The 72,089-nt window shown below is 41.5% G+C and overlaps 4 protein-coding genes and 1 pseudogene across 5 annotated transcripts in view; all 5 read left to right on the forward strand.

Annotated features, from left to right (window-relative positions):
* The first annotated feature begins 4,002 nt into the window (after positions 1-4,002).
* On the forward strand, positions 4,003-11,775 carry LOC106594826 (uncharacterized). The gene is made up of 2 exons (XM_045708684.2): positions 4,003-4,564; positions 9,699-11,775. Exons 1-2 carry the CDS (start codon positions 4,240-4,242, stop codon positions 10,979-10,981), a joined length of 1,608 nt encoding a protein of 535 aa, XP_045564640.1. The 5' UTR covers positions 4,003-4,239; the 3' UTR covers positions 10,982-11,775.
* A 3,244-nt stretch (positions 11,776-15,019) lies between these two features.
* Positions 15,020-20,713, forward strand: LOC145862406 (uncharacterized). The gene is made up of 2 exons (XM_082966408.1): positions 15,020-15,609; positions 18,422-20,713. Exons 1-2 carry the CDS (start codon positions 15,522-15,524, stop codon positions 19,729-19,731), a joined length of 1,398 nt encoding a protein of 465 aa, XP_082822534.1. The 5' UTR covers positions 15,020-15,521; the 3' UTR covers positions 19,732-20,713.
* A 7,773-nt stretch (positions 20,714-28,486) lies between these two features.
* LOC123730783 (uncharacterized) lies at positions 28,487-42,626 on the forward strand. The gene is made up of 2 exons (XM_045708729.2): positions 28,487-29,022; positions 39,250-42,626. The coding sequence occupies exons 1-2, from the start codon at positions 28,869-28,871 to the stop codon at positions 40,287-40,289; spliced, it is 1,194 nt and encodes a 397-aa protein (XP_045564685.2). The 5' UTR covers positions 28,487-28,868; the 3' UTR covers positions 40,290-42,626.
* A 9,427-nt stretch (positions 42,627-52,053) lies between these two features.
* Positions 52,054-53,562, forward strand: LOC145864212 (general transcription factor II-I repeat domain-containing protein 2 pseudogene; annotated as a pseudogene).
* Positions 53,563-57,845: 4,283 nt separating this feature from the next.
* Positions 57,846-72,089, forward strand: part of LOC123730784 (uncharacterized) — a 16,549-nt gene continuing 2,305 nt past the window's right edge. The window contains exons 1-2 of one of the 2 annotated variants that reach the window (XM_082966411.1): positions 57,846-58,408; positions 68,790-69,649. In XM_082966411.1, coding sequence (XP_082822537.1) covers positions 58,093-58,408; positions 68,790-68,923 — 450 coding nt within the window. In that variant the 5' untranslated portion in view covers positions 57,846-58,092 and the 3' untranslated portion in view covers positions 68,924-69,649. Of the gene's footprint in view, positions 58,409-68,789; positions 69,650-72,089 lie in introns of those variants that run through there. The other variant, XM_045708732.2, reaches the window with a different exon arrangement.

Raw genomic sequence — 72,089 nt, forward strand, 5'->3', positions numbered from 1 at the left:
GGGCAGTCAGGTCTGGAGTGAACCAAGGGCTATATCTGTTCTTAGTTCTACATTTTTGGAAAGGGGCATGTTTATTTAAGATGGTGAGGAAATTACTTTTAAAGAACAACCAGGCATCGTCTACTGACGGGATGAGGTCAATATCCTTCCAGGATACCCGGTCGATTAGAAAGGCCTGCTCACAGAACTGTTTTAGGGAGCGTTTAACAGTGATGAGGGGTGGTCGTTTGACCGCGGACCCATAACGGATGCAGGCAATGAGGCAGTGATCGCTGAGATCCTGATTGAAAACAGCAGAGGTGTATTTGGACGGCAAGTTGGTCAGGAAAATATCTCTGAGGGTGCCCATGTTTACAGATTTAGGGTTGTACCTGGTGGGTTCCTTGATAATTTGTGTGAGATTGAGGGCATCTACCTTGGATTGTAGGATGGCTGGGGTGTTAAGCATATCCCAGTTTAGGTCACCTAACAGAACGAACTGAAGATAGATGGGGGGAAATCGATTCACATATGGTGTCATGGGCACAGCTGGGAGCTGAGGGGGGTCTATAACAGGCGGTAACAGTGAGAGACTTATTTCTGGAGAGATTCATTTTTTTAATTAGAAGTTCGAACTGTTTGGGCATAGACCTGGAAAGTATGACAGAACTATGCAGGCCATCTCTCTAGTAGATTGCAACTCCTCCCCCTTTGGCAGTTCTATCTTGACGGAAAATGTTATAGTTGGGGATGGACATTTCAGAATTTTTGGTGGCCTTCCAAAGCCAGGATTCAGACACAGCAAGGACATCAAGGTTGGTGGAGTGTGCTAAAGCAATGAGTAAAACAAACTTAGGGAGAAGGCTTCTGATGTTAACATGCATGAAACCAAGGCTTTTACGGTTACAGAAGTCAGCAAATGAGAGCGCCTGGGAACACACAGGGCCGTGGCTAACCTCTACATCACCAGAGGAACAGAGGAGAATGATGAGGGTACGGCTAAAGGCTATCAGAACTGGTCGTCTAGGGCGTTGTGAACAGAGAATAAAAGGAGCCGGTTTCTGGGCGTGGTAGGATAGATTCAAGGCATAATGTACAGACAGGGGTATGGTAGGGTGTTGGTACAATGGAGGTAAACCTAAGCATTGAGTGACGATAAGAGAGGTTGCATCTCTGGAGGCACTATTTATGCTAGGCGAGGTCACCACATGTGTGGGAGATGGGACAAAAGAGCTCTCTGAGGCATGTTGAGTGGGACTAGGGGCTCCACAGTAAACTAAAACAATGATAACTATCCTAAACAACAGTATACAAGGCATATTGACATTAGAGAGAGACAAAGCTAGGCATAAAGCAATCAAAGGTGTTGATTAGGAGAGCAAGCTAAGACAACAACGGGTAAGACAACATCAGCTAAGACAACAACAACAGGTAAAATGGCGATGAATGGGCAGAGAGGGTCAGTTAACTACACACAGGGCCTGAGTTCGAGGCTGGGGCCGACAGATAAACAAAAACAAAATGGAGTACCGTGATTAATGAACAGTCCAGCAGGCATCAGCTATGTAGCCAAGTGATCATAGGGTCCAGTGAACAGCAACATATGAAACAGGGAAGCCGTTGGCTAATCGTTACTATGCTAGCCAGGAGATGCGCCTGGCTCGAGGCTAACTGGTGCTAGCTTCGGGACAAGGGGCGTCAACGACATCCGGCAAAGGCCGGTTGAGCGCACATCAGACGGAATTACGTCGGCAGACCAGTCGTGATGGATCGGCGGGGCTCCGTGTCAACAAAGGGTCCAGGCCAATTGGCAAAATAGGTATTGTAGCTGGAGTAATTTTGTTTGCTAGCTGGGAGATGCACCTGGCTCGAGGTTAACTTCGGGGATGTGCCACTCGGTAGCAGCAAGCTAGCTGCGATTATCCGGTGTAATGGTCCGCTAGCAGTGGCTAACAATGACTACATAGCTAGTAGTTAATTAGCAGGTTAGCTTCTGATGGTGGTTCTAGCTATAAGGCCTAAAAAATAGCAGATCCGTATCACATTGGGTGAGGCGGGTTGCCAGAAGGTACATTTAATTTAAAAATGGAAAAACAGATTGAAATATATTGCAATATACAGCTGAAGTCAGAAGTTTACATACACCTTAGCCAAATACATTTTTTTTTTCACAATTCCTGACATTTAATCCTAGTAAAAATTCCCTGTTTTTTGCTCAGTTAGGATCACCACTTTATTTTAAGAATGTGAAACGTCAGAATAATAGTAGAGAGAATGATTTATTTCAGATTTTATTTCTTGCATCACGTTCCCAGTGGGTCAGAAGTTTACATACACTCAATTAGTATTTGGTAGCATAGCATTTAAATTGTTTAACTTGAGTCAAACGTTTCAGGTAGCCTTCCACAAACAGTAAGTTGGGTGAATTTTGGCCCATTCCTCCTGACAGAGCTGGTGTAACTGAGTCAGGATGTAGGCCTCCTTGCTCGCACACGCTTTTTCAGTTCTGCCCACACATTTTCTATAGGATTGAGGCCAGGACTTTGTGATGGTCACTCCAATACCTTGACTTTGTTGTCCTTAAGCCATTTTGCCACACTTTGGAAGTATGCTTGTGGTCATTGTCCATTTGGATGAAAAATTTGCGACCAAGATTTAACTTCCTGACTGATGACTTGATGTTGCTACAATATATCCACATAATTTGCCATCTATTTTGTGATGTTCAAGTCCTGCAGCAAAGCACCCCCACAACATGATACTGCCACTCCAGTGCTTCACAGTTGGGATGGTGTTCTTCGGCTTGCAAGAAGCATCCCCCATAACGATGGTCATTATGGCCAAACAATTCTATTTTTGTTTCATCAGACCAGAGGACATTTCTCCTAAAAGGACGATATTTGTCCCCATGTGCAGTTGCAAACCGTAGTCTGGCTTTTTTATGGCGGTTTTGGACCAGTGGCTTCTTCCTTGTTGAGCGGGCTTTAAGGTAATGTCGATATAGAACTCGTTTTACTGTGGATATAGATACTTGTGTACCTGTTTCCTCCAGCATCTTCATAAGGTCCTTTGCTGTTGTTCTGGGATTGATTTGCACTTTTTGCACCAAAGTACATTCATCTCTAGGAGACAGAACGTGTCTCCATCCTGAGCGGTATGACGGCTGCGTGGTCCCGTGGTGTTTATACTTGCGTACTATTGTTTGTACAGATGAACGTGGTACCTTCAGGCATTTGGAAATTGCACCCAAGGATGAACCAGACTTGTGGAGGTCTACATTGTTTTTTCTGAGGTCTTGGCTGATTTATTTTGATTGTCCCATGATGTCAAGCAAAGAGGCACTGAGTTTGAAGGTAGGCCTTGAAATACATTCACAGATACACCTCCAATTGACTCAAATGATGTCAATTAGCCTATCAGAAGCTTCTAAAGCCATGACATAATTTTCTGGAATTTTCCAAGCTGTTTAAAGGCACAGTCAACTTAGTGTATGTAAACTTCTGACCCACTGTCTGTAAACAATTGTTGGAAAAATGACTTGTGTCGTACACAAAGTAGATGTCCTAACTGACTTGCCAAAACTATAGTTTGTTAACAAGAAAGTTGTGGAGTGGTTGAAAAACGATTTCAACTGTACATCTAGATGATGTATTGTTGCACCATGTAGGAGCAGTATAGACCTAGTCTGTTCATTATATACATCTACAGTGTGTATTGTCACACCATGTAGGAGCAGTATAGACCTACAGTAGCTAGCTACTTATTTAGATTTAGTTTGACTGAATGAAACTGCCTTAAATGTGTTGTAGTAAGCATTTTTTATTTGCACTAATCAATCAACACATTCAGGTCTTTGTATGTCTCAATATAATAGTATTATTTAATTAAATCCATTTAAAAATATTATTTGTCTGAAAATAAAATATGATCCTCAACTGCGTTTCCCACTCCAGTCAGCAGACGGTGACGTGCGTCTTTCAGGCGATGCTGCTAGCGTGACGTATAATCTAGTGGACGGTTCTTCAAAAACAGCTAGTCAACCACCTCGGTAGCTTGCTAGCCAACATAGCCGAAAGATTCAAGCTATTTATACGCTTTCGGTGTATATTAGCTGATGTGTTTTAGACACACATCTGTCGTATCTACTTGTTAACCTATTTAATTGTACGTTGTTTTGTATTAGTCAGCTATAGTAGCTGGCTGGTTAAGTTAGCACTAGCCTAGTCGCTAAAGATAGCTAGCTAGCTAACATCCCCGAACATGAGCTCCCTAAACTACTCCCCTCCTGCTAAAGAAGGGGTCTGCTGGACGGAGAAAGAAGCTCTGGGGCTGAACATTGTCGTGAAAGAGGAGAAGGAAGAGGAGGATATCACAGTTAAAAAAGAAGTAGAGGGTGAGGCTGTTACAGTGAAAGAAGAAGAGAAAGACGTTTCAGTTAAAGAAGAGGAGGACACGTTCAGAGTGAAAGAGGAGCAGGATGTTACTGTGAAAGAAGAGGATGTAGTTTTTGGAGTGAAGAAGGAAGGGCAGATTACTGTCACATTGAAAGATGAAGAGCTGGAGATAGGAGATCTGAGTAACACCAGTAAGTACCGCCTTAAATTCGTTTTTTAACTTTGGATATTCGGAGTTGGCTCGTCAATACCTCTTCAATGGAGGGCCCTAGGATGATGACTTAAATGTCTAGAATCAGACGACGTAGAAAGCAAGCTACCTCTTGTTTTCTCCGTCCCGTTTCCAAAAAGTGACTTAACATAGACCCTTCTCAAATATATATCTGCTGACCGCAGACTGGGGGGCACGGCATGTTGTGATTTTCATGTAGTGATGTTTTACTACACCAAAGATGATGGATATACTGACAAGATGTATCTCTGCCCTAACATTGTCCACAAAGCGGCACTGTGGGTTGTCTAGCTCCCGCCTATCCTTTCTTTGGATTTGTGGAAACATCTTATTATTGTAATCTATTGTTTATATTCTGTGAGGGCTGTTGACGTCAACCGCCTGTATTCAATGGAGAGAGATGCTTAGCTACTAGCATGAATATGCATAGCGATCTGGAGACAACTCCTATAGAGTTTTTATCAAAGTTGTATGTCACGTGTCCCCATAACTTCAGCTTTACGAAACTTCTGTTGGATCAACTAAACATCACGTTGGAAATTAGCCATTAATTTTGTTGTTGACCAAATTCGACACTTTCCACATTGGGTTGATAATTGTTTCCACCAGGATACAACCTACTGTAGCCTACTAGCATGACCTAGAGAGATACAACCACTTGGATACAACCTACTGTAGCCTACTAGCATGACCTAGAGAGATACAACCTACTGTAGCCTACTGGCATGACCTAGAGAGTAGAGGTCGACCGATTAATCGGAATGGCTGATTAATTAGGGCCGATTTCAAGTTTTCATAACAATCGGAAATCGGTATTTTTGGACACCGATTTGGCCGATTGTTTTCTTTATTTATTTATTACACCTTTTATTTAACTAGGCAAGTCAGTTAAGAGCACATTCTTATTTTCAATTACGGCCTAGGAACGGTGGGTTAACTGCCTTGTTCAGGGGCAGAACGACAGATTTTGACCTTCTTATTCCAACACTCTAACCACCTGCCTTACATTGCACTCCACGAGGAGGCTGCGTGGCAGGCTGACTACCTTTTACGCGAGGGCAGCAAGAAGCCAAGGTAAGTTGCTAGCTAGCATTAAACTTATAAAAAACAATCAATCTTCACAATCACTAGTTAACTACACATGGTTGATGATATTACTAGTTTATCTAGCGTGTCCTGCATTGCAAATAATCGATGCGGTGCCTGTTAATTTCTCATCGAATCACAGCCTACTTCGCAAACGGGTGTTGATTTAGCACTGTCGTTGCACCTAACCATAAACATCAATGCCTTCCTTAAAATCAATATACAAGTATATATTTTTAAACCTGCATATTTAGTTAATATTGCCTGCTAACATGAATTTCTTATAATTAGGGAAATTGTGTCACTTCTCTTGCGTTCCGTGCAAACAGTCAGGGTATATGCAGCAGTTTGGGCTGCCTGGCTCGTTAAGAAATGTGTGAAGTCCATTTATTCCTAACAAAGACCGTAATTAATTTGCCAGAATTGTACATAATTATGACATAACATTGAAGGTTGTACAATGTAACAGCAATATTTAGACTTAGGGATGCCACCCGTTCTAAAATACGGAACGGTTCCGTATTTCACTGAAATAATAAACGTTTTGTTTTCGAAATGATAGTTTCCGGATTCAACCATATTCATGACCAAAGGCTCGTATTTCTGTGTGTTATTATGTTATAATTAAGTCTATGATTTGATAGAGCAGTCTGACTGAGCGATGGTAGGCAGCAGCAGGCTCGTAAGCATTCATTCAAACAGCACTTTCGTGCATTTGCCAGCAGCTCTTCGCAATTCTTCAAGCATTGAACTGTTTATGACTTCAAGCCTATCAACTCCCGAGATTAGGCTGGTGTAACCGATGTGAAATGGATAGCTAGTTAGCGGGGTGCGCGCTAATAGCATTTCAATCGGTGACGTCACTCGCTCTGAGACTTGGAGTGGTTGTTCCCCTTGCTCTGCAAGGGCCGCGGCTTTTGTGGAGCGATGGGTAATGATGCTTCGAGGGTGGCTGTTGTTGATGTGTTCCTGGTTCGAGCCCAGGTAGGGGCGAGGAGAGGGACGGAAGCTATACTGTTACACTGGCAATACTAAAGTGCCTATAAGAACATCCAATAGTCATAGGTATATGAAATACAAATGGTATAGAGAGAAATAGTCCTATAATTCCTATAATAACTACAACCTAAAACTTCTTACCTTGGAATATTGAAGACTCATGTTAAAAGGAACCACCAGCTTTCATATGTTCTCATGTTCTGAGCAAGGAACTTAAACGTTAGCTTTTTTACATGGCACCTATTGCACTTTTACTTTCTTCTCCAACACTTTGTTTTTGCATTATTTAAACCAAATTGAACATGTTTCATTATTTATTTGAGGCTAAATTGATTTATTATATTAAGTTAAAATAAGTGTTCATTCAGTATTGTTGTAATTGTCATTATTACAAAAAAAAAGACATAAAAATTGGCCGATTAATCGGTATCGGCTTTTTTGGTCCTCCAATAATCGGCATCGGCGTCGAAAAATCATAATCGGTCGACTTCTACTAGAGAGATAAAACCACTTGGATACAAACTACTGTAGCCTACTGGCGTGACCTGGAGAGATACAACCTACTGTAGCCTACTGGCATGACCTAGAGAGCTAAAGTTTAAAAATTCCTGGATTTTAAATGAATATTTTCCAGTAATAATATTAATTTGTATCTTCCTATCCACATGTTGGATCCCTCTCCTTTGTTGTCCACTCTACACCAATAACAGACAACTACTGTGGGACTCCCTATCATACAGCCTGGATACAGCCTGGATTCGAACCAGGGATTGTAGTGACGCCTCTTGCACTGAGATGCAGTGGCTTAGACCGCTGCATCCGTGTGTGTGTTAATTATTTAACTGTACTAGAATGCTTAAACGGCCGCTAAAATTTGTTATCGGTATCGTTTTTTGGGGCAAGGAAAATATTGGATATTGGTATTGGCCAAAAATGTAATATCGGTCTCAGGATATTGAGGTAAAAAATCCCTCTAAGCTCACACAGCTCTCCTGCACCTTTATCAGATCAGCAGTGATTCACGTCAGCCTCCAGAGAGGTAGTCAGGTGTAAAGTGCTTCAATCATCAACAGGCACAGTCTCGTTTCACAGATTAGTTCAGTCTGCTTTGAAAGTATCAGAAACCTCAGTTGAAATGAAAACTATCTCCGAGCATAGTAGCTTGATGGCCTTGAATGTTTATTTTAGCCCCCAGACAAAACCGCACACCCGGGCAAAGTGCAAGTCTCTGGGCTTTCAGTCTCAGGAGAGGGCGGTGATGGAACTGGGTCTTGTAGGCCGGGTCAAACTAATATTTGAAAATATATGTTTACTGCTAAATTCACATACACTTTAAGAATACTGCTGGAACAAACAGAAAACACATTGGGTTTTTACATAAATGTTTGATGATTGACTAGGAATGCCTTGGTGACCACTGTTTTTCACACTGGCTATTATTTTAACCTCTCTCGGGTATGTGGGACGAAATCGTCCCACCTAGTCAACAGCCAGTGGAATCGAGTGGCGCAAAATTCAAAAACCTTAAAAATGCTATAACTTCAATTTCTCAAACATATGACTATTTTACACCATTTTAAAGACAAGACTCTCGTTAATCTAACCACATTGTCCGATTTCAAAAAGGCTTTACAACGAAAGCAAAACATTCGATTATGTCAGGAGAGTACCCTGCCAGAAATAATCAAACACCCATTTTTCAAGCTAGCATATAATGTCACAAAAACCAAAACCACAGCTAAATGCAGCACTAACCTTTGATGATCTTCATCAGATGATCACTCCTAGGACATTATGTTATACAATACATGCATGTTTTGTTCAATCAAGTTCATATTTATATCAAAAACCAGCTTTTTACATTAGCATGTGACGTTCAGAACTAGCAAACATACCGAAAACTTCCGGTGAATTTACTAAATTACTCAGGATAAATGTTCACAAAAAAACATAATTATTTTAAGAATTATAGATACAGAACTCCTTTATGCAATCGCGGTGTCAGATTTTAAAATAGCTTTTCGGCAAAAGCACATTTTGCAATATTCTGAGTAGATATCTCGCCATCACGGGCTAGCTAATTTGACACCCACCAAGTTTGGTGTTCACTAAACTCAGAATTCATATTTGAAAAATTGGATTACCTTTGCTGTTCTTCGTCAGAATGCACTCCCAGGACTTCTACTTCAACCACAAATGTTGTTTTGGTTCAAAATAATCCATAGTTATGTTCAAATATCCTCTGTTTTGTCCGTGCGTTCAGGTCCCTATCCGAACGGTGACGCACGGACGCATGTCGTGACAAACAATTTCAAAATATTCCATTACCGTACTTCGAAGCATGTCAAACGCTGTTTAAAATCAATTTTTATGCGATTTTTCTCGTAAAATAGCGATAATATTCTGACCGGGAGATGTTGTTTTCGTTCAAAGACTGAAAGAAGAAAATGGACTCTTCACGTGCACACCCGTGTCATTGTTCTCAGATCAACCACTATCCAAAACCTCTACTGTTTTTCAGCCAGGGACTGCAGAGTCATCATTCCCCGTTCTGGCGCCTTCTGAGAGCCTATGGGAGCCTTAGAAAATGTCACGTTACAGCAGAGATCCTCTGTTTTTGATAAAGAGGCTATAGAAGGCCAAGAAATAGTCAGAGAGGGCACTTCCTGTATAGAATCTTCTCAGGTTTTGGCCTGCCATATGAGTTCTGTTATACTCACAGACACAATTCAAACAGTTTTAGAAACTTTAGGGTCTTTTCTATCCAAATCAAACAATTATATGCATATTCTAGTTTCTGGGCAGGAGTAATAACCAGATTAAATCGGGTACAGTTTTTAAACCGGACGTGAAAATACTGCCCCCTACCCAAGAGAGGTTAATGAACTCCCCCAAACACCAAAGACCAAATCTGAACCAATCATAGACTTATATGTTTCACAAGTTTGGCCACACAGTACAGCACAGTAGACAACTAAGTAACTAGATACTCTGTTTGTATTTGACAGGAGAGAGACCAGACTCACCCTCTGACAGCAGGAAGAGTCCTTCAGGGGAATCAGACCCAGGGAAGAGTCCTTCAGGGGAATCAGACCCAGGGAAGAGTCCTTCAGGGGAATCAGACCCAGGGAAGAGTCCTTCAGGGGAATCAGAACCAGACACGCCCAAAGCAACAGAAGGACATCACTGCTCCCACTGTGGAAAGAGTTTTACCAAGTTAGGGAGCCTGAAGAAACATGAGAGGACACACACAGGAAAAAAGACTTTCCAATGTTCCCAGTGTGGAAAAGGTTTTCTTTGGTTATATCACCTGAATAGGCATGAGAGGACACACACAGGAGAAAAACCTTTCCAATGCTCCCAGTGTGGAAAGAGTTTTAACGAATTAGGGTACCTATTAATACATAACAGAATACACTCTGGAGAGAAGCCTTACCACTGCTCCAAATGTGGAATGACTTTTACCTGGTTAGGGAGCCTGAAAACACATGAGAGAATACACACTGGAGAAAATCCTTTCCAATGTTCCCACTGTGGAAAGAGTTTTACCCAGTTAGGGAACCTAAATCGGCATAAGAGGACACACACAGGAGAGAAGCCTTACAAATGCTCTCAGTGTGGAAAGAGTTTTAGAGGTTTAGTGAGCCTGAAACAGCATAAGAGAATACACACAGGAGAGAAGCCTTATCACTGTTCCCAGTGTGGAAAGAGTTTTAGATGGTTAGGTACCTTGAAAATGCATGAGAGGACACACACAGGAGAAAAGCCTTACCAATGCACCATGTGTGGAAAGAGATTTACCCAGTTAAAGTCCATGAAATTACATGGAAGAATACATACAGGAGAGAAGCCTTACCACTGCTCCCACTGTGGAATGACTTTTTCCTGGTTAGTAAATATGAAAACTCATGAGAGAATACACACAGGAGAGAAGCCTTATCAATGTTCCCAGTGTGGAAAGAATTTTAGGGGTTTAGTGAACCTGAAACAGCATGAGAGGACACATCCGCAAGAAAAGCCTTACCAATGCTCCCTGTGTGGAAAGCGTTTTACAAAGTTAGGCGGACTGACAAGGCATGAGAGGACACACACAGGAGGGGATAAGACCTACCACTGCTCCCTGTGTGGAAAAACATTTAACAGGTTAAGGCATCTGAATAAGCATGAGAGAATACATACACAGGAGGAGAAGACATACCACTGCTCTCATTGTGGAAAGACATTTTCCCAGTCAGAGGACCTGAAATCACATGAGAGAATAGAGAGGCTGTGTTCTGACTTATGTTTTTGACTGAGAATTTGTGTTTTTGTTTACACCACATTAAATCATATTGTTTATATGAAGTCTTCAACAAAATAGGTTTACTTAAAATAAATGTTTGTTTCATGTCTAAAATGAGAGTTTAAAAAGTGATGTACATTGATATTTTGGATAAAAGTGTACAGGTTTCAGGCTCATACAGAGCAGGTGCATAACAAAGTTTGTAATTTTCCACGATAGTAAGTAAGTAGCCTTGCAGGAGCCTTGGATTGTCTGAGCCAGAACAGCTCATAATAACAGGAGCCTACTTCCCCTGGACAGGACTCTAGTCTATAGAGTACCACAGTATAGTAACAGGGGCCTACTTCCCCTGGACAGGACTAGTCTATAGAGTGCCACAGTATAGTAACAGGAGCCCACTTCCCCTGGACAGGACTAGTCTATAGAGTGCCACAGTATAGTAACAGGAGCCCACTTCCCCTGGACAGGACTAGTCTATAGAGTGCCACAGTATAGTAACAGGAGCCCACTTTCCCTGGACAGGACTCTACTCTATAGACTAGAGTCCTGTATGGTAATAGGAATCTCCTGTTTCTGTAGTGTGAGGCAGCTTGATGTACAGTACTTCCCCTGGACAAGATGCTAGTCTTAATATTTTACTGCTCCTCTTTAATTATTTGTTACTTTTATTTCTTATTTGTATATATTTTTTTAATATACTGCATTGTTGGTTAGGGGCTTGTAAGTATTTCACTGTAAGGTCTACACCTGTTGTATTTGGCGCATGTGACAAATAAAATTTGATATGATAGCCTTGAAACCAGCATTGAAACCTCTTGAATTTGATTTGATATATGATTTGGACATTGCTAAATCAATTTGATTGGATACAGTTGCAGATAAACATATTGGCACACTTGCACTTTTCTTAAATAATGACCTATTTCTTCTAAATTAAGTTGAAATTGATGGTCTCCACACCTTATAGGATTTTCAACATTGCAGAACCAATACATTTTTTGTTAACTTAAGTTTACATTCGGCTAATTCAGCCACACCCATTGCTGACAGGTGTATAACATCGAGCACACATCCGTGCAATCTCCATAGACAAACATTGGCAGTAGAATGGCCTTACTGAAGAGCTCAGTGGCTTTCAACGTGGCACTGTCATAGGATGGCACATTTAGAACAAGTCAGTTTGTCAATTTTCTGCCCTGCTTGAGCTGCCCCGGTCAACTGTAAGTGCTGTTATTGTGAAGTGGAAACGTCTAGGAGCAACAATGGCTCAGCTGCAAAGTGGTATCCCACACAAGCTCACAGAACGGGACCGCTGAGTGCTGAAGCGCGTAGCACGTAAAAATCGGCTGTCCTCAGTTGCAACACTCACTACCGAGTTCCAAACTGCCTCTGGAAGCAACGTCAGCACAATAACTGTTCGTCGGGAGCTTCTTGACTATCCACACATTACGCACACACCAGCCTAGCCTGAAAATATTTTTGATATCTAGGATTGTTCTGACAAATATTTCCGGGCTCCGCTGGCATGGAATCTCCCAGGATAAACATCCATGCTCTCCTCCCGGAGGTTATGACAACACAACATCAAACACCGTAAATACACAACTTGATGCAACCACATGAAAAGGTTGGGAACATGTATTCATTGGCCAGTGAGTGGTCAAGCCCTCGCCTCAGCTACAACTTATCAGAATTCCTGCTGTAAAAATAGCTACATTATTTCTGACACCCACAACTCAACTGCAACATGCGGGTTTGCTAAGATTTATGTTTGGTTTGTTAAAATAGAATCTTTAGTCTTGGGTCCCTGCATTTTAAAACATTTCTTTACTTTTGATATTGAATACTGCATTGTTGTTGAGGAAGAGCTTGCAGGTAACGGGGCGTTTATACTATTGGTAAAACATGTGGATAACCACGCTAGCTTCGCTCTCGTGTGGTGCTAGCAAGCATAATAGGTAGTGCTAGGTATCAACAGCCTCCCGAGTGGCGCAGCAATGCATCGCACCAATGAGGCAGCACACAATTGGCCCAGCGTCATCCGTGATAGGGGAGGGTTTGGCCGGCTTGGATGTCCTTGTCCCACGATCATAAGATCAAATGATAGATTTACAGTCTAAGCCCTGTCCGAGGGGGAGGTTCTTCTAAACTATATGGAATTGTTTTAAGAAGGTTTAAACAACACAAAGGGCTTCCCCAGTATAGTACTGTAGAAACACCCTCCAACACAAAGGGCTTCCCCAGTATGTACTGTAGAAACACCCTCCAACACAAAGGGCTTCCCCAGTATAGTACTGTAGAAACACCCTCCAACACGAACGGCTTCCCCAGTATAGTACTGTAGAAACACCCTCCAACACGAACGGCTTCCCCAGTATAGTACTGTAGAAACACCCTCCAACACAAAGGGCTTCCCCAGTATAGTACTGTAGAAACACCCTCCAACACGAACGGCTTCCCCAGTATAGTACTGTAGAAACACCCTCCAACACGAAGGGCTTCCCCAGTATAGTACTGTAGAAACACCCTCCAACACGAAGGGCTTCCCCAGTATAGTACTGTAGAAACACCCTCCAACATGAACGGCTTCCCCAGTATAGTACTGTAGAAACACCCTCCAACACGAACGGCTTCCCCAGTATAGTACTGTAGAAACACCCTCCAACACGAAGGGCTTCCCCAGTATAGTACTGTAGAAACACCCTCCAACACGAAGGGCTTCCCCAGTATAGTACTGTAGAAACACCCTCCAACATGAACGGCTTCCCCAGTATAGTACTGTAGAAACACCCTCTAACATGAAGGGCTTTCCCAGTATTCAGGTTTTTGAGGAATCTAGCCTCGCAGGAAGAAAGTTTTATTTTATGGAGGTTTAATTCAGTTCTCTTTTTCGTATTTAACTAAATACTCTGTCTTTGGTAGGAGAGGGATCAGACTTATCACTGTTCCCACTGTGGAATGAGTTTTATTCAGTTGGGAAGCCTGAATGAGCATGAGTGAACACACACAGGAGAAAAGCCTTACCACTGCTCCCAGTGTAAAAACTGATTTTCACGAGTAGGGGACCTAAAAGCTCATGAGAGAATACACACAGGAGAAAAGCCTTTCCAATGTTCCCAGTGTGGAAAGAGTTTTACCTGGTTAAGGAGCCTGAAGGAGCATGAGAGGATAAAAGTCCAACCAGTGCTCTCCACCAAGACTCTTCCTAGAGCTGGCCGCCCAGCCAAACTGAGCAATCGGGAGAGAAGGACCTTGGTCAGGGAGGTGACCAAGAACCCAATGTTCACTCTGACAGAGTTCCAGAGTTCCTCTGTGAGGATGGGAGAACCTTCCAGAAGGACAACCCTCTCTGCAGCACTCCACCAATCAGGCCGTTATGGTAGAGTGGCCAGACAGAGGCCACTCCTCAGTAAAAGGCACATGACAGCCTGCTTGGAGTTTATCAAAAGGCTGCCCTGTTCAGTTCAAACCACAGGTTTTCAATGGAGTTCAAGTCCGAAGACTGAGATGGCCATTGAAAATGTTGATTTTGTGCCCAATTAACCATTTATTTGTTGATGTTGATGTGTCTTGCTGGAAGATCCACTTATGGCCAAGTTTCAGCCTCCTAGCAGAGAGGTAACCAGGTTTTGGGCTAAAATATCCTGGTAGTGGGTAAAGTTTATTTATTTATTTTATATAGTCATTTTTGCTCATCTTTATCAAGGGTATCAATAACTAGGTGCTTATTTTGATATCTAGATATTTGACTGAATCAGGAATACAGATGTGGAGTAGATGTAGTTTGTTTTAAACTCTCATTAAAAAAAATCTGAACTAATCAAACAACACTTGTTGCTCTTTGTACGTGTTGATATAATATTCATATTTAATGGAGAGAAAAAAACGTTTTCCTAAACTGCTTTATAATATTATAATTCAATGAAGGAAAAAAAAATACGTTTTCCCTCCTCAACTGCGTTTCCTCCCCCCAGACAGCAGATGGCGATATGTGTCTTTCAGGCGATGTTTCTAGTGTGACGTATAATCTAGTGGACGGAACGCTTCTTCAACAACTGCAGCCACCTCGGTAGCTCGCTAGCCGACAAAGTCGGAACATTCAAGTTGTTCAGACAATTTCGTGGTTTATTTGCCACTACGATTTAAACATACTTATGTGTAAACAACTAGCTACCCCATTTAATTTAATATTTACGTTGTAAGTCAGCTAGCTGGCTGGTTAAGTTAGCACTAGTCTAGTCGCTAATGCTAACTAGCTATTATCCCCGACCATGAGTTCACTAAGCTACTCTCCTTCAGCTGCTAAAGAACAGGAGGTCTGCTGGACGGAGAAAGAGGATCTCGTGAAAGAGGAGGAGGAAGAGAAGGCTGTTACAATACAAAAACAAGTAGAGGGTGAGGCTGTTACCGTGAAAGAAGAAGAGAAAGACGTTACAGAGAAGACACCTTCAGAGTGAAAGAGGAGGAGGATGTTACTGTGAAAGAAAAAGGGAAAGATGCTGTTTTTGGAGTGGAGAATGAAGTGAAAGAAGATGAAGACGTTTTTGGAATGAAGGATGAAGAGGGGGAGATCACTGTCACATTAGAGGAGGACGAAGAAGAGAAGTCTGGAGAACTGAGTAACACCAGTAAATACAGTGAGTACTATCTTATAAAACAGGGGCATTGATCTCTGCAGTTGTTGAACAAATGTTTGATTTTTAAGACGGCATTCTACACTTGAATATGTTTTTGTACTGTTGGAATTGTTCATGACGTCCTGTAGTGATTTTTTTTAAATTACTTTTCCTGTTTAAAAGTGATATAAATATAGTAAAGTATAAACACACTAAAGGGAAACAAATAAATGTTTTGAGCAAAATAGTTTTTTTTTTAGACAACTGCAAACTAGAAGGAGTGAGTGATGTCATAGTAAGGCCTTCAAGGAGTTGGCTTGATGGGAAGTCGTGATGTCATCCAATAGGCGACTGATCTTCATGTGAATATTCATTATTCTATTTAAAATCCTTCCTGTTCTGTCAAGTTGGTTGTTGATCATTGCTAGAAAGCCATTTTCAAATCTTGCCATAGATTTTAAAGACGATTTAAGTCCAAACTGTAACTAGGCCACTCAGGAACATTCAATGTCATCTTGGTAAGCTCTTCCAGTGTAGATTTGGCCTTGTGGTTTAGGTTATTGTCCTGTTAGTACAGTTTGTTTGTATTCAGATCTCTGAAATGCACTCTACCTACGTAACATTTAGTGTCTCCTTATGTTACGTTGGGGAAACAGTTTTCATGGGCACAGAAATCCTAAATCATTTCAGAGTTTGCAAAATCCAATGGTTCAAACCGAGAGTCACCTTAACTTTATTGACAACACCCAAATGGATACTGTCATTAACGTGGTTCTTCAATAATTACACATAATACTTAATACTGTAGCTGTTTAGTTACGGTCACATGTTCAACTATCATGAGCTGATCCAGGAAATGGATTTTCGAATGACAGTCACATGACAAACATCACGACATGCAACAACAACCAAAGTGCTTCTTCATTCATTACTCTGGTAAAGACAGTTATGCCGTGCTCCATGTTGGATCCAACATCCCTAACAAATTGGTGTTTATATTGTGTTATTGTCTGCTTGATTTACAATAGGCTCTCGTTAGTCTGTTTGGACACAGAGATACTTTGCTCATAATGTGTAGAGAACTGTTCCTTGATGTGCTATTGTACAACACACGGAGCTATTTTCCTTTATTCAGGACATTTAGAATGACAACACATTACAGAGTAGTCTAGTGGGATTATTCACAAAATTATCTGGTGATCAGGTTATGAAATATCATGACAAAGACATGTTTCCATGTTTCACCTGAAATATTAAATGATTTATAGTCCTAGGTCTATGTTGTTGTTAGGTGAAGTTATGGGTCCTACAGTAGGTCTATGTTGTTGTTAGGTGAAGTTATGGGACCTACAGTAGGTCTATGTTATTGTTAGGTGAAGTTATGGGACCTACAGTAGGTCTATGTTATTGTTAGGTGAAGTTATGGGACCTACAGTAGGTCTATGTTATTGTTAGGTGAAGTTATGGGACCTACAGTAGGTATATATTTGTTGTTAGGTGAAGTTATGGGTCCTACAGTAGGTCTATGTTATTGTTTGGTGAAGTTATGGGTTAATTTGTTAAACACTTCGTGTACAAACCCTCATTGTCAGGGAGATGGCAAAGCTAGCCAAAGAGCATTTTACTGGTTGAAGTGTTTTTTAAGTGTAAAGCTGTTGATTTGCGACAATAACACAAACATATTAAGCAGGAGATTCAAGCGAGCCTTGCAATTATAATCCAAAAGTAGTGTGAAATGCACTCATAAGCAACCTGTAAATGGAGGCTATTTTTGCTGTCAGCCTATGAGAACTCCCCTGAGTTTTCCCCCACAGTGGTGAATTAGTGAATAGACACAGAGCTTAATGTGAGTTTCCTTGAGTAGCACTCCTGATCTTGCACTGATAGTGCGCTGTAATATTCAGAATACATTGTGAAAAACGAAAATCTTCGCTCACCATTTTTGCTCCAGGCAGATATACTATATCCATAACTAGCGGTTTCCTCATTAGCAGGGAGGAGTTTCTACAACCAAATTGCGTGTGCATCGTCTTCGTGTGGCAATTTTATCAAACACAGAAAGGGGCCTATATTGGAGACCCTTTTTTTTGTCTGGTGCACTGCTTACACGGAACCCAAACCGGCTGCTGTTCCTTGCTATTTTGTGTTTAGTCATCTCTCTGAGTTGTTATTTTACCTGAAATGCACAAGGTCCTCTCCTCCGCCAATTAATCCACACATAAAATGGTCAACTGAATCGTTTCTAGTCATCTCTCCTCCTTCCAGGCCTTTTCTTCTCTTGACTTTATATTGCAATTGGCAACTTTCATAAATTAGGTGCATTACTGCCACTGACCTCATTCATCTTTCAGTCACCCATGTGGGTTTAACCAATGAGGAGATGGCACGTGGGTACCTGCTTCAATAAATCAATGAGGAGATGGGAGAGGCAGGACTTGCAGCGTGATCTGCGTCACAAATAGAACTGACTTCTATTTTGTCCCTTGGCAACGGAGACGCTTGTTGGCACGCGCGAGCAGTGTGTGTGCGCAATAATTGAATGATATAGATTTCTACATTTATTTTGCAACGCTCGCACATGCAACACGAGCGGTGTAGTCAGCCTGTTAGTATTTCAACGACTTTAACTTATTTCTAGTTACTACTAATTTGAAAACAAGACAAAATATGACTATTGTTGCTAACTTGACTGTCTTAATTGTCAAATTTAACAGACGTCAATTGTTGTACAACTTCATGGGTATGCTCTGGGCATCACCTTTTACCTAAAATAAACCGTGAATTTCTGCTGTATGGGCATTTAACCATCTCTCTGACTTTGTGATTCACACAGGAGAGAGACGGGACTATCGTGAATCCTCTGGGGAGCCTCAACAACATCATGATACTGAAGAGGCAGAGAAGAGTCTCTCCAGATCAGAACTCCTCAAGAAACACCAGCAGAGACTCACAGGAAAGAAACCTCACTGCTGTTCTGACTGTGGGAAAAGATTCAACTCTTCAGTAGACCTTAAAATACATAAAATAATTCACAGTGGAGAGAAACCTTTTGGCTGTGATCAATGTGGGAAGAGTTTTATTCGGCTACAAACCCTGAAATCACACCAGAGAACACACACTGGAGAGAAACCTTATCGCTGTGATCAATGTGGGAAGAGTTTTACTCAGCTAAGCAGCCTGATGGTACACCAGCGGGGACATACAGGAGAGAAACCGTATAGCTGTAATCAATGTGGGAAGAGTTTTTCAACATCTAGCTATCTAACTGTACACCAGAGAACACACACAGGAGAGAAACCTTATAGCTGTAATCAATGTGGGAAGAGTTTTATTCGGCTACAAATCCTGAAATCACATCAGAGAATACACACAGGAGAGAAATCTTATGGCTGTGATACATGTGGGAAGAGTTTTACTCACCTTAACAGCCTGATAGTACACCAGCGGACACACACAGGAGATAAACGTTATAGCTGTGATCAATGTGGGAAGAGTTTGTCTACATCTAGTTATCTAAGGATACACCAGCGGACACACACAGGAGAGAAAGCTTTTAAATGTGATCAATGTGGGAAGAGTTTTGGTACATCTGGATGTCTGATGACACACCAGAGAACACACACAGGAGAGAAACCTCATAGCTGTCATCAATGTGGGAAGAGTTTTGGTACATCTGGATGTCTGATGACACACCAGAGAACACACACAGGAGAGAAACCTTATAACTGTAGTCAATGTGGGAAGAGTTTTACTACATCTAGCCAGCTGACTTTACACCAGAGAACACACACTGGAGAGAAACCTTATAGCTGTACTCAATGTGGGAAGAGTTTTTCTCGGCCAGACAGCCTGAATATACACAAGCGGACACACACAGGAGAGAAACCTTATAGCTGTAGTCAATGTGGGAAGGGTTTTACTACATCTAGCCAGCTGACTTTGCACCAGAGAAGACACACAGGACAGAATCCTTATAGCTGTACTCAATGTGGGAAGAGTTTTACTTTGCTTAACAGTCTGGTGTCACACCAGAGAACACACACAGGAGAGACATCTCTTAGCTGTAATCAATGTTGGAAGAGATACTCTGATAAAAGATCTCTGACTAAACATCAGAAAATACATGAAGGAGTTGTTTCATGATATCAGTGAAATAATGTCAGAATGTAGAATGTTATAACATTGTAGTAGGAGTATTTTAATGATGTCAGAATGTAGAATGTTTTAACATTGTAGTAGAAGTATTTTAATGATGTCACAGTGGAGAACTCTAAACGTCTTCCCTGTTCTATTGATTTCAACATGATATGGATATTAGCCTCCGGGGGAAAAATCCAGGCTCTGAATTGAAAGAGTATTATTTATGTGATTTAACAAAAAGTAACTCACAAAAAAAAAAAGAGTTGTGTTACACTTACCACGTTGGTGACCCACTGGAATCAAAATGCAACACTTCAAAATGTAGCTAGCTGTTTTCTACAAAATAATGTTTACATTATTCCAAGATTCCGTGTGGTTTTTGAGCTGTTCGTTTTAACAGGACGTGCAACCTCATCTCCCTCCTCTCGGTACAAATGATTTTAGCATGATATCGATGAGTTATGACAAATAAGTGTTGTGTTCCTTTGTTTAGCGACCCCTACATTTAAATGTATCACTCCAAAATGTAGCTGACTGTCTTCTGCAGGTTGTTTCTAACCAGTGAGGTCAAAGATCTCCCATTTCCATGTGTTTTTTTGTTGTTGTTGCGTTAGTTTCCTGATTTCCCCCCTAATCGATATCAGTGATTTATTGCTACTTGTCAAAACAACAGCGTTTCTGGTGCTTGTGCAGTTTGTAAGGTGCTTGTTTAAAAAACTACAATTAATGTGATTATTTTGGCAGATAGTACATTTTAGGTTTTCAATATATCACAAACTGTTTCTGCATATTCGTTATTGATTTGGACATGTTAAAACTGTGTTTTGACATCGGGCTATCCCACCTAGCAAAATGTAATTGAAAATACGCGTTCAGTTGTAGTTGAAAATGTGTATTTTTGGGTCGTTTTTTCAATGACTTGTACTTGCAGCCTATACACATGAACGCAGTATAATAAATTGGTCTATAATCAATTGTAACAATCCTACATCACTCCAGCAACATCACTCCAGATGTGAATTATTAAGTGAATTATGGACAATACATATGAACAAAGGGGTGTACATTTGGTTTTGATATTCATATTTACAATTTATGTAACATTTAGTGATTATAATTATTTATGCATCCAACGGACAATTTTTGGGTACTATTATATTGAAATTGTTGTCCTGCTTTTAGAATATCAGGGTTCATTCTCAGATGTACTAACCCAAATTTACTAGAGCATGACATTGGGGACTGGGCCCCGATCCAACAACATGCCTATCGAGTGAACCCTGAAAAGAGAGAGAAGCTCCAGTGAGGTGGAAAGTGACTACGGATATTGCAGGAGTTTCCTCTTGAAATCAGACATGTCCATGATAAGGACAACTTGGTTTCTGATTGTCTCAAGGGTGGGCAGTCAAAAAGATTTGTGTTTTGCGTTTAGCCAGTGCGTTGCCATGGATCACAATTTATTTTGACTGCATGTTTTTCCGTATTGGTGAAGAGTTTTGTTTGGGCTCGTTCCAAGGGGATGAGAGTTCTAGAAGCTAGTGAGTTTTTTAGGAATTCGACTTCTAGAAGCTAGTGAGTTTTAGGAAGACGAGAGTTCTAGAAGCTAGTGTGTTTTAGAATTCTATTGAAAGAAAAATAATACTATTGTATATTATTATTTAGAAATGCGTGTTTTTTCTTGTTTTTAATTGTTGACAGCCAGTAGACACCATGTTTATATTGTAGAAGGGAATCAATTTAGTTGATTATGTTGGGAAATGGAAGTTGTTTTCTGTTGGTGGTGAGCAAACTTGTCCAACAGAAATACAGGATATATTTGTTGTCTTAAGGGGGAAGGTGTTAAAGGCTTTGGTTTTTCCATTTATGTTTTGAGGTTGGACTTTAGCATGTATAGCTCCTTAGCACGTAGGGAGCACCGATTGGTGTCACCTCGTTAGTCAGTATGTTCTGGCTTGTCCATCTCGTAAGTGGGAAGGTGTTTCACCTGAGCTGGTCCAGGTTCTATTTAAGAGTGTCTGGCCCAGGGCTCCAGTTGTCTTGATAGATGTGGAGAGTCAACACCTTTAGTTGCTCTACCTTTTTGGTTTGCTTCCTGTCTTTACGTTTGGTGTGGGTTTTTCTGTTGTTTGCCTCTTCTTGGGCAGATTTAGTGGGTCTCATGGTGGGTGTCTTATGTCCCAGTTGTTGTTACTAGTCAACTTTCAGTGGACACCCTCATAGTGTCTTTCAGAGCCCCTCCTAAAAAACAAGCTTATATTTTGGGTTGGATATTGCATCCAATTAATATTAGTGGCATTTCCTTAGGGTGCTCATTAGTCTTTCAGTTGTTAGTCTTCTGTTTTTTATCTTCTTATGTTTGTTGTGTACTAAATATGTCAATTTATTTTCATAATTTTTTTATTTGTTTTTTCCAGTGAAGCCATTTTTTTGCATCCATGTCTGAAATGTGCTGTATAAAGCTTGATTTGATTTGAGCATACTGCAAAACAAATTAACCCAATGACCAACCAATCAACATACTCTTGCAAAACCAATTAACAAATATGTGCAAAAGAAACTTATCTTTGTCCATCTTAGTATGAAAAACAGTATAAATTCAATATCTTCCACTATGTCAAAATAGTGCATGGAATGTCAGTTTAGTATTAAAAAATATAGCATCTAATTATGAACGGACAGGAATTCCCTGTTACCCGGAGACAGCTTCTACCCTTCACCCCTAAAGAGTCTCCCCATCAGCCAATACAGTCGCATACACAGGATTTGTAGTACACAGAGTGACTATGACAAACAAGCCAACTGTCTGGATGAACATTTCAGACAGCGGGGTTACCCAGAGGAATGGCTGCATGACCCAATTGTCATAATTGAGTAAATGTATAGTTACCTTAATAGAAAGTTACTCAAGTAAAAGTGAAAGTCACCCAGTAAAATACTACTTGAGTAAAAGTCTCAAGGTATTTGGCTTTAAATATACTTAAGTGTCAGAAGTAAATGTAATTTCTAAAATATACTTCAAATCATTTCACATTCCTTATATTAAGCAAACCAGACGGCACCATTTTCTTGTTTTTACAATTTGCGGATAGCCAGGGGCACACTCCAACACTCAGACATAATTTACAAAATGATGCATTTATGTTTAGTGAGTCAGCCAGATCAGAGGCAGTAGGGATGACCAGGGATGTTCTCTTGATAATGCGTGTATTGGACATTTTCCTGTCCTGCTAAGCATGCAAAATTTAACGAGTACTTTTGGTTGTCAGGGAAAATGTATAGAGTAAAAAGTACAATATTTCCTCTAGGAATGTATTGAAGTAAAAGTATGTCAAAAATATAAATAGTTAAGTACAGATACCCCCAAAAACAACTTAAGTGGTACTTTAAAGTATTTTTACTTAAGTACTTTACACCACTGTAAAAATATGACCCAGGATGACAGCCTCACGCCCAAACCTCCCCTCCCTCCAGACCAACACGTTCAATGCTTCCTTCAGTATTCCCCACTTGGTAAACAGTTCGACCACATCATTAAAAACACTGGTACCGCTTTGGCGTCCATGTTTCATGGAAAGAGACAGCAAATACAGTGAGGGAAGAAAGTATTTGATCCCCTGCTTATTTTGTACGTTTGCCCACTGACAAGAAATGATCAGTCTATCATTTTAATGGTAGGTTTATTTGAACAGTGAGAGACAGAATAACAACAAAAAAATCCAGAAAAACGCATGTCAAAAATGTTATAAATTGATTTGCATTTTAATGAGGGAAATAAGTATTTGACCCCCTCAATCAGAAAGATTTCTGGCTCCCAGGTGTCTTTTATACAGGTAACGAGCTGATATTAGGAGCACACTCTTAAAACCTCTTACATCTAGACGTTCTGCTAGCGGAACACCACTCCAATATCCAATGATAGGGCGTGGCGCGAAGTACAAACTCCTCGAAAATCCGAAAACTTCCATTTTTCAAACATATGACTATTTTACACCATTTTAAAGACAAGACTCTCCTTTATCTTACCACACTGTCCGATTTCAAAAAGGCTTTACAACGAAAGCAAAACATTAGATTATGTCAGCAGAGTACCCAGCCAGAAATAATCAGACACCCATTTTTCAAGCTAGCATATAATGTCACAAAAACCAAAACCACAGCTAAATGCAGCACTAACCTTTGATGATCTTTATCAGATGACACTCCTAGGACATTATGTTATACAATACATGCATGTTTTGTTCAATCAAGTACATATTTATATCAAAAAACAGCTTTTTACATTAGCATGTGACGTTCAGAATTAGCATTCCCACCGAACACTTCCGGTGAATTTACTAAATTACTCACGATAAACGTTCACAAAAAACATAACAATTATTTTAAGAATTATAGATACAGAACTCCTTTATGCAATCGCGGTGTCCGATTTTAAAATAGCTTTTCGGTGAAAGCACATTTTGCAATATTCTGAGTAGATAGCTCGCCATCACGGGCTAGCTAATTTGACAACCACCAAGTTTGGTACTCACCAAACTCAGATTTACTATAAGAAAAATTGGATTACCTTTGCTGTTCTTCATCAGAATGCACTCCCAGGACTTCTACTTCAAAAACAAATGTTGGTTTGGTTCCAAATAATCCATAGTTATATCCAAATAGCGGCGTTTTGTTCGTGCGTTCAAGACACTATCCGAAGGGTAACGAAGGGTGACGTGCGGACGCGTATCGTGATAAAAAAATTCAAAATATTCCATTACCGTACTTCGAAGCATGTCAAACGCTGTTTAAAATCCATTTTTATGCGATATTTCTCGTAAAATAGCGATAATATTCCGACCGGGAGTCGTTGTTTTCGTTCAAAGACGGAAAAAGTAAAATGGACTCTTCACGTGCACGCGCGCACCCGTCTCATTGTTCTCAGATCGACCACTTACCAAATGCGCTACTGTTTTTCAGCCAGTAACTGCAGAGTCATCATTCAACGTTCTGGCGCCTTCTGAGAGCCTATGGGAGCCTTAGAAAGTGTCACGTTACAGCAGAGATCCTTTGTTTTGGATAGAGATGACAAAGAAGGCCAAGAAATGGTCAGACAGGGTACTTCCTGTACAGAATCTTCTCAGGTTTTGGCCTGCCATTTGAGTTCTGTTATACTCACAGACACCATTCAAACAGTTTTCGAAACTTTTGAGTGTTTTCTATACAAAGCTACTAATTATATGCATATTCTAGTTTCTGGGCAGGAGTAATAACCAGATTAAAATCGGGTACGTTTTTTATCCGGCCGTGAAAATACTGCCCCCTATCCATAACAAGTTAAAGGGAGTGCTCCTAATCTCCGTTTGTTACCTGTATAAAAGACACCTGTCCACAGAAGCAATCAATCAATCAGATATCGAACTCTCCACCAAGGCCAAGACCAAAGAGCTCTCCAAGGATGTCAGGGACAAGATTGTAGACCTACACAAGGCTGGAATGGGCTACAAGACCATCGCCAAGCAGCTTGGTGAGAAGGTGACAACAGTTGGTGCGATTATTCGCAAATGGAAGAAACACAAAAGAACTGTCAATCTCCCTCAGCCTGGGGCTCCATGCAAGATCTCACCTCGTGGAGTTGCAATGATCATGAGAACGGTGAGGAATCAGCCCAGAACTACACGGGAGGATCTTGTCAATGATCTCAAGGCAGCTGGGACCATAGTGACCAAGAGGACAATTGGTAACACACTACGCCGTGAAGAACTGAAATCCTGCAGCGCCTGCAAGGTCCCCCTCCTCAAGAAGCACATATACATGCCCGTCTGAAGTTTGCCAATGAACATCTGAATGATTCAGAGGACAACTGAGTGAAAGTGTTGTGGTCAGATGAGAACAAAATGGAGCTCTTTGGCATCAACTCAACTCGCTGTGTTTGGAGGAGGAGGAATGCTGCCTATGACCCCAAGAACAGCATCCCCACCGTCAAACATGGAGGTGGAAACATTATGCTTTGGGGTGTTTTTCTGCTAAGGGGACAGGACAACTTCACCGGATCAAAGGGACGATGGACGGGGCCATGTACCATCAAATCTTGGGTGAGAACCTCCTTCCCTCAGCCAGGGCATTGAAAATGGGTCGTGGATGGGTATTCCAGCATGACAATGACCCAAAACACACGGCCAAGCAACAAAGGAGTGGCTCAAGAAGAAGCACATTAAGGTCCTGGAGTGGCCTAGCCAGTCTCCAGACCTTAATCCCATAGAAAATCTGTGGAGGGAGCTGAAGGTTCGAGTTGCCAAACGTTAGCCTCGAAACCTTAATGACTTGGAGAAGATCTGCAAAGAGGAGTGGGACAAAATCCCTCCTGAGATGTGTGCAAACCTGGTGGCCAACTACAAGAAACATCTGACCTCTGTGATTGCCAACAAGGGTTTCGCCACCAAGTACTAAGTCATGTTTTGCAGAGGGGTCAAATACTTATTTCCCTCATTAAAATACAAATCATTTTATAACATTTTTGACATGAGTTTTTCTAGATTTTTTTTGTTGGTATTCTGTCTCTCACTGTTCAAATAAACCTACCATTAAAATTATAGACTGATCATTTCTTTGTCAGTGGAAAACGTACAAAATCAGCAAGGGATCAAATACTTTTTTCCCTCACTGTAAGCCTGAATGTGTTGAAATGCCTGGAGGGGATGTGTTAATTCATAACCGATAATTTATACCTGTTAATTCATAACCCATCATTTATACCTGTTAATTCATAACCCATCATTTATACCTGTTAATTCATAACCCATCATTTCTACCTGTTAATTCATAACCCATCATTTATACCTGTTAGTTCATAACCCATGATTTATACCTGTTAATTCATAACCCACCATAACCCATGGGGATCCATAATAAACCCCAGGAAGAGTAGCTGCTGTCTTGGCAGGAACTAATGGGGATCCATAATAAATCCCAGGAAGAGTAGCTGCAGCCTTGGCAGGAACCAATCCATAATAAACCCCAGGAATAGTAGCTGCTGCCGTGGCAGGATCTAATGGGGATCCATAATAAATACAAATACTTTATCAATATATTTGTGTCTCTTTACTCTTGGATTCTAAAATGCTAGTTAGCATCAAAGTAGACAACATGCAAGACTACAAATCCCTGCAAGCTCCTGCATGTCATCTCTAGCCGACACATTTCACAGAACAGTTCACTGAATTGCCCATTGAAATAAATGTTGACAATTTAATCATTGCTACATTAAGTCCTGATTGGTGGAGTGCTGCAGAGATGGTCGTCCTTCAGGAAGGTTCTCCCATCTCCACAGAGGAATTCTGGAGCTCTGTCAGAGTGAACATCGGGTTTTTGTTCACCTCCTTGACCAAGGCCCTTCTCCCCTGATTTAGCAGTTTGGCCGGGCTGCCAGCTCTAGGACGAGTCTTGGTGGTTCCAAACTTCTTCCACTTAAGAATGATGGAGGCCACTGTGTTCTTGGGGACCTTCAATGCTGAAGACATTTTTTGGTACCCTTCCCCAGATCTGTGCCTTGACACAATCCTGTCACAGAGCTTTACGGATAATTCCTTTGACCTCATGGCTTGGTTTTTGCACTGACATGCACTCTAAACTGTGGGACTTTATATAGACAGGTGTGTGCCTTTCCAAATCATGACTAATCAAGTGAATTTACCACAAGTAGACTCCAATCAAGTTGTAGAAACATCTTAAGTATGATCGATGGAATCATCAGGTTGCATCTGAGCTCAATTTTGAGTCTCATAGCAAAGGGTCTGAATACTTCAATACATTTGCAAAAATGTAAAAAAAAAACAGTTTTTGGTTTGTCATTATGGGCTATTGTGTGATTGATGAGGGGGAGAAATTATTCAATTTTAGAATAAGGCTGTAACGTAACAACATGTGGAAAAGGTGAAGGGGTCTGAATACTTAACGAATGCACTGTATACCACTGGCAGAGTTTTCTACCTCTGGCAGAGTTTTCTACCATTGGCAGTTTTGTACACAGTCACGTGATATAGAAAAGTCCAATCTTAGAAGAGTACATGGGAAGCACTATACTGTGTGTCTGCAAGTGTCTATCTGGTCAAAACCACTGATACAGGAGCCCCTCCACCCTCTGGTGGAATGGATCATGTCTACAGAGAAACCTAGATTCAAATACTTAGATTTGTGTGTATTGGGTATATGTTGTGAAATTGTTAAATATTACTTGTTAAATATTACTGCACTGTCAGAGCTAGAAACACAAGCATTTTGCTACACCCGCAATAACACCTGCTGAACACGTGTATGTGACCAATAAAATGTGATTTGATTTTGATTTGAAATAAACGTCCTATTTATCAAAGGTGCTTTTGGCTGGGGTCAAAATGACTCCAAAGGAAACACTAAACCATATTTAGATTTATTAAGAACAAGTTGATTGAGAAAGTCATGAACATTTGGAAGCATTGAATAAACCCCATTTTGGCGATGATAAAAGATATGCCTCTGGGGTCAAAATGATCCATGTCAGAAGTATGGTTCAATGCAAATGTGTACTGGGTGTAAAGTTTGTTTTAAATTCTAACTCATTACACACGAATCAATCAACACATGCTTCTCTTTGAACGACTTAATACAATAATCAACTTTTATGAAATAAATGAAAAATAAACGTTTGGTTCCTCAACTGCGTTGCCCACTCCATTCAACAGATGGCGATGTGCGTCTTTTAGGTTCAGGTGATGCTGCCAGTGTGACGTATAACCTAGTGGACGGGACGCTCCTTCAACAACAACAGCTAGTCAGACACCTCGGTAGCTTTCTAGCAAACATAGCTACAACATTCACGTTCTTTACACTGTTTTGGTGTATATTAGGCCCTGTGTATTAAACACACTTCTGTCGTATGTACATGTTGGCCCATTTAATTATATATTTACGTTGTTTGTCAGCTAGCTGGTTTGCTAAGTTAGCATTAGCGACTAGCCTAGTTCTAAGCTATCTAGCGAACATCCCCGACCATGAGTTCACTAAGCTACTCTCCTCCTGCTAAAGAAGAGGAGGTCTGCTGGACGGAGAAAGAAGCTCTCGTCAAAGAGGAGGAGGAAGAGAAAGATGTTACAATATAACAACAAGTAGAGGGTCAGGCTGTTACCATGAAAGAAGAGGAAGACGCGTTCAGAGTGAAAGAGGAGGAGGATGTTACAGTAAAAGGAGAGGAGGATGCAGTTTTTGGAGTGAAAGAGGAGGAGGGGGAGATTACTGTCACATTGAAGGAAGAAGAGGAGGTTGGAGATCTGTTTAACACCAGTAAGTACCGTCTCTGCAGTCGTTGAACCAATACGCAGTAAAGGGGTTCTACACTTTAATGTTGTTCTGTAGGAATGGCTGAAGCTACACTGTAACGTGTAGAACATCAGGAGTGGACCATCAACAACACGTTAAGAATTGATCAAATGCATCCAATGACAATGCCTGAAATACTGTAGTCCTCAATATCTCCTATTAGCTTAGCCCAAGATGTACTCTTAAAGGGGCAATCAGCAGTTGTTACATCCATTTTGGGACTTATACATTAATGATATGTACTCATTGTTTCTTTAAGAATTCACTTATAAATGCCTCATGAGCTTAGTTCATCTGTCGTACCCCATCAGAACCCAAAATATACGCTTTTTTTTACTCTAATGTTTGTCAGTAAATATAAACAAACACTGTATATCCTCAAAACATGGTTAAAACTATAATGTTGATATCATGGATGGTTGCATTTCTCCAGCCCCATCTCTCAGCTTTTTACCGAAACGGGCAGGGAGAATGCTTTGTTATTGTTTCTACTGCTGATTGCTGCCCCCGTTACTCCTCAAGGTCCAAGGACTGTATGTTATTTTCAGAGGTAGACTGGCTCTGGCAGCTAAAATAGTCAAATATTCCACCTAAATGTGAATTGAATCTCAATTGCGATACGTTTCTAGAAACATAAATCGCTGTACTTTCATATCACCTTGAACAAAATTTCACACAATACTTAAATATCACTTCAAAATAATTTCACACAATACTTTCATATCACATCAAAATAGGTAACCAGTCGCGACGCCCCAAACAGTAAACCAAATTCGTTGCTCGTCATTTCTGCTTCCTTCAGGCTTCTTTTTCTTCTTTGGACTTTATATGGCGGTTGGCAACCAACTTTAAGGTGCATTACCACCATCAACTGGACTAGAGTGTGAACCTCAGTTCATCTTTTAATCACCCACGTGGCTATATACCAAGACAGTCGTGAAGTGGGCACAAGAAAACATTTTCCCCCTCAGGAGACTGAAAAGATTTGGCATGGGTCCCCAGATCCTCAAAAGGTAATACAGCTGCAACATCGAGAGCATCCTGACCAGTTGCATCACCGCCTGGTATGGCAACTGCTCGGCAGGCGCTACAGAGGGTAGTGCGAACGGCCCAGTACATCACTGTGGCCAAGCTTCCTGCCATCCAGGACCTATATAATAGGCTGTGTCAGAGGAAAGCCCACAAAATTGTCAGAGACTCCAGTCACCCAAGTCATAGACTGTTTTCTCTGCTACCGCACGGCAAGCAGTACCGGAGCGCCAAGTCTAGGACCAAAAGCCTCTTCAACAGCTTCTACCGCCAAGCCATAAGACTGCTAAACAATTCATAAAATCGCTACCGGACAATTTACATTGACCCCCCAACCCCCCCCCTCCCTTTTGTACACTGCTGCTACTCGCTGGTTGTTTGTTACCTATGCATTGTCACTACGCCCCCACCTTCATTTACAGATTACCTCAACTAGCCTGTACCCCTGCACATTGACTCGGTACCGATGCTTCCTGTATATAGCCTTGTCATTGTTATTCTCATTGTGTTACTTTTTATTATTATTTGAACTTCTACTTTTAAAAATCCACCTCTCCAAAAACAAGTCTCTCACCGTCGCCGCCTGCTATAGACCCCCCTCGGCCCCTAGCTGTGCTCTGGACACCATATGTGAACTGATTGCCCCCCATCTATCTTCAGAGCTCGTGCTACTAGGTGACCTAAACTGGGACATGCTTAACACCCCAGCCATCCTACAATCCAAGCTTGATGCCCTCAATCTCACACAAATTATTAATGAACCCACCAGGTACAACCCCAAAGCCGCAAACACTGGCACCCTCATAGATATCATCCTAACCAACGTGCTCTCTAAATACACCTCTGCTGTTTTCAACCAAGATCTCAGCGATCACTGCCTCATTGCCTGCACCCGTAATGGTTCAGCGGTCAAACGACCTCCACTCATCACTGTCAAACGCTCCCTGAAACATTTCAAACGAGCAAGCCTTTCTAATTGACCTGGCCCTGGTATCCTGGAAGGATATTGACCTCATCCCGTCAGTAGAGGATGCCTGGTTATTTTTTTAAATGCCTTCCTCACCATCTTAAATAAGCATGCCCCTTTCAAGAAATTTAGAACCAGGAACAGATATAGCCCTTGGTTCTCCCCAGACCTGACTGCCCTTAACCAACACAAAAATATCCTGTGGCGTTCTGCATTAGCATCGAACTGCCCCCGCGATATGCAACTTTTCAGAGAAGTTAGAAACCAATACACACATGCAGTTAGAAACGCCAAGGCTAGCTTTTTCAAACAGAAATTTGCTTCCTGCAACTCCAACTCTAAAAAGTTCTGGGACATTGTAAAGTCCATGGAGAATAAGAACACCTCCTCCCAACTGCCCACTGCACTGAGGATAGGAAACTCTGTCACCACCGATAAGCCCACTATAATTGAGAATTTCAATAAGCATTTTTCTACGGCTGGCCATGCTTTCCACCTAACTACCCCTACTGCATTCAACAGCACTGCACCCCCCACAGCTACTCGCCCAAGCCTCCCCCATTTCTCCTTCTCCCAAATCCATTCAGCTGATGTTCTGAAAGAGCTGCAAAATCTGGACCCCTACAAATCAGCTAGGTTTGACAATCTGGACCCTTTCTTTCTGAAATTATTGCAACCCCTATTACTAGCCTGTTCAACCTCTCTTTCGTGTCGTCTGAGATTCCCATAGATTGGAAAGCAGCTGCTGTCATCCCCCTCTTCAAAGGAGGTGACACTCTTGACCCAAATTGCTACAGACCTATATCCATCCTACCCTGCCTTTCTAAGGTCTTCGAAAGCCAAGTCAACAAACAGATTACCGACCATTTCGAATCCCTTCGAATTGACTCTGTTAATCACCACATCCTCATCGGCAGACTCAGTAGCCTTGGTTTCTCAAACGATTGCGTCGCCTGGTTCACCAACAACTTCTCTGATAGAGTTCAGTGTGTCAAATCGGAGGGCCTGCTGTCCGGACCTCTGGCAGTCTCTATGGGGGTACCACAGGGTTCAATTCTCGGGCCAACTCTTTTCTCTGTATACATCAATGATGTCGCTCTTGCTGCTGGTCAATCTCTTATCCACCTCTACGCAGACGACACCATTCTGTATACTTCTGGCCCTTCTTTGGACACTGTGTTAACAACCCTCCAGACGAGCTTCAATGCCATACAACTCTCCTTCCGTGGTCTCCAACTGCTCCTAAATACAAGTAAAACTAAATGCATGCTCTTCAACCGATCGCTGCCTGCACCTGCCTGCCTGCCCAGCATCACTTCACTGGACGGTTCTGACTTAGAATTTGTGGACAACTACAAATACCTAGGTGTCTGGTTAGACTGTAAACTCTCCTTCCAGACTCACATCAATCATCTCCAATCCAAAGTTAAATCTAGAATTGGCTTCCTATTTCGCAACAAAGCATCCTTCACTCATGCTGCCAAACATACCCTCGTAAAACTGACCATCCTACCAATCCTCGACTTCGGCGATGTCATTTACAAAATAGCCTCCAATACCCTACTCAACAAGCTGGATGCAGTCTATCACAGTGCCATCCGTTTGTCACCAATGCCCCATATACTACACACCACTGCGACCTGTACGCTCTCGTTGTCTGGCCTTCGCTTCATAATCGTCGCCAAACACATTGGCTCCAGGTCATCTACAAGACCCTGCTAGGTAAAGTCCCCCCTTATCTCCTCTCACTGGTCACCATAGCAGCACCCACATGTAGCATGCGCTCCAGCAGGTATATCTCTCTGGTCACCCCTAAAGCCAACTCCTCCTTTGGTCGTCTCTCCTTCCAGTTCTCTGCTGCCAATGACTGGAACGAACTACAAAAATCTCTGAAACTGGAAACACTTATCTCCCTCACTAGCTTTAAGCACCAGCTATCAGAGCAGCTCCCAGATCACTGCACCTGTACATAGCCCATCTATAATTTAGCCCAAACTACTACCTCTTCCCCTACTGTATTTATTTATTTAATTTATTATTTTGCTCCTTTGCACCATATTATTTATATTTTAACTTTGAACTTTCTTCAAATTATAAATCTACCATTCCAGTGTTTTACTTGCTATACTTTATTTACTTTGCCACCATGGCCTTTTTTTGCCTTTACCTCCCTTATCTCACATAATTTGCTCACATTGTACATAGTCTTATTTTTGTCTACTGTATCATTGATTGTATGTTGTTTTACTCCATGTGTAACTCTGTGTTTTTGTATGTTGTCGAACTGCTTTGCTTTATCTTGGCCAGGTCGCAATTGTAAATGAGAACTTGTTCTCAACTTGCCTACCTGGTTAAATAAAGGTGAAATAAATAAATAAAATAAATTATTACTTTTTATTTTGCAATGTTTCAAATAGACCTAGCTTGTGTATCACTATCGTTTGCTATCACCAGAAATACACTGCTCAAAGAAATAAAGGGAACACTTAAACAACACAATGTAACGCCAAGTCAATCACACTTCTGTGAAATCAAACTGTCCACTTAGGAAGCAACACTGATTGACAATAAATGTCACATGCTGTTGTGCAAATGGAATAGACAACAGGTGGAAATTATAGGCAATTAGCAAGACACCCCCAATAAAGGAGTGGTTCTGCAGGTGGGGACCACAGACCACTTCTCAGTTCCTATGCTTCCTGGCTGATGTTTTGGTCACTTTTGAATGCTGGCGGTGCTTTCACTCTAGTGGTAGCATGAGACGGAGTCTACAACCCACACAAGTGGCTCAGGTAGTGCAGCTCATCCAGGATGGCACATCAATGCGAGCTGTGGCAAGAAGGTTTGCTGTGTCTGTCAGCGTAGTGTCCGGAGCATGGAGGCGCTACCAGGAGACAGGCCAGTACATCAGGAGACGTGGAGGAGGCCGTAGGAGGGCAACAACCCAGCAGCAGGACCGCTACCTCCGCCTTTGTGCAAGGATGAGCAGGAGGAGCACTGCCAGAGCCCTGCAAAATGACCTCCAGCAGGCCACAAATGTGCATGTGTCTGCTCAAACGGTCAGAAACAGACTCCATGAGGGTGGTATGAGGGCCCGACGTCCACAGGTGGGGGTTGTGCTTACAGCCCAACACCGTGCAGGACGTTTGGCATTTGCCAGAGAACACCAAGATTGGCAAATTCGCCACTGGCGCCCTGTGCTCTTCACAGATGAAAGCAGGTTCACACTGAGCACATGTGACAGACGTGACAGAGTCTGGAAACGCCGTGGAGAACGTTCTGCTGCCTGCAACATCCTCCAGCATGACCGGTTTGGCGGTGGGTCAGTCATGGGGTGGCATTTCTTTGGGGGGCCGCACAGCGCTCCATGTGCTCGCCAGAGGTAGCCTGACTGCCATTAGGTACCGAGATGAGATCCTCAGACCCCTTGTGAGACCATATGCTGGTGCGGTTGGCCCTGGGTTCCTCCTAATGCAAGACAATGCTAGACCTCATGTGGCTGGAGTGTGTCAGCAGTTCCTGCAAGAGGAAGGCATTGATGCTATGGACTGGCCCGCCCGTTCCCCAGACCTGAATCCAATTCAGCACATCTGGGACATCATGTCTCGCTCCATCCACCAACGCCACGTTGCACCACAGACTGCCCAGGAGTTGGCGGATGCTTTAGTCCAGGTCTGGGAGGAGATCCATCAGGAGACCATCCGCCACCTCATCAGGAGCATGCCCAGGCGTTGTAGGGAGGTCATACAGGCACGTGGAGGCCACACACACTACTGAGCCTCATTTTGACTTGTTTTAAGGACATTACATCAAAGTTGGATCAGCCTGTAGTGTGGTTTTCCACTTTAATTTTGAGTGTGACTCCAAATCCAGACCTCCATGGGTTGATAAATTGGATTTCCATTGATTATTTTTGTGTGATTTTGTTGTCAGCACATTCAACTATGTAAAGAAAAAAGTATTTAATAAGATTATTTCTTTCATTCAGATCTAGGATGTATTGTTTAAGTGTTCCCTTTATTTTTTTTAGCAGTATACTTTAAGAAATTAGGATATTGGAAACTCATTTAGATTGGTATTAACATCTTAAAGAAAATAACATTGGCATGAATTACCCTCTGTGATCAAGAAGCACAACATTACAAATATTTTCAGAGATGTGAGATAATTAACTTGTTCGCTGTAATATCGTATAGCTTTGCAATCGTGACATTACGTACTTTCAAGGAAAATAGGCATGTTTCTCGACTCATTCCCTGACTTTAAAAAGGGATTTTCTTGAGGATTAGTTTAGGAACTGCGTGTCTTAGCATGACAATGTGAACGTGATTGCTCGACAGTCTCTTGGACGGGCGTTATATACACTTTGACATTTTCTGGAATAGTTTTTATTTCAAAACGTTTTTGTTTACTTGCCTGCCCATTGAATTTGGAATGCACTGTACTGTTCATCTCTGAAACTCACTGAGATAATTCCTTTGATACAGCAGTAGCAATACAGGGATATAACATCTACAGAAAAGACAGGAATGCTTATGGGGGAGCTGTTGCTGTATACAGTGCATTCGGGAAGTATTTAGACCACTTCACTTTTTCTACATTTTGTTACGTTAAAGCCTTATTCTAAAATTGATTAAATTATTTTTTCCCCCCTTTCATTTAGCAAATTTATTTGGCACACTTGCATTTGGGGAGTTTCTCCCATCCTTCTCTGCAGATCCTCTCAAGCTCTGTCAGGTTGGATGGGGAACATCACTGCACAGCTATTTTCAGGTCTCTCCAGAGATGTTAGATCGGGCTCAAGTCCGGCCTCTGGCTGGGCCACTCAAGGACATTCAGAGACTTGTCCCGAAGCCACTCCTATGTTGTCTTGGCTGTGTGCTTAAGGTCGTTGTCCTGTTGGACGGTGAACCTTTGTCCAAGTCTGAGGTCCTGAGCGCTCTGGAGCTGGTCTTTCATCAAGGATCTCTCTGCACTTTGCTCCGTTAATATTTCCCTCAATCCTGACTAGTCTCCCAGTCCCTGCTGCTGAAAAACATCCCCACAGCATGATGCTGCCACCACCATGCTTCACGGTAGAGATGGTGCCAGGTTTCCTCCAGACGTAACTCTTGGCATTCAGGCCAGAGTTAAATCAGAGAATCTTGTTTCTCATGGTCTTAGAGTCCTTCAGGTGCCTTTTGTCAAACTCCAAGTAGGCTGTCATGTGCCTTTTACTGAGGAGTGGTTTCCATCTGGCCACTCTACCATAAATGTCTGATTGGTGGAGTACTGCAGAGATGATTGTCCTTCTGGAAGGTTCTCCCATCTCCACAGAGGAACTCTGGAGCTCTGGTTTTTGGTCACCTCCCTGACCAAGGCCCTTCTCCCCCAATCGCTAAGTTTGGCCGGGTGACCAGCTCTAGGAAGAGTATTCCATTTAAGAATGATGGAGGCCACTGTGTTCTTGGGGACCTTCAATGCTGCAGAATTTTTTTTGGTACCCTTCCCCAGATCTTTGCCTCAACACAATCTTGTTTTGGAGCTCTACGGACAGTTCCTTCGACCTCATGGCTTGTTTTTTTCTCTGACATGCACTGTCAACTGTGGGACCATATATAGACAGGTGTGTGCCTTCCAAATCATATCCAATCAATTGAATTTACCACAGGTGGACTCCAAACAAGTTGTAGATACATCGCAAGGATGATTAACCTCTATGGGCTAGGTGGGACGCAACGCGTATTTTTCTGGGCGCAGTGCTCAGATTATTGCAAAGTGTGATTTCCCAGTAAGGTTATTTTTAAATCTGGCAAGTTGATTGCGTTCAAGAGATGTAAATCTATAATTCTTTAAATGACAATATAATATTTTACCAATGTTTTCTAATTTTAATTATTTAATTTGTGATACTGACTTGACTGCCGGTTATTGGAGGGAAACGATTTCCTCAACATCAATGCCATAGTAAAACGCTGTTTTTGGATATAAATATGAACTTGATAGAACTAAAAATGCATGCATTGTCTAACATAATGTCCTAGGAGTGTCATCTGATGGAGATTGTAAAAGGTTAGTGCATCATTTTAGCTGGTTTTATGGTTTTGGTGACCCTGTCTTTGAATTGACAAAACATTACACACAACTCTTGTAAATGTACTGTCCTAACATACTCTAAATTTATGCTTTCGCCGTAAAACCTTTTTGAAATCGTAAAACGTGGTTAGATTAAGGAGATGTTTATCTTTCAAAGGGTGTAAAATAGTTGTATGTTTGAAAAATTTGAATTTTGACATTTATTTGGATTCAAATTTGCCGCTCTTGAAATGCACCTGCTGTTGATGGAGTGCACCACAGGTGGGACGCTTGCGTCCCACCTAGCCCATAGAGGTTAAGCTTGTCATATGATGAACTTCAACTTAAATACTGGATCTTGCTGTCGGACAGTTTTTTTTGTTTTTTGAAATGCACTCTATGTAAAATTAAGTGGCTTTTTATGTTACACTGGGAAAACAGTTTTCATGGGCACAGAAATCCTAAATCATTTCAGTTTTTTAATTCCAATGGTTTTAACTGAGAGTCATCTTAAGTTGATTCACAGCACCCAAATGGATACTGTCATTAATGTGGTTCTTCAATAATTACACATAATTCTTAATACTGTAGCTGTTTTGTTAGTCACATGTTCAACTATCATCAGCTGATCCAGGAAATGATTTTCTGAATGCCAGTCAAATGACAAACATCACAACATAGGTATATTTGTTGTTAGGTGACGTTATTGGCCAATTTGGCAAACACTTAGTTTACAAACACTCATTGTCAGGCTGATGGAAAAGCTAGCCAAAGAGCATTTTACTGGTTGAAGTGTTTTTTTTTTTTTTAAGTATAAAGCAGTTGATTTGCAATGATGACACAAACATTATATTAAGCAGGACATTCCAACAAGCCTTACAATTATAATCCAAAGTAGTGTGAAATGCACTCATAAGCAACCTGGAAATGGAGGTTACTCCCCTGAGTTTTCCCCCATTCACATTCAGAATACATTGTAAAAAACTAAAATCTTTGCTCACCATTTTTGCTCCAGGCAGATATACTACATCCATAACTAGCGGTTTCCTCATTAGCAGGGAGGAGTTTCTACAACCAGATTGTGTGGGCATTGCCCTCATGCCGCAATTTTATTAAACACAGAAAGGGGCCTACATTGGAGACCAAAAGTCATCTGGCACACTGCTTAGTGTTTCAACAACATGAATAACTTATTTCTAGCCTACAATCATCGATGTTACTACTAATGTGAAAACAAGACAAAATATGACTATTGTTGCTCACTTGACTGTACTAAGACAATTGTCAAATAATTTAACAGACGTCAATTGTTGTACAACTAAATGGGTTCGCTCAGGGCAATCGATCCCAATCAAAGGTGTTATCACGTGCACCACTAAGGCAGTTATTTATCTTATAACTTGTCCTTGTGGTAAAAATTATGTTGGTAAAACAAATCGTGAATTAAAAGTACGTATCTCAGAGCATCGTAGCACCATTAGATGCAAAAACTTGACTTGCCCACTTTTTGGAAGCAAACCACTCAATTTCGTCTCTGCGTTATATTGGCATCGAACATGTCACCCTCCCTAGGAGAGGGGGTGACCTCGACAGTTTATTGTTAAAACGAGAGGCTGCCTGGATCTTTAACTTAAAGACCCTTGCTCCCTTCGGTCTCAATGTAGACTATGATCTGAAGCCATTCTTGTGATTATTATGACTTTGCCATTGTAATTGTTGTAAGCTTGTGTAGTCTAAAATGAATCTATGATCGTATGCTATCCATTTGTTTTTTTGTATGTTCTTTGTATGCCATTTTAATATTTCAGAGTTAACCAATGATATCAGGCCACACTTGGCCATGATTACAGACACCTGTGTGTCTTCTGACACTATATAAACGAGTCATCTCGCAGTGTTTGTGATTATACCCTGATGAAGACAGCTTGGCTGTCGAAACGTTGGACATTACATTTTTGCATCTGAGCTCCTAGGGTGTGCGGCTCTCCCTTATTTTCAAGTTTTCTACTCCGCTAGCCAGCACCTCGCCTTAATAGGTGTGCGTTTCTTTTTCTTCTAGTTCGCTCAGGGCATTACCTTTTACTGTGGATTTCTGTTGTTGTGGGCCTTTAACCATCTGTCTGACTTTGTTGTTCACACAGGAGAGAGACGGGACTTTCTTGGATACTCTGGGGAGCCTCATGATGCTGACGAGGCAGAGAAGAGTATCTCCACATTAGAACATCTCAAGAAACACCAGCAGAGACCCACAGGGAAGAGAACTCACTGCTGCTCTGACTGTGGGAAGAGTTACTCAAGATCAGATTCACTACAACTACACCAGAGAATTCACACAGGTGATAAATCTCACTGCTGCTCTGACTGTGGGAAATGCTGCAAATCTTCATCAGAACTTAAAATACACCTGAGAATTCACACAGGAGAGAAACCATACTACTGCTCTGACTGTGGGAAACGTTTCTCAAGATCAGACTCACTAAAACTACACCAGAGAATTCACACAGGTGATAAATCTCACTGCTGCTCTGACTGTGGGAAATGCTGCAAATCTTCATCAGAACTTAAAATACACCTGAGAAATCACACAGGAGAGAAACCTTACTGTTGCTCTGACTGTGGGAAGAGTTTCTCAAGATCAGATTCACTAAAAGTTCACCTGAGAATACACACTGGAGGGAAATCTCACTGCTGCTCTGAATGTGGGAAGAGATTCAACTCTTCAGTAGACCTTAAAATGCATCAAAGAATTCACACAGGAGAGAAACCTTTTGGCTGTGATCACTGTGGGAATAGTTTTACTCAGCAAAGCAACCTGAAATCACACCAGAGAATACACACTGGAGAGAAACCTTATGGCTGTGATCAATGTGGAAAGAGTTTTTCTCAGCAAAGCAACCTGAAATCACACCAGAGAATACACACCGGGGAGAAACCCTATGGCTGTGATCAATGTGGGAAGAGTTTTACTTTGTCAAGCTGCCTGATAGTGCACCAGAGAACACACACTGGAGAGAAACCTTTTAGCTGTGATCAATGTGGGAAGTGTTTTGTTACATCTGGCAATCTGACTGTACACCAGAGAACACACACAGGAGAGAAACCTTATAGCTGTAATCAATGTGGGAAGAGTTTTACTCAGTCAAGCAGCCTGATAGTACATGAGAGAACACACACACAGTAGAGAAGCTTCACCATTGTTCAGATTGTGGGAAAAGCTTTTCAACATCACAGACTTTGAAGCTGCACCAGAGAACACACACAGGAGAGAAATCTCTTGTGAGCTGTGATCAATGTGACAAGAGATACTCTGATAAAAGACCTCTGATCAAACATCAGAAAATACATGGTGTTGTTGCATTATGTCAATGAAATAATGTCACAATGTAGAATGTTTTAACATTGTAGTAGGAGTATTTTAATAACTTCAGAATGTAGAACCCTAAACGAGAGTTACTATTTATGTGATTTAACAAAAAGTGACTAACAAAAAAAGAGTTGTGTTACACTTACCACGTTGGTGCCCCACTGGAATGAAAATGCAACACTTCAAAATGTAGCTAGCTGTTTTCTACAAATTCTCCTCTAACCAGTGATGTACACATTATTCCCAGATTCCGTGTGGTTTTTGAGCTGTTAGTTTTAACAGGACATGCAACCTCATCGCCCTCCTCTCGCACAATTGATTTCCACATGATATCGTTGAGTTATGACAAATAAGTGTTGTGTTCCTTTGTTTAGCGACCCCTACATTTAAATGCGTCACTCCAAAATGTAGCTGACTTTCTTCTGCAGGTTGTCCTCTAACCAGTGAGGTAAAATATATCTCCCATTTCCATGTGTTTTGTTTAGTTGTGTTAGTTTCAACATCACGTACAACCTGATTTCCCCCCTAATCGATATCAGTGATTTATTGCTACTTGTCAAAACAACAGCGTTTTTGGTGCTTGTGCAGTTTATAAGGTGCTTGTTAAAAAAAATACAAGTAATATGATTATTGTGGCAGATGTTTGTGTATATAGTACATTTTATGGTTAGGTTTTCAATTTATCCCAAACTGTTTCTGCGTATTGGTTATTGATTTGGACACTTTAAAACTGTGTTTTGACGTTGGGGCCATTTCATATTTACATTTCATGTAACATTTAGTAATGATATTTATTTATGCAACCAACTGACAATTTTTTGGTACAATTAAATTGACATTGTTGACCTGTTTTTAGAATATCAGGGTTCATTCTCAGATGTGCCAACCCAAATGTACTAGAGCATGACATTGGGGACTGGGCCCTGATCCAACAACATGCCTATCTAGTGAACCCTGAGAAGAGAGAGAAGCTCCGCAGTGAGGTGGAAAGTTACTACGGATATTGCAGGAGTTTCCTCTTGAAATCAGACATGTCTGTGGTAAGGACAACTTGGTTGCTGATTGTCTCTGGGGTTGGCAGTCAAAAAGATTTGTGTTGTGCGTTTAGCCAATGCGTTACCATGGATCACAATTTATTTTGACACGTTTTTCCGTGTTGGAGATGAGTTTTATCTCTTATTCTTTTCTGTATTTTTTTGAAACTGCACTGTTGGTTAGGGGCTCGTAAGTAAGCATTTCACTGTTAGGTCTACAGGTTGTATTCGGCGCTATGTGACTAATACAATTTGATTTGAGTTTATGTTTTAGGTTCCTTCCAAGGGGACGAGAGTTCTAGAAGCTAGTGAGTTTTAGGATTCTATAGAAAGAAAAAGGAGAAAAAAATAATACTGTTGTATATTATTATTTAGAAATACGTGTTTTTTTCTTGTTTTTAATTGTTGACAGCCAGTAGACACCATGATTATATTGTAGAAGGTGAAGCATTGTAGTTGATTATGTGAAATGGAAGTTGTTTTCTAGTCAGTTGTTCAACTCAAATGTGTCTTTGGTGCTCGTCAGCACGTCTAGCTCGTTAGCACGCACTGATTGGTGTCACCTCGTTAGTCAGTATGTGTTACACCTGTGCTGGCTTGTCCATCTCGTTAGTGGGAAGGTGTTTCACCTGAGCTGGTCCAGGTTCTATTTAAGAGTGTCTGGCCCAGTGCTCCAGTTGTCTTGATACATGTGGAGAGTCAACACCTTTAGTTGCACCACCTTTTTGGTTTGCTTCCTGTCTTTAAGTTTGGTGTGGGTTTTTCTTTTGTTTGCCTCTTCTTGGGCAGATTTAGTGGGTCTCATGGTGGGTGTCTTTTAGGTCCCAGTTATTGTTACTAGTCAACTTTCGGTGGACACCCCTGTAGTGTCTTTCAGAGCCCCTCCTAAAAAAAACAAGCTTATATTTTGGGTTGGATATTGCATCCGATTTAATATTTTAATCAATGGAATTTCCTTAGGGTGCTCATTAGTTTTTCAGTTGTTAGTCTTCTGTTTTTAATCCTCTTATGTTTGTGTATGAAATATTTCAGTTTATCTTCGTTTTTTTCCTGTGAAGCCATTTTGTTGCATCCATGTCTGAAATGTGCTGTATAAATAAAGCTTGATTTGATTTGAAAACACTGCAAAAAAAATTAACCCAATGACCAACCAATTAACATACTCTTGCAAAACCAATTAACATATGTGTAAAAGCAAGTTATCTTTGTCAATCTTAGTATGAAAAACAGTATAAATTCAATATGTTTTCCACTATGTCAAAATAGTGCATGGAATGTCAGTTCAGTATAAAAAATATAGCATCTAATTATGAACGGACAGGAATTCCCTGTTACCCGGAGACAGCTTCTACCCTTCACCCCTAAAGAGTCTCCCCATCAGCCAATACAGTCGCATACACAGGATTTGTAGTACACAGAGTGACTATGACAAACAAGCCAACTGTCTGGATGAACATTTCAGACAGCGGGGTTACCCAGAGGAATGGCTGGATATATTATATTAAGCAAACCAGATGGCACCATTTTCTTGTTTTTACAATTTACGGATAGCCAGGGGCACACTCCAACACTAAGACATAATTTACAAACGATGCATTTAAGTTTAGTGAGTCAGCCAGATCAGAGGCAGTTAGGATGACCAGGGATATTCTCTTGATAATGTGTGAATTGGACCATTTTCCTGCCCTGTTAAGCATGCAAAATATGAGTACTTTTGGTTGTTAGGGAAGATGTATAGAGTAAAAACTACAATATTTCCTCTAGGAATGTATTGAAGTAAAAGTATGTCAAAAATATAAATAGTTAAGTACAGATACCCCCAAAAACAACTTAAGTGGTACTTTAAAGTATTTTTACTTAAGTACTTTACACCACTGTAAAAATATGACCCAGGATGACAGCCTCACGCCCAAACCTCCCCTCCCTCCAGACCAACACGTTCAATGCTTCCTTCAGTATTCCCCACTTGGTAAACAGTTCGACCACATCATTAAAAACACTGGTACCGCTTTGGCGTCCATGTTTCATGGAAAGAGACAGCAAATAAGCCCAGATTGTACCAGATGGACATTGGGTTTGATTCAGACCCTGCCAGTGTGCCAGGTAGTCATTGGGTTTGATTCAGACCCTGCCAGTGTGCCAGGTAGTCATTGGGTTTGATTCAGACCCTGCCAGTGTGCCAGATGGACATTGGGTTTGATTCAGACCCTGCCAGTGTGCCAGGTGGACATTGGGTTTGATTCAGACCCTGTCAGTGTACCAGGTGGACATTGGGTTTGATTCAGACCCTGCCAGTGTGCCAGGTGGACATTGGGTTCGATTCAGACCCTGCCAGCATGGCCAGAAACATATTCCAAGGTTAGTAACTTATAACCACAGAACCACCCCAGACCTTTCATGCATGACTAAAAAACACCTAAGTATTAGATTTACTGCCCTGGTCTAGCATGTCACCGCCTCAGACACCATTCACAATGCTGGCTGAGGTACGAGTAAAACATGACATATTATTTCCTAACCATTCATGATGCTGGCTGAGGTACGAGTAAAACATGACATATTATTTCCTAACCATTCACAATGCTGGCTGAGGTACGAGTAAAACATGACCTATTATTTCCTAACCATTCACAATGCTGGCTGGGGTACGAGTAAAACATGACCTATTATTTCCTAACCATTCACAATGCTGGCTGGGGTACGAGTAAAACATGACATTATTTCCTAACCATTCACAATGCTGGCTGAGGTATGAGTAAAACATGACATTATTTCCTAACCATTCACAATGCTGGCTGAGGTACTGTCACGTCCTGGCCCTTGTAAGATGTCATTTTCTATAGTAGAGTAGGTCAGGGCGTGACGGGGTGTTTTGTCTATGTTTTCTATTTCTATATTTTGTTCTAATATTCTATTTCTATGTTGGAGGTTTTTGGGATGATCTCCAATTAGAGGCGGCTGGTTCGCGTTGTCTCTAATTGGAGATCATATTTATGTTGGGGTTTTTTTTCTAGTGTGTTTGTGGGCAGTTGAATTCTGTTTAGTTGTGTTCTGTGTAGACTCCAGTACCTGACAGAACTGTTCGCTGTTCGTTTTCACTTTGTTATTTTCTTTAGTGTTCTGAGTTTAAATAAATGTCATTATGAGCACTCAACACGCTGTGCCTTGGTCCCCTCTCCACGACAGCCGTTACAGGTACGAGTAAAACATGACATATTATTTCCTAATTGTAAAAACATCCCCACTCCTTTATCAACTAGTCTCTCACTGTTTAACCAGAATAACATGAGTTATGTCCTTCAAACTGTTAGACCATAATCATATTCAGCTACTTAGATGTCATGTATTGTCATGTTATGTTCTCTATAATTTCCTGTTTCCGGTCACAACTTGCAGACTTGTTTACGCTGCTGTGCGTTTTGTTGCCGATCTTACTTTGCTACCTGATGGTTTTTTACTTTTTCATTAACGTATATTTTTACTTTTTCCCTCACTCAACTTTTTCACCCCGGAGGTTTTATCTGGACATGGTTCGTCAGGACTTCAAACAGCCGAAGCTAAGTAACATTAACATGATGCCTTATAATTGCAGTCGTTGTACTTATAATATACAGGAGAACGATCGCCTTACGGCAAGGATAGCTGTGCTGCAAGCCCAGCTTCAGACGCGATCGTTAGGCAAGGGTAATTTCAGTGTAGGAAAGGATGAAACAGCGTCTGTGCCACCAGTAAGTACAGATAGTAACGTTAGTATAAACCCCCTCGCACGGTCCCCGCAGCCGGACATCTTTCTCATGGCTTCTGGAGGGAAACGCTGTAGGTATGCTCAACCGGTGTCGCTTATTCAGCCGACAGAAACTTTCAACCGGTTCTCCCCATTAATTAACCTGTTGGGGCTAGGGGGCAGTATTTTCACGGCTGGATAAAAAAACGTACCCGATTTAATCTGGTTACTAATCCTACCCAGTAACTAGAATATGCATATACTTATTATATATGGATAGAAAACACTCTAAAGTTTCTAAAACTGTTTGAATGGTGTCTGTGAGTATAACAGAACTCATTTGGCAGGCAAAACCCTGAGACATTTTCTGACAGGAAGTGGATACCTGATGTGTTGAATTACCTTTAAGCCTATGCCATTGAAACACACAGGGGCCGATTAATGTTTTGGCACTTCCTATTGCTTCCACTAGATGTCACCAGCCTTTACAAAGTGTTTTGAATCTTCTACTATGAGATCTGACCGAACAAGAGCCTTGGAACGGTGATGGCCGATTAGACTCTGGCGCGCGAGGTCATGTTGGGTACCCTCGTTCCAATACGTTTTAAAAGAGAATGCATTCGTCCACCTTGAATATTATTCATGTTCTGGTTAAAAAAGGCACTAATGATTTATGCTATACAATGTTTGACATGTTTGAACGAACGTAAATATATTTTTTCCCCTCGTTCATGAAGTGAAGTCCGGCGGGCTTAGATCATGTGCTAACAACACGGAGATTTTTGGACATAAATGATGAGCTTTTTTGAACAAAACTACATTCGTTATGGACCTGGGATTCCTGGAAGTGACATCTGATGAAGAGAATCAAAGGTAATGGATTATTTACATAGTATTTTCGATTTTAGATCTCTCCAACATGGCCGTTTGTCTGTATCGCAAAGCGTATTTTTCTGGGCGCAGTGCTCAGATTATTGCAAAGTGTGATTTCCCAGTAAGGTTATTTCTAAATCTGGCAAGTCGATTGCGTTCAAGAGATGTAAATCTATAATTCTTTAAATGACAATATAATATTTTACCAATGTTTTCTAATTTTAATTATTTAATTTGTGGTGCTGACTTGACTGCCGGTTATTGAAGGGAAACGATTTCCTGAACATCAACGCCATAGTAAAACGCTGTTTTTGGATATAAATATGAACTTGATAGAACTAAAAATGCATGCATTGTCTAACATAATGTCCTAGGAGTGTCATCTGATGGAGATTGTCAAAGGTTAGTGCATCATTTTAGCTGGTTTTATGGTTTTGGTGACGCCTGTCTTTGAATTGACAAAACATTACACACAGCTATTGTCAATGTACTCTCCTAACATAATCTAACTTGATGCTTTCGCCGTAAAACCTTTTTGAAATCGGACAACGTGGTTAGATTAAGGAGATGTTTATCTTTCAAAGGGTGTAAGATAGTTGTATGTTTGAAAAATTTGAATTTTGACATTTATTTGGTTTCAAATTTGCCGCTCTTGAAATGCACCTGCTGTTGATAGGGTGCACCACGGGTGGCACGCTAGCGTCCCACATAGCCCCAAGAGGTTAAGCGAGTCGGAGTCGGAGGCCGAGATTTCTCTGGTCTCTACTCCTCCCGTTGTGGGGTCTGAGACGCAGACGGCTCCCACCATTAGCTCTGACAAATTGAAAACCCTAGTCATTGGCGACTCCATTACCCGCAGTATTAGACTTAAAACTAATCATCCAGCGATCATACACTGTTTACCAGGGGGCAGGGCTACCGACGTTAAGGCTAATCTAAAGACGGTGCTGGCTAAAGCTAAAACTGGCGAGTGTAGAGAGTATAGAGATATTGTTATCCACGTCGGCACCAACGATGTTAGGATGAAACAGTCAGAGGTCACCAAGCGCAACATAGCTTCAGCGTGTAAATCAGCTAGAAAGATGTGTCGGCATCGATTAATTGTCTCTGGCCCCCTCCCAGTTAGGGGGAGTGATGAGCTCTACAGTAGAGTCTCACAACTCAATCGCTGGTTGAAAACTGTTTTCTGCCCCTCCCAAAAGATAGAATTTGTAGATAATTGGCCCTCTTTCTGGGACTCACCCACAAACAGGACCAAGCCTGGCCTGTTGAGGAGTGACGGACTCCATCCTAGCTGGAGGGGTGCTCTCATCTTATCTACGAACATAGACAGGGCTCTAACTCCTCTAACTCCACAATGAAATAGGGTGCAGGCCAGGCAGCAGGCTGTTAGCCAGCCTGCCAGCTTAGTGGAGTCTGCCACTAGCACAGTCAGCGTAGGCAGCTCAGCTTTCCCCATTGAGACCGTGTCTGTGCCTCGATCTAGGTTGGGCAAAATAAAAAATGGCGGTGTTCGCTTTAGCAATCTCACTAGTATAAAGACCTCCTCCATTCCTGCCATTATTGAAAGAGATTGTGATACCTCACATCTCAAAATTGGGTTACTTAATGTTAGATCCCTCACTTCCAAGGCAGTTATAGTCAATGAACTAATCACTGATAATAATCTTGATGTGATTGGCCTGACTGAAACATGGCTTAAGCCTGATGAATTTACTGTGTTAAATGAGGCCTCACCCCATGGTTACACTAGTGACCATACCCCCCGTGCATCCGGCAAAGGCGGAGGTGTTGCTAACATTTAAGATAGCAAATTTCAATTTACAAAAAAAAAAAACAACGACGTTTTCGTCTTTTGAGCTTCTAGTCATGAAATCTATGCAGCCTAATCACTCACTTTTTATAGCTACTGTTTACAGGCCTCCTGGGCCATATGCAGTGTTCCTCACTGAGTTCCCTGAATTCCTATCGGATCTTGTAGTCATAGCAGATAATATTCTAATTTTTGGTGACTTTAACATTCACATGGAAAAGTCCACAGACCCACTCCAAAAGGCTTTCGGAGCCATCATCGACTCAGTGGGTTTTGTCCAACATGTCTCTGGACCTACTCACTGCCACAGTCATACTCTGGACCTAGTTTTGTCCCATGGAATAAATGTTGTGGATCTAAATGTTTTTCCTCATAATCCTGGACTATCGGACCACCATTTTATTACGTTTGCAATTGCAACAAATAATCTGCACAGACCCCAACCAAGGAGCATTAAAAGTCGTGCTATAAATTCTCAGACAACCCAAAGATTCCTTGATGCCCTTCCAGACTGCCTCTGCCTACCCAAGGACGTCAGAGGACAAAAATCAGTTAACCACCTAACCGAGGAACTCAATTTAACCTTGTGCAATACCCTAGATGCAGTTGCACCCCTAAAAACTAAAAACATCTGTCATAACAAACTAGCTCCCTGGTATAGAGAAAATACACGAGCTCTGAAGCAAGCTTCCAGAAAATTGGAACGGAAATGGCGCCACACCAAACTGGAAGTCTTCCGACTAGCTTGGAAAGACAGTACCGTGCAGTATCGAAGAGCCCTCACTGCTGCTCGATCATCCTATTTTTCCAACTTAATTGAGGAAAATAAGAACAATCCGAAATTTCTTTTTGATACTGTCGCAAAGCTAACTAAAAAGCAGCCTTCGCAAATGGAGGATGGCTTTCACTTCAGCAGTAATACATTTATGAACTTCTTTGAGGAAAAGATCATGATCATTAGAAAGCAAATTACAGACTCCTCTTTAAATCTGGGTATTCCTCCAAAGCTCCATTGTCCTGAGTCTACACAACTCTGCCAGGACCTAGGATCAAGGGAGATACTAAAGTGTTTTAGTACTATATCTCTTGACGCAATGATGAAAATAATCATGGCCTCCAAACCCTCAAGCTGCATACTGGACCCTATTCCAACTAAACTACTGAAAGAGCTGCTTCCTGTGCATGGCCCTCCTATGTTGAACATAATAAACGGCTCTCTATCCGCCGGATGTGTACCAAGCTCACTAAAAGTGGCAGTAATAAAGCCTCTCTTGAAAAAGCCGAATCTTGATCCAGAAATTATAAAAAACTATCGGCCTATATCGAATCTTCCATTCCTCTCAAAAATTTTAGAAAAAGCTGTTGCACAGCAACTCACTGCCTTCCTGAAGACAAACAATGTATACGAAACGCTTCAGTCTGGTTTTAGACCCCATCATAGCACTGAGACTGCACTTGTGAAGGTGGTAAATGACCTTTTAATGACGTCAGACCGAGGCTCTGCATCTGTCCTCGTGCTCCTAGATCTTAGTGCCGCTTTTGATACCATCGATCACCACATTCTTTTGGAGAGATTGGAAACCCAAATTGGTCTACATGGACAAGTTCTGGCCTGGTTTAGATCTTATCTGTCGGAAAGATATCAGTTTGTCTCTGTGAATGGTTTGTCCTCTGACAAATCAATTGTAAATTTCGGTGTTCCTCCAGGTTCCGTTTTAGGACCACTATTGTTTTCACTATATATTTTACCTCTTGGGGATGTTATTCGAAAACATAATGTTAAATTTCACTGCTATGCGGACGACACACAGCTGTACATTTCAATGAAACATGGTGAAGCCCCAAAATTGCCCTCGCTAGAAGCCTGTGTTTCAGACATAAAGAAGTGGATGGCTGCAAACTTTCTACTTTTAAACTCGGACAAAACAGAGATGCTTGTTCTAGGTCCCAAGAAACAAAGGGATCTTCTGTTGAATCTGACAATTAATCTGGATGGTTCTACAGTCGTCTCAAATAAAACTGTGAAGGACCTCGGCGTTACTCTGGACCCTGATCTCTCTTTTGAAGAACATATCAAGACTGTTTCAAGGACAGCTTTTTTCCATCTACGTAACATTGCAAAAATCAGAAACTTTCTGTCCAAAAATGACGCAGAAAAATTAATCCATGCTTTTGTTACTTCTAGGCTGGACTACTGCAATGCTCTACTTTCCGGCTACCCGGATAAAGCACTAAATAAACTTCAGTTAGTGCTAAATACGGCTGCTAGAATCCTGACTAGAACCAAAAAATTTGATCATATTACTCCAGTGCTAGCCTCCCTACACTGGCTTCCTGTTAAGGCAAGGGCTGATTTCAAGGTTTTACTGCTAACCAACAAAGCATTACATGGGCTTGCTCCTACCTATCTTTCCGATTTGGTCCTGCCATACATACCTACACGTACGCTACGGTCACAAGACGCAGGCCTCCTAATTGTCCCTAGAATTTCTAAGCAAACGGCTGGAGGTAGGGCTTTCTCCTATAGAGCTCCATTTTTATGGAATGGTCTGCCTACCAATGTGAGAGACGCAGACTCAGTCTCAACCTTTAAGTCTTTACTGAAGACTTATCTCTTCAGTAGGTCCTATGATTAAGTATAGTCTGGCCCAGGAGTGTGAAGGTGAACGGAAAGGCTGGAGCAACGAACCGCCCTTGCTGTCTCTGCCTTGCCCGTTCCCCTCTTTCCACTGGGATTCTCTGCCTCTGAACCTTTTACAGGGGCTTAGTCACTGGCCTACTGGTGTTCTTCCATGCCGTCCATGGGAGGGGTTGCGTCACTTGAGTGGGGTTGAGTCACTGACGTGGTCTTCCTGTCTGGGTTGGCGCCCCCCCCTTGGGTTGTGCCATGGCGGAGATCGTTGTGGGCTATACTCGGCCTTGTCTTAGGACGGTAAGTTGGTGGTTGGAGACATCCCTCTAGTGGTGTGGGGGCTGTGCTTTGGCAAAGTGGGTGGGGTTATATCCTGCCTGTTTGGCCCTGTCCGGGGGTATCATCGGATGGGGCCACAGTGTCTTCTGATCCCTCCTGTCTCAGCCTCCAGTATTTATGCTGCAGTAGTTTGTGTCGGGGGGCTAGGGTCAGTCTGTTACATCTGGAGTATTTCTCTTGTCTTATCCGGTGTCCTGTGTGTATTTAAACATGCTCTCTCTAATTCTCTCTTTCCCTCTTTCTGTCTTTCTCTCGGAGGACCTGAGCCCTACGACCATGCCTCAGGACTACCTGGTATGATGACTCCTTGCTGTCCCCAGTCCACCTGGCCGTGCTGCTGCTCCAGTTTCAACTGTTCTGCCTGCGGCTATGGAACCCTGACCTGTTTACCGGACGTGCTTGTTGCACCCTCGACAACTACTATGATTATTATTATTTGACCATGCTGACAGACAGACAAAACAACTTTTTTTGCTCGCTTTGAGGACAATACAGTGCCACTAACACGGATCTCTACCAAAACCTGAGGGCTCTCCTTTACTGCAGCCAACGTGAGTAAACTATTTAAACGTGTTAACCCTCGCAAGGCTGCAGGCCCAGGCGGCATCCCCGGCCATGTCCTAAGAGCATGCACAGACCAGCTGGCTGGTGTGTTTACAGACATATTCAATCAAGCCTTATCCCAGTCTGTTGTCCCCACATGCTTCAAGAGGGCCACCATTGTTCCTGTTCCCAAGAAAGCTAAGGTAACTGAGCTAAATGACTACCGCCCTGTAACACTCACTTCCGTCATCATGAAGTGTTTTGAGAGACGAGTCAAGGACCATATCACCTCCACCCTACCTGACACCCTAGACCAGGGGTGTCAAACGTCCGGCCCGCGGGCCGGATCAGGCCCGCAAAGGGGTTTAATCCGGCCCGCGAGATGATTTTGTAAAGTATAAAAATGAGCTGCAATTTTTCAATAAAAGAAACTGCTGTTCCAATTGCGTCCACTGGATGGCGCAATAGCAATTGTGTTAAGCAAGCAAACTGTTTATACCGGAGCAGAGCAAGTAGGTCAAGCAAGTGCAGCCAGTCCGGATGAGCTACTTTGTTTTGCCCGCGATATTTATTACGGCTTCTACTATTAACATTATGTGCTTTGGCACCCTCATTGCCCCAATATGTCTCTGTCAAAAAAGAGAAAAGTGGACGCAGAGTGCAGAGTGTTCCAAGAAAAATGGTCATCCTCCTATTTATTCACGGAATTGAATGGGAAAGCTGTATGTTTGGTGTGTTCACAGCATGTTGCAGTGCTGAAAGAGTATAACCTTCGTCGCCACTATGTGAGTCTTCATGCCGACAAATATGACAACTTTCAAGGACAGCGGAAAAGAGAGAAGGTGAATGAACTGTTGGCGGGTCTGAAGAAACAGCAGTCTGTGTTTACTCACAGCCGAGACATCAGTGACGCTGCAGTGAAAGCTAGCTACCTCATTGCTAATGAAATCGCAGTGGCTTCAAAACCATTTAGTGAGGGTGAATTTGTAAAAACATGCATGATGAAGGCAGCGGAGATTGTGTGCCCTGAAAAGCGCCAGGCTTTTGCAAATATCAGCCTGAGAAGAAACACAGTTGCAGACAGGATTTCCGATCTTTCAGTGGATTTGGACAGCCAGTTGAAGCAAAAAGTAAAGTCATTTATTGGGTTTTCAGTTGCAATTGATGAAAGCACGGACATTACAGATGTTGCACAACTGGCCATTTTCATCCGCGGAGTTGATGACACATTGACGGTCACCGAGGAGTTCGTGGAGTTGGTGCAGATGACAGATACAACGACAGCAGCTGATATTTTCACCGCACTCGTCGGCGCGCTGGACAGGGTCGGAGTGGACTGGTCCCGCGCTGTCAACCTGGCTACAGATGGTGCGCCCTCAATGATCGGGAAAAAAGCAGGCGTTGTGACAGAGTTCAGAGACAAAGTGCAATCTGCAAATGGAGGACGTGATTTTTGGCCTTTTCACTGTATTTTGCACCAGGAGGCTTTGTGTTGCAAGTCATTAAAGATGCATAACGTCATGAAGGTGGTCATCCAAACTGTTAATTTAATCCGATCCAGAAGCCTGAATCACCGTCAGTTTGACAGCCTTCTCAGAGAGAAAGACCACATCTATGGCCTGCCATACCACACTGAGGTAAAATGGTTAAGCCGAGGTGCTGTGCTTAGGCGTTTCTTTGATTTACGAGAAGAAATTGAACAGTTCATGGAAGAAAAGGGCAAACCAGTGTTAGAATTTCATTCTGCAGAATGGATGCAGGACCTTGCATTTATGGTGGATGTTACAGAGCACCTGAATAACTTGAACAAACAGCTGCAAGGGCGCAACAAAGTCGTCACCCAGTATTATGACAGCATACGTTCTTTCAAGTTGAAGCTGTCATTGTGGGAGACGCAACTCGCCGGTGGTGATGCAGCTCACTTCCCCTGTCTAAAAAATGTGTGCGCGACCCAACATGTGGCAGACATGAAGCGGTTCAAAGATAAAATAAAGGGACTGTTACGGGAGTTTGAGCAACGCTTTCAGATTTTTGGTGAACTGGAGAAAGACTTCAACGTTTTTTGCTCGCCATTCACCGTGAATCCCTCTGATCTGCCCGTCAGCATCCAACTTGAAATAATAGACTTTTAGTGTGACTCGGATATGAAGGGCAAATTTGCCGCAGCTGGCTTGGACACATTTGATCAGAATCTCTTGCCAGGTTACCCCAACTTGACAGCCCTCGCTGCAAAACTGTTGTGCATGTTTGGAACCACATATCTTTGTGAGCAAGTTTTCTCTGTAATGAGCATAAATAAAACAAAGCTGCACTCAAGGCTCACGCACAAGCACTTGAATCACATCCTGAAGTTGGCTGCCACTCAGGATGTGACGCCTGATATTGATGCGCTGGTGAAAGCGAAAAGATGCCAGGTATCAGGAGTCAAATAAACTATGCAACCCCACTTTAAAGTGCTGCATGAGACACCCTGATATAGTTCTGTGATCTGTGATATACTTCTGTGAATCACTGAGGCATTGTGTGTTTGTGTGTTCTTTTTCTTTAGAATTTTCAAATAAACTTGAGGTGTTTTATGATTAATAGTGATGTTGTGCTTGTACTATTGTGGACACACTGTCCTCAGGCTCCAGCTTTATGTTTTATGGTGATCGTATTAAAACAAAGAAAACAATCTGAAGTTGTTGTTTTTAAGTTATATATACCATGATTTTACCGGTCCGGCCCACTTGGGAATAGATTTTCCTCCATGTGGCCCCTGAGCTAAAATGAGTTTGACACCCCTGCCCTAGACCCACTCCAATTTGCATACCGACCCAATAGGTCCACAGACGACGCAATCGCCATCACACTGCACACTGCCCTAACCCGTCTGGACAAGAGGAATACATATGTAAGAATGCTGTTCATTGATTACAGCTCAGCATTTAACACCATAGTACCCTCCAAACTCGTCATTAAGCTCGAGACCCTGGGTCTCGACCCCACCCTGTGCAACTGGGTCCTGGACTTCCTGACGGGCCGCCCCCAGGTGGTGAGGGTAGGTAACATCTCCACCCCGCTGATCCTCAACACTTGGTCCCCACAAGGTTGTGTTCTCAGCCCTCTCCTGTACTCCCTGTTCACCCATGACTGCGTGGCCATGCATGCCTCCAACTCAATCATCAAGTTTGCAGACGATACTACAGTGGTAGGCTTGATTACCAACAACGACGAGACGGCTTACAGGGAGGAGGTGAGGGCCCTCGGAGTGTGGTGTCAGGAAAATAACCTCGCACTCAATGTCAACAAAACAAAAGAGATGATCGTGGACTTCAGAAAACAGCAGAGGGAGCAGCCCCCTATCTACATTGACGGGACAGTAGTGGAGAGTTTTAAGTTCCTCGGCGTACACATCACGGACAAACTGAAATGGTCCACCCACACAGACAGTGTGGTGAAGAAGGCGCAGCAGCACCTCTTCAACCTCAGGAGGCTGAAGAATTTCGGCTTGTCACCAAAAACACTCAAACTTTTACAGATGCACAATCGAGAGCATCCTGTCGGGCTGTATCACCGCCTGGTACGGCAACTGTTCCGCCCATAACCGTAAGGCTCTCCAGAGGGTAGTGAGGTCTGCACAACGCATCACCGGGTGCGAACTACCTGCCCTCCAGGACACCTACACCACCCGATGTCACAGGAAGGCCAAAAATATAATCAAGGACAGCAACCACTACCCGAGCCACTGCCTGTTCACCCCGCTAACATGCAGAAGGCGAGGTCAGTACAGGTGCATCAAAGCTGGGACCGAGAGACTGAAAAACAGCTTCTATCTCAAGGCCATCAGACTATTAAATGGCCATCACTAACATTGAGTGGCTGCTGCCAACATACTGACTCAACACAAGCCACTTTAATAATGGGAAAATTGATGTAATCAATTTATCACTTGCCACTTTATATTTTTTATATTAGATCATGTTTACATAACCTACATTATTCATCTCATATGTATATACGGTACGCTATACCATGTACTGCATCTTGCCATCTTGATGTAATAAATGTATCACTAGCCACTTTAAACAATGCCACTTTATATAATGTTTTCATACCCTACAATACTCATCTCATATGTATATACTGTACTCCATACCATCTATTACATCTTGCCTACGCCGTTCGGCCATCACTCATTTATATATTTATGTACATATTCGTATTCATTCCTTTACACTTGTGTGTACAAGGTAGTTGATGTGGAATTGGTAGGATATATTGCTTGTTAGATATTACTGCATGGTCGGAACTAGAAGCACAAGCATTTCGTTACACTTGCATTAACACCTGCTAACCATGTGTATGTGACAAATAAATTTGATTTTGATTTGTTTGTTCATAACCCATAATTTATACCTGTTAATTCATAGCACATCATTTATACCTGTTAATTCATAGCACATCATTTATACCTGTTAATTCATAGCCCATCATTTATACCTGTTAATTCATAGCCCATCATTAATACCTGTTAATTCATAACCCATAATTTATACCTTTTAATTCAGGGGCGGTTCAGGCAGGCTGGCACACTCCCTGACCTTACTTGGCAGGAATTAATGGAGATCCATAATAAACCCCAGGAAGAGTAGCTGCTGCCCTGGCAGGAACTAATGGGGCTCCATAATAAATACAAATATTTGTATCAATATTTTTGTGTCTCTTTACTCTCGGAATCGGAAATGCTAATAAGCATCAAAGTAGACGACATGCAAGACAATAAATCCTGCAGGTCATCTCTAGCTGACATCTTTCACAGAACAGTTCACTGAATTGTCCATTGAAATAAATGTTGACAATTTAATCATTGCTACATTAAGGCCTGGTTGGTGGAGTGCTGCAGAGATGGTTGTCCTTCTGGAAGTTTCTCCTATCTCCACAGAGGAATTCTGGAGCTCTGTCAGAGTGAACATCGGGTTCTTGTTCACCTCCCTGACCAAGGCCCTTCTCCCTCGATTTCTCAGTTTGGCCGGGCGGCCAGCTCTAGGACGAGTCTTGGTGGTTTCAAACTTCTTCCATTTAAAAATGATGGATGCCACTTTGTTCTTGGGGACCTTGAATGTTGCAGACATTTTTTGGTACCTTTCCCCAGATCTGTGCCTCGACACAATCCTGTCTCAAAGCTCTATGGACAATTCCTTTGACCTCATGGCTTGGTTTTTGCTCTGACATGCACTGTAAACTGTGGGACCTTATATAGACAGGTATATGACTTTCCAAATCATGTCCAATCAATTGAATTTACCACAAGTGGACTCCAATCAAGTTGTAGAAACATCTCAAGGATCATCAATGGAATCAGGATGCATCTGAGCTCAGTTTCGAGTCTCATAGCAAAAGGACTGAATACTTAAGTAAATACATTTGCAAAAATGTCTTAAAACCTGTTTTTGGTTTGTCATTATGGGTTATTGTGTGTAGATTGATGAGGGGGAAAAAGTATTACATTTTTGAATAAGGCTATAACGTAAGAAAATTTGGAAAAAGTGAAGGGGTCTGAATACTTAACGAATGCACTGTATACCACAGGCAGAGTTTTCTACCTCTGGCAGAATTTTCTACCATTGGCAGTTTTGTACACAGTCACGTGATACGCGGTACAGAAAAGTCCAATCTTAGAAGAGTACATGGGAAGCACGATACCGTGTGTCTGCAGGTGTCTATCTGGTCAAAACCACTGATGCAGGTGCCCCTTCACCCTCTGGTGGGATGAATCATGTCTACAGAGAAACCTAGATTCAAATACTTAGATTTGTGTGTATTGGGTATATGTTGTGAAATTGTTAGATATTACTTGTTAGATATTATTGCACTGTCAGAGCTAGAAACACAAGCATTTTGCTACACCCGCAATAACATCTGCTAAACATGTTTATGTGACCAATAAAATGTGATTAGATTTTGATTTGAAATAAACGTCCTATTTATCAAAGGTGCTTTTGGCTGGGGTCAAAATGACTCCAAAGGATTTGAATTTGTTAAAAGTCCATATTGATACAGAAACACTAAACCATTATTTAGATTTATTAAGAACAAGTTGATTGACAAGGGCATGAACAATTTGAAGACTGGAATAAACCACATTTTGGCTATGATAAAAGATATGCTTCTGTGGTCAAAATGATCCATGTCAGAAGTATGGTTCAATGCAAATATGTAGTGGGTGTAAAGTTTGTTTTAAATTCTCACTTATTAAACACGAATCAATCAACACATGCTTCTCTTTGAACGACTTAATATAATATTAAACTTTTATGAAATAAATTGAACTTTTGGTTCCTCAACTGCGTTGCCCACTCCAGTCAACAGATGGCGATGTGCGTATTTTAGGTTCAGGCGATGCTGCCAGTATGACGTATAACCTAGTGGACGGGACGCTCGTTCAACAACAACAGCTAGTCAGACACCTCAGTAGCTTTCTAGCAAACATAGCTACAACATTTACGCTCTTTACACTGTTTGGTGTATATTAGTCTCTGTGTATTAAACACACTTCTGTCGTATGTACCTGCTGGCCTATTTAATTATATATTTACGTTGTTTGTCAGCTAGCTGGTTTGCTAAGTTAGCATTAGAGACAAAGCCTAGTCGCTAATGCTACCTAGCTAACATCCCCGACCATGAGTTCACTAAGCTACTCTCCTCCTGCTAAAGAAGAGGTCTGCTGGACGGAGAAAGAAGCTCTCGTGAAAGAGGAGGAGGAAGAGGAGGATGTCACAGTAAAACAAGAAGTAGAGGGTGAGGCTGTTACCGTGAAAGAAGAAGAGGAAGACGTGTCAGTGAAAGAAGAGAAAGAAGCGTTCAAAGAGGAAGAGGATGTTACTGTAAAAGAAGAGGAGGATGCAGTTTTTGGAGTGAAAGAGGAGGAGGGGGAGATGACTGTCACATTGAAAGAGAAGGAGGAAGAAGAGGAGGTTGGAGATCTGTTTAACACCAGTAAGTACCGTCTCTGCAGTCGTCGAACCAATATGCAGTAAAGGGCTTCTACACTTTAATGTTGTTCTGTAGGAATGGCTGAAGCTACACTGTAACATGTAGAACATCAAGAGTGGACCATCAACAACACGTTAACAATTGATCAAATGCATCCAATGACAATGCCTGAAATACTGTAGTCCTCAATATCGCCTATTAGCTTAGCCCAAGATGTACTCTTAAAGTGGCAATCAGCAGTTGTTAATCCATTTTGGGACTTATACATTAATGATATGTACTCATTGTTTCTTACATCTAGACGTTCCGCTAGCGGAACACCTGCTCCAATATCCAATGATAGGCGTGGCGCGAATTACAAATTCCTCAAAAATACAAAAACTTCAATTTTTCAAACATATGACTATTTTACAGCATTTTAAAGACAAGACTCTCCTTTATCTAACCACACTGTCCGATTTCAAAAAGGCTTTACAGCGAAAGCAAAACATTAGATTATGTCAGCAGAGTACCCAGCCAGAAATAATCAGACACCCATTTTTCAAGCTAGCATATAATGTCACAAAAAACAAAACCACAGCTAAATGCAGCACTAACCTTTGATGATCTTCATCAGATGACAACCCTAGGACATTATGTTATACAATACATGCATGTTTTGTTCAATCAAGTTCATATTTATATCAAAAACCAGCTTTTTACATTAGCATGTGACGTTCAGAACTAGCATTCCCACCGAACACTTCCGGTGAATTTACTAAATTACTCATGATAAACGTTCACAAAAAAAACATAACAATTATTTTAAGAATTATAGATACAGAACTCCTTTGTGCAATCGACGTGTCCGATTTTAAAATAGCTTTTCGGTGAAAGCACATTTTGCAATATTCTGAGTACATAGCCCGGCATCACAGGGCTAGCTATTTAGACACCCAGCAAGTTTAGCCTTCACCAAACTCGGATTTACTATTAGAAAAGTTTGATTACCTTTGGTGTTCTTCGTCAGAATGCACTCCCAGGACTGCTACTTCAATAACAAATGTTGGTTTGGTTCAAAATCATCCATTGTTATATCCAAATAGCGGCGTTTTGTTCGTGCGTTCAAGACACTATCCAAGGGTGACGAAGGGTCACGCGCACGACGCATTTCGTGACAAAAAAAATTATAAATATTCCATTACCATACTTCGAAGCATGTCAACTGCTGTTTAAAATCTATTTTTATGCCATTTTTCTCGTAAAAAAGCGATAATATTCCGACCGGGAGTGGTGGTTTTCGTTCAAAGATAAAACATGGAGTCGACTCGTGCACGAGCCTGAGTCTCACAGTACTGTGACCAGCCACTATCCAAACGCGCTAATGTTTTTCAGCCAGAGCCTGCAAAGCCACGATTCAGCTTTTTGCCGCCTTCTGAGAGCACATGGGAGCCGTAGGAAGTGTCACGTAACAGCAGAGATCCCCTGTATTGGATAGAGATAATCAAGAAGGGCAAGAAATTGTCAGACAGGGCACTTCCTGCATGGAATCTTCTCAGGTTTTGGCCTGCCAAATGAGTTCTGTTATACTCACAGACACCATTCAAACAGTTTTAGAAACTTTGGAGTGTTTTCTATCCAAAGCTAATAATTATATGCATATTCTAGTTTCTGGGCAGGAGTAATAATCAGATTAAATCGGGTACGTTTTTTATCCGGCCGTGAAAATACTGCCCCCTAGCCATAACAGGTTAAGAAATCACATATAAATGCCTCATGAGCTTCGTTCAACTGTCGTACCCCATTAGAACCCCAAATATAAGCTTTTTCTACTCCAATGTTTGTCAGTAAATATAACAAACACCGTATATCCTCAAAACATGATTAAAACTATAATGTTGATATTAGAGGTTGACCGATTAATCGGAATGGCCGATTAATTAGGGCCGATTTCAAGTTTTCATAACAATCGGCAATCGGTATTTTTGGCCGCCGATTTTCCAATTTCTTTTATTTAAATGTTTTTATTTTTTTTGGGGGGGGGGCATTTTTTATTATTTTTATTTTCACCTTTATTTAACTAGGCAAGTCAGATTACGAACACATTCTTATTTTCAATGACGGCCTAGGAACGGGGTTAACTGCCTTGTTCAGGGGGGATTCGTTTTTGCAACCTTCCGGTTACTAATCCAATCCTACGCACTGACTGCCTGTTATGTGAGGGTAGCAAGAAGCCAAGGTAAGTTGCTAGCTAGCATTAAACTTATCTTATAAAAAACAATCAATCTTAACATAATCACTAGTTAACTACACATGGTTGATGATATTACTAGTTTATCTAACGTGTCCTGCGTTGCATATAATCGATGTCGTGCCTGTTAATTTATCATTGAATCATAGCCTATTTCGCCAAACGGGTGTTGATTTAACAAGCACATTTGCGAAAATAGCACTGTCGTTGCATCAATGTACCTAAACATAAACATCAATGCCTTTCTTTAAAATCTGTAAACAAGTATATATTTTTAAACCTGCACATTTAGTTAATATTGCCTGCTAACATGAAATTGTCACATCTCTAGCCTTCATTGCACGCAGAGTCAGGGTATATGCAACAGTTTGGGCCACCTGGCTCGTTGGGAACTAATTTGCCCGAATTTTACATAATTATGACATAACATTGACATAACATTGACATAACATAACTCGTAAGCATTCATTCATTCAGCACTTTAGTGCGTTTTGCCAGCAGCTCTTCGCTGTGTTTCAAGCTGTTTATGACTTCAAACCGGGTGGGTATAATTTGTGGAACGTTCCAACAGGAATCTATTCCAAAAACTTCGTAAATAACAAGGTTGCCAAAAAACAACGCATACAAAGTTGTATAGCGGCAGAATAAGATACCGGGTAGTGAGTGGTCTATTTCATTACGTTTTCACTCATCACGTTTATTCCGAAAAATGTCTGTCCTCACTCTGGTTGCCTATAGACAAACATTAAGAATAAGCTTCGTGGTGAGTTGATGCCTATTCGGCAGCTAGTTAGCTAGGGTTGTATGCGTTGCTACTTTGTATGTGTTGTTGGTTGGCAACCTTTTACTTAACGTTTTTTGGAACAGATTCCTGTTGGAACGTTCCACAAATTATACCCAAATCTTCAAGCCTGTCAACTCCCAAGATTAGGCTGGTGTAACCGATGTGAAATTGCTAGCTAGTTAGCGGGGTGCGCGCTAATAGCGTTTCAAACGTCACTCACTCTGAGACTTGGAGTAGTTGTTTCCACCCCTCTGCATGGGTAACGCTGCTTCGAGGATGGCTGTTGTCGATGTGTTCCTGGTTCAAGCCCAGGTAGGAGCGAGGAGAGGGACAGAAGCTATACTCTTACACTGGCAATACTAAAGTGCCTATAAGAACATCCAATAGTTATAGGTATATGAAATACAACTCGTATAGAGAGAAATAGTCCTATAATTCCTATAATAACTACAACCTAAAACTTACCAGGGAATATTGAAGACTCATGTTAAAAGGAACCACCAGCTTTCATATGTTCCCATGTTCTGAGCAAGGAACTTAAACCTTAGCTTTTTTACATGGCACCTATTGCACTTTTACTTTCTTCTCCAACACTTTGTTTTGCATTATTTAAACCAAATTGAACATGTTTCATTATTTATTTGAGGCTAAATTGATTTTATTTATGTATTATATTAAGTTAAAATAAGTGTTCATTCAGTATTGTTGTAATTATCATTATTATAAATAAATAAATAAACAAAACAACATTAAATATATATATATATATATTAAAATCGTCCGAATAATCGGTATCGGCTTTTTTTGGTCCTCCAATAATCGGTATCGGTATTGAAAAATCATAATCGGTCGACCTCTATCAACTTGATATCATAGATGGTTACATTTCTCCAGCCCCATCCCTCAGCTTTTTACCGAAATGGGCAGAGAGTACGCTTGTTATTGTTTCGATTAGAATGAGGTTGTAAGTAACAAGACCATTTTCCAGGATATAGACATATCTCATATTGGCAGAAATCTTAAATTCTTGTTAATCTAACTGCACTGTCCAATTTACAGTAGATATTACAGTGAAGGAATACCATGCTATTGTTTGAGGAGAGTGCACAGTTATGAAAATGAAAAGTTATTAATAAACAAATTAGACTCATTTGGGCAGTCTTGATAGACAGTTTTGAACAGAAATGCAATGGCTCATTGGATCAGAATAAACTTTGCACATACACTGCTGCCCTCTAGTGGACAAAATCTAAATTGCACCTGGGCTGGAATAATGGATTATGGCCTTTCTCTTGCATTTCAAAATGGTGGTACAAAAAAATACAAAAGAACGGTTGTTCTTTTCTTTGTGTTATCTTTTACCAGGTCTAATGTGTTAAATTCTCCTACATTCCTTTCACATTTCCACAAACTTCAAACTGTTTCCTTTCAAATGGTACCAAGAATATGCATGCTCTTGCTTCAGGGCCTGAGCTACAGGTAGTTAGATTTGGGAATATCATTTTAGGCAAAAATTGAAAAAAAAGGGGCTGATCCTGATATGATACTTTCATATCACATCGAAATAATTTCAAATACTATCACATAATACTTTCATATCACATCAAAATCGGTAACCAGTAGCAACGCCCCAAACGGTCCTAGATGGCAGCAGTGCCTTGCGGTCGAACAAAATTAGTTTCTCATCATCTCTCCTCCTTCCTTCAGGCTTCCTTTTCTTCTTTGGACTTTATATGGCTGTTGGCAACCAACTTTAATGTGCATTACCACCACCAACTGGAACTGAGGTCCACACTACAGCCATCTTTCAGTCACCCACGTGGGTATATGCTCCTAAAAACCAATGAGGAGATGGGAGAGGTGGGACTTGCAGCGCGTCGAGTGTCACAAATAGAAGCAAGTTCTATTTTAGCGCCTGGCTACGCAGAAGCTCGTTGATGCGCGCAAGCAGTGTGGGTGCAATGATTGAGTAACATGTATGTGTACATTTATTTATTTTGCAATGCTCGCGCACGTGATGCGAGCACTGCGGTTAGCATGTTAGTGGTAGAGCGTGCTCACCCCCTGGACTTTGTGTTCATGTACATCAGTTCATGTACAAGACTAGGGGACGTCTGGCACTGTTTCCCTGCTAGTCCACCCTCAAGTTCTCTTGACAATCGTGTAGCATTATTTAGGAGGCTTAGTGTTTCTGATAGTGACTTCCTCTCCTGGGTGCCCGTACCTCGGCTAAGTCTGAGTTGCGGGTCTTTGGTCGGATCAAACGTCTTGTCTACCTGAGTGTGATGTGTACGATGTCTGCCCACTCTCAACCTAGCCTTGGGGATGGGCGGTATACCGTATTTGACTATGTACCAGTATTGATGCACGGACCGGTTTGGGTTTTTACTTTACCTTCTATAAGGGTATTTCAATGTTTGGTTTGTTAAATGTGATGTACCCCAAAAACAAAAAATGTTCAGGAATCTGGGAGGGGGGGAACCACTTCATTCAGTATTCTGGAGATCTAGAAATCTATTTGCCGCCTTCACAATGTCAAGCTTCTTTAGATTTTTTTATTAGTTTGACTAGTGCAATTTATCTCTTGCTCTATAAACACAACAAAGTCCACCTTCACTATTAGTGTGTTGGGATCCTTCTCTTGCATGGCTTCAATGCAGACTGTGGGACATCCACTACCTCTCTACTCACTCCTTCAGCTATTTTCACTGCCTCCACATAGGACACCTGCTGGATGGGCCTGATCCTAGCTACTGTGACATACTTCATCCGTACAGGGCACTCCAGGAACTTGGGAACGTGATTCCCATCACAATTACAACAACATGCTTCATCTGACTCTTCAACTATGACATATTTATTCCTTAGACAAACACTTGCCACGTGTCCAAACTTTTACAATTGTAGCACCGCAGCGGCTTCTCTACATAGGGTCTCACCGCATATCTCACATACCCAGGTTATACATAAGATGGGAGAACCAGTTCACCAAACGACAGTAAAACCTTCCGTCTATCATTCAATTTAATGGACGTGCGTCTACCTGGAATGTTATCCCTAAACCACTCAGCCTCTCTGTCCAACGCCACACCAGTGATGACACTTTTAACTGGTGCCCTACTCTGAAAGTCATAGCCTTCCACATCGTACGTCCACATCTTGTTGAGTCACAGAGCTTTCTCCTTTTGCGCTGTTGACACACGAAATCAGCATCATACCGCTCCTGGTCACTCAAACCAATTCCATTTTACCCAATTCATCCTTCACCATCTTTGAGACTGCTAACGGGTCACCCAAAAACATCCTTGCTGATGATTCCCACTCCAATCATAAACTGCTGTTCATTACCAACTTTAGCCCTTTTCACTCCACTGTTCTTTACCATCGTCCACTCAGTCTCAACAACTGTACAGAGTCAATGTTCTTCACCATCGTCCAGTCAGTCTCAACAACTGTACTCGCGCCAAGAGAATCCCACAATGCTTCCTCCATTGCTCCTCCAGTCATCCCCGGACTCCCTCGCTCTTTGCTGTGAAAGATGTGAGAGTTTGTGTTCTCGAAGTAGCATCTATATTGTTCGCATTCCAGTACAGTTGCTGCTTCACCAACTTTTTGAATAAAAAAATATTGTGAAAATTTTGTCTATCACCCAGCCCTACCTAGCCTAGCTAGACTAAAGAGCCTCCTGACTAACGTTGGCTAACATGCGTAACTTCTGGTGAATGAAGCCTACTTGTGTTCCCCCGGGTTTTTTAAAGGGATTTTGTGACAATTAGCTTAGAAACTGTGTGTCACAGCATCACAATGTGAAATGCGATTGGTCGACTGTCTCTTGGACGGGCATTATACGTTTTGACATTTTCTGGAAAAGTTTTTATTTGAAAACTTTTGTTTACTAGCCTGCCTATTGAATTTGGAATGCACTGTAGTGCTCATCTCTGAAACTCACTTAGATAATTCCTTTGATACAGCAGTAGCAATACAGGAATATAACACTACAGAAAAGACAGGAATGCCTATGGGGAGGTGTTGCTGTATACAGTGCATTCGGGAAAGTATTCAGACCCCTTGACTTTTTCCACGTTTTGTTACGTTAAAGCCTTATTCTAAAATTGATTAAATTCGTTTTTTTCCTTTCATTTAGCTAATGTAATTGGCACACCTGCATTTGGGGAGTTTCTCCCATTCTCCTCTGCAGATCCTCTCAAGCTCTGTCAGGTTGGATGGGGAACGTCACTGCACAGCTATTTTCAGGTCTCTCCAGAGATGTTAGATCGGGTTCCAGTCCCGGCTCTGGCTGGGCCACTCAAGGACATAGAGACTTATCCCGAAGCCACTCCTGCGTTGTCTTTGCTGTGTGCTTAAGGTCGTTGTCCTGTTGGATGGTGAACCTTCGCCCCAGTCTGAGGTCCTGAGCACTCGAGCAGGTTTTCATCAAGGATCTCTCTGCCCTTTGCTCTGTTAACATTTCCCTCGATCCTGACTAGTCTCCCAGTCCCTGCTGCTGAAAAACATCCCCACAGCATGATTCCTCCACCACCATGCTTCACCGTAGGGAGGGTGCCAGGTTTCCTCCAGACGTGACACTTGGCATTCAGGCCAGAGTTCAATCTTGGTTTCATCAGACCAGAGAGTATTGTTTATCATGGTCAGAGTCCTTTAGGGGCATTTTGACCAACTCCAAGCAGGCTGTCATATGTTTTATACTGAGGCGTGGCTTCTATCTGGCCACTCTACCATGGAGGCCTGATTGGTGGAGTGCTGCAGAGATGGTTGTCCTTCTGGAAGGTTCTCCCATCTCCACAGAGGAACTCTGGAGCTCTTAGTTGTTCTAAACTTCTTCCATTTAAGAATGATGGATGCCACTGTGTTCTTAGGGACCTTCAATGCTGCAGACATTTTTTTGGTACCCTTCCCCGGATCTATGCCTCGACACAATCCTGTCTCAGTGCTCTACGGACAATTCCTTCGACCTCATGGCTTGGTTTTTGCTCTGACATACACTGTCAACTGTGGGACCTTATATAGACAGGTGTGTGCCTTTACATATCATGTCCAATCAATTGAATTCATTAATTGAGTCTCAAACATTTATAAAACATTTAACATTTTCATTTAATGGGGATTCTTAAAAAAAAATCGAATTTAGAATAAGTAACGTAACAAAATGTGGAAAAAGTGAAGCGGTCTGAACTTAATGCACTGTATGCTCTAGGGCCAACCAAGAGTCGTCTTTTCTTTCAACCAATCGATTGGTAGAAATGTTATAACGTGTAACATTTTTCCATATATAGACACACCCCATCTGTTTTAATATAATCAACTATATGTACTGAACTGGTCTGATGCTTTAACCACCCGTTTGATTAAATAATTAAGACACACAAATAACTCGAGGGACCTAGAGATCAAGATAGCCTTACCATCAGAAAAAACCTCTTCCTCCTCCCGCTGCTGCTGGCCTTTGTAAATTCTGATGTTATGCTCCTATAGTTTCTGGTAATAGGCTACACCAGCAGTCGTTATGATCCTATAGTTTCTGGTAATAGGCTACACCAGCAGTCGTTTTGCTCCTATAGTTTCTGGTAATAGGCTACACCAGCAGTCGTTATGCTCCTATAGTTTCTGGTAATAGGCTACACCAGCAGTCGTTATGCTCCTATAGTTTCTGGTAATAGGCTACACCAGCAGTCGTTATGCTCCTATGGTTTCTGGTAATAGGCTACACCAGCAGTCGTTATGCTCCTATAGTTTCTGGTAATAGGCTACACCAGCAGTTGTTATGCTCCTATAGTTTCTGGTAATAGGCTACACCAGCAGTCGTTATGCTCCTATAGTTTCTGGTAATAGGCTACACCAGCAGTCGTTATGCTCCTATAGTTTCTGGTAATAGGCTACACCAGCAGTCGTTATGCTCCTATAGTTTCTGGTAATAGACTACACCAGCAGTCGTTATGCTCCTATAGTTTCTGGTAATAGACTACACCAGCAGTCGTTATGCTCCTATAGGTTCTGGTAATAGGCTACACCAGCAGTCAGCAACCTTTTCCATTTGGTGCCAATTTATCTGACCATTTCTACTGATCTGGTGCCAGTTAAGATTTTCATATTCACATTTTACTGGAACAGTTTCATTTAATTTATAATAGTAGTAATAATTATAATAGTCTTTATCTCAACATCATTCTCTATGGTTAATCTACATTCTATTTAAATGAAAATGATAAATATTGTTTTTTATTGCCATTGCTAAGATTTTTAAAATAGCCTACATAAAGCCCCAAAATGTAAACATTGCAGCCTGCAGTAGAGAATATCCTGATAAAAATAAATATCCTAGAAATCACATTGGCTGCACATGGCCTGTCTACAACAAACTTGAAACATTGTATCAACTGGGTCCTCTGAAACCTGTGATAGCAAGCTTGCAACATTGTATAAAATATTCTGGTGTAGTTTTCTGTGCCAGTGGGTTTGGGAGAGACACAGCAGTAGGCTATTTGTGCAAAGGATAAGAAGTAATCAGGTATTTTATGACATTTCCACTCGATCAGAGTATTACATTTTTCCCTTTTTATGCTGAGTGATTATCGAAAGGGCGAGAGCTGGAAATATTTTACGAAAATACTTTGAGTAACTATTGTCATTCGCAATTGATTTTGATTAGACTTTGTTTACTTGCTGTTTGAGGTGAAGAAAAAATGACTTTGAGAAGCTCCACAACTCATTAGTGGTGGTGCGTTAAGACAATCAGAAATACTATCAGACTTCCCCAAATGGGCACATTTATAGGCCTACATTTGCGCGCAGGACAGGTAGACTAGTCCTACTTCTATATACGTAATCAGGTGTGCGTCTTGACAGGAGTGTTGACATTGACAGGAGTGTTTCAAACAAAAGACAATTAATAAATGGATAAAACTAACGCATCTTGCAGGGTCATGTCTGGGTGGTCTGCCATGGGCCGTTTCATTTAGTATCCGTTTGGGTCGGCATGTGGAATGATTCTATTTCCCCATAGTATGTTGTACCAAAGTTGACCGACTGAAAGGGAGTGTAACTTTATGACTAAAATTACTGTTCCGTGAAGGAGGGAAATGAGGTACAACACCTGTTTGGCCACGCCACTTCCTGGGTTGGTGAAGTGCGGTATTAATTTGAAGGAATAAATCTGAGCCTCACGCTCATCACCTGTGGAAGGTGGGGCTTCCAGCGAGGCGTGGATTTAATAGTATGTTGTACCTAGTTTCCCTCCTTCAGGGAACAGTAGTTATAGTCATATTGTGTGGATTTAATGGTATGTTGTATGTTACGGATACAGGCAGTGTGTATCCTGTATGTGTATTTCTTTTCTCTCCTTCTCCTCCCAGGTGGCAATCATCACTCACCAATCAGTCATCAATCAGAAGACACCTGCACCTTTTCACTTACCCTATCACAGCCCCTTTCCCTTGGTTTAAAAACCCAGCCAGTTTTCTCAACAGTTCAATCTCACTCTCTGTAGCTCAATCTCTCTGTGTCCCCAGCTCTCTCTCTCTGTATTGATCTATCTTTGGTTTTGCTCCTACATGTCACATTTGTCTGGTTATCCTGTGAGTATTGTTTTGTTGTTTGACTGTTTGTTTGATGGTGGGAAAAGGGGGTAACAAGACCAGTCGCCCATGGGCCTACATTACACATAGGAAAACAGTGTCTAAATACACTAGTTAGAACTGGGCAGACCACCCAGTGTATTTTTGGTTAGTTAGCTAGCTGTTATTGAAATAGGCTAGTCTAGCTTAGGGGTGTTTTTGGAGTATTGTTTCTTTCCTTGGGTCCAGCTCAGCCCCTCTTCCCGCCCCCCTTTACCGTGTGTTTAAAAAGAAACCTTTAGTGTTTGATGGTAAGTTTAAATTGTCTGTTGTTTTTGTTCTCACTGTTCCTTTCCACTATTATAATTTCCATGAGTTATGTTACGGGTCTCGTTTCCATCCCCCCTAGACTGCAGGGCCAAAGGGATTCGTAACATTGTACCTAGTTTCCCTCCTTCAAGGAACAGTAGTTATAGTCATAACGTGTGGATTTAATAGTATGTTGTACCTAGTTTCCCTCCTTCAGGGAACAGTAGTTATAGTCATAACGTGGATTTAATAGTATGGTGTACCTAGTTTCCCTCCTTCAGGGAACAGTAGTTATAGTCATAATGTTAAGCTTGCCATATGATGAACTTCAACTTAAATACTGGATCTTGCTGTGGGACAGTTTTTTTTGTGTTCAGATCTCTGAAATGCACTCTAACTACGTAACATTTAGTGTCTCCTTATGTTATCCTGGGAAAACAGTTTTCATAGGCACAGAAATTATAAATAATTTCCGTGTATGCTAAATCCAATGGTTTTAACAATGGTTTTACATTTTTAGACAACACCCAAATGGATACTGTCATTAACGCAGTTCTTAAATAATTACACATCATTTTTAATACTATAGCTGTTTAGTTACAGTCGCATGTTCAACTATCATCAGCTGATCCAGGGAAAAAAATTCGGAATGCCAGTCAAATGACAAACGTCATGACATGGGTATATTTGTTGTTAGGTGAAGTTATGGGTCCTACAGTAGGTCTATGTTATTGTTAGGTGAAGTTATAGGTCCTACAATACGTCTATGTTGTTGTTAGGTGAAGTTATGGGTCCTACAGTAGGTCTATGTTATTGTTAGGTGAAGTTATGGGCCAATTTGTTTAACACTTAGTGTACAAATCCTCAATGTCAGGCTGATGGAAAACTAACCAAAGAGCATTTTACTGGTTGAAGTCATTTTTAAATATAAAGTAGTTAATTTTGACAATAACACAAACATATTAACCTCTATGGGCTAGGTGGGACGCTAGCGTGCCACCCGTGGTGCACTCCATCAACAGCAGGTGCATTTCAAGAGCGGCAAATTTGAATCCAAATAAATGTCAAAATTCAAATTTTTCAAACATACAACTATTTTACACCCTTTGAAAGATAAACATCTCCTTAATCTAACCACGTTTTACGATTTCAAAAAGGTTTTACGGCGAAAGCATAAATTTAGAGTATGTTAGGACAGTACATTTACAAGAGTTGTGTGTAATGTTTTGTCAATTCAAAGACAGGGTCACCAAAACCATAAAACCAGCTAAAATGATGCACTAACCTTTTACAATCTCCATCAGATGACACTCCTAGGACATTATGTTAGACAATGCATGCATTTTTAGTTCTATCAAGTTCATATTTATATCCAAAAACAGCGTTTTACTATGGCATTGATGTTGAGGAAATCGTTTCCCTCCAATAACCGGCAGTCAAGTCAGTACCACAAATTAAATAATTAACATTAGAAAACATTGGTAAAATATTATATTGTCATTTAAAGAATTATAGATTTACATCTCTTGAACGCAATCAACTTGCCAGATTTAAAAATAACCTTACTGGGAAATCACACTTTGCAATAATCTGAGCACTGCGCCCAGAAAAATACGCGTTGCGATACAGACTAGACGTCATGTTGGGGAGATCTAAAATCGAAAATACTATGTAAATAATCCATTACCTTTGATTCTCTTCATCAGATGTCACTTCCAGGTATCACAGGTCCATAACGAATGTAGTTTTGTTCAAAAAAGCTCATCATTTATGTCCAAAAATCTCCGTCTTGTTAGCACATGATCTAAGCCAGCCGGACTTCTCGTCATGAACGAGGGGAAAAAATATATTTACGTTCGTTCAAACATGTCAAACGTTGTATAGCATAAATCATTAGGGCCTTTTTTAACCAGAACATGAATAATATTCAAGGTGGACGAATGCATACTCTTTTATAACGTATTGGAACGAGGGTACCCAACATGAACTCGCGCGCCAGGTGTCTAATGGGACATCATCGTTCCATGGCTCTTGTTCGGTCAGATCTCCCTCCAGAAGACTCAAAACACTTTTTAAAGGCTGGTGACATCTAGTGGAAGCAATAGGAAGTGCCAAAATATTCCTCAGTGGGATAGGTTTAAAGGCAATACAACACATCAGGTATCCACTTCCTGTCAGAAAATGTCTCAGGGTTTTGCCTGCCAAATGAGTTCTGTTATACTCACAGACACCATTCAAACAGTTTTAGAAAATTTAGGGTGTTTTCTATCCATATGTAATAAGTATATGCATATTCTAGTTACTGGGTAGGAGTGGTAACCAGATTAAATCGGGTATGTTTTTTTATCCAGCCGTGTCAATACTGCCCCCTAGCCCTAACAGGTTAATCAGGATATTCAAACAAGCCTTACAATTATAATCCAAAAGTAATGTGAAATGCACTCATAAGCAACCTGTAAATGGAGGCTATTTTTGCTGTCAGCCTATGAGAACTCCCCTGAGTTTTCCCCCACGGTGGTGAATTAGTGAATAGCGACACAGAGCTTAATGTGAGTTTCCTAGAGAAGCATCCTGATCTTGCACTGATAGCCGATAGTGTAATAATAATAATACTGTAATATTCAGAATACATTGTGAAAAACTAAAAGCGATATCAGTAAATAGTGGTTTCCTCATTAGCATGGAGGAGTTTCTGAAACCAAATTGCGTGTGCATCGCCCTTGTCGCAATTTTATTAAACACAGAAAGGGGCCTATATTGGAGACCAAAAGTCATCTGGCACACTGCTTA

The sequence above is a fragment of the Salmo salar genome, chromosome 02 (genome assembly GCF_965601325.2).
Source record: "Salmo salar chromosome 02, fSalSal1, whole genome shotgun sequence".
NCBI lineage: Eukaryota > Metazoa > Chordata > Actinopteri > Salmoniformes > Salmonidae > Salmo > Salmo salar.

What these genes read in the sequence shown, in the direction of transcription:
- LOC106594826 (XM_045708684.2), top strand. Translation starts at nt 4,240, where the DNA reads ATGAGCTCCCTAAACTACTCCCCTCCTGCTAAAGAAGGGGTCTGCTGG. An exon ending in AGGAGATCTGAGTAACACCA is followed by an intron (nt 4,565 to 9,698) that starts GTAAGTACCGCC and finishes TGTATTTGACAG; the next exon opens with GAGAGAGACCAGACTCACCC.
- LOC123730783 (XM_045708729.2), top strand. Translation starts at nt 28,869, where the DNA reads ATGAAAGAAGAGGAAGACGCGTTCAGAGTGAAAGAGGAGGAGGATGTT. An exon ending in TGGAGATCTGTTTAACACCA is followed by an intron (nt 29,023 to 39,249) that starts GTAAGTACCGTC and finishes TTGTTCACACAG; the next exon opens with GAGAGAGACGGGACTTTCTT.
- LOC145862406 (XM_082966408.1), top strand. Translation starts at nt 15,522, where the DNA reads ATGAAGGATGAAGAGGGGGAGATCACTGTCACATTAGAGGAGGACGAA. An exon ending in GAGTAACACCAGTAAATACA is followed by an intron (nt 15,610 to 18,421) that starts GTGAGTACTATC and finishes TGATTCACACAG; the next exon opens with GAGAGAGACGGGACTATCGT.